The sequence below is a fragment of the Suncus etruscus genome, chromosome 1 (assembly GCF_024139225.1).
Source record: "Suncus etruscus isolate mSunEtr1 chromosome 1, mSunEtr1.pri.cur, whole genome shotgun sequence".
In the NCBI taxonomy this organism is placed as follows: Eukaryota; Metazoa; Chordata; class Mammalia; order Eulipotyphla; family Soricidae; genus Suncus; species Suncus etruscus.
In genome coordinates, this window is record NC_064848.1 from 182,951,096 (window position 1) to 183,020,302 (window position 69,207).

The 69,207-nt window shown below is 52.9% G+C and overlaps 3 protein-coding genes across 3 annotated transcripts; 2 read left to right on the forward strand and 1 right to left on the reverse strand.

Annotated features, from left to right (window-relative positions):
• The first annotated feature begins 10,581 nt into the window (after positions 1 to 10,581).
• Positions 10,582 to 24,254, forward strand: PPP1R9B (protein phosphatase 1 regulatory subunit 9B). The gene is made up of 10 exons (XM_049779055.1): positions 10,582 to 12,324; positions 15,818 to 15,950; positions 17,208 to 17,328; positions 18,369 to 18,473; positions 19,690 to 19,825; positions 20,195 to 20,347; positions 20,440 to 20,493; positions 22,052 to 22,281; positions 22,606 to 22,702; positions 22,796 to 24,254. Exons 1-10 carry the CDS (start codon positions 10,732 to 10,734, stop codon positions 22,847 to 22,849), a joined length of 2,676 nt encoding a protein of 891 aa, XP_049635012.1. The 5' UTR covers positions 10,582 to 10,731; the 3' UTR covers positions 22,850 to 24,254.
• Positions 24,255 to 27,805: 3,551 nt separating this feature from the next.
• SAMD14 (sterile alpha motif domain containing 14) lies at positions 27,806 to 46,750 on the forward strand. Its single transcript, XM_049780110.1, has 10 exons — positions 27,806 to 27,961; positions 32,213 to 32,267; positions 41,513 to 41,679; positions 42,081 to 42,369; positions 43,663 to 43,750; positions 43,836 to 43,907; positions 43,980 to 44,139; positions 44,721 to 44,840; positions 44,922 to 45,077; positions 45,605 to 46,750. The coding sequence occupies exons 2-10, from the start codon at positions 32,225 to 32,227 to the stop codon at positions 45,764 to 45,766; spliced, it is 1,257 nt and encodes a 418-aa protein (XP_049636067.1). The 5' UTR covers positions 27,806 to 27,961; positions 32,213 to 32,224; the 3' UTR covers positions 45,767 to 46,750.
• A 478-nt stretch (positions 46,751 to 47,228) lies between these two features.
• On the reverse strand, positions 47,229 to 59,324 carry PDK2 (pyruvate dehydrogenase kinase 2). The gene is made up of 11 exons (XM_049780302.1): positions 59,102 to 59,324; positions 57,265 to 57,406; positions 52,353 to 52,424; positions 51,853 to 52,037; positions 51,283 to 51,372; positions 51,036 to 51,113; positions 49,079 to 49,155; positions 48,892 to 48,990; positions 48,633 to 48,740; positions 48,226 to 48,339; positions 47,229 to 47,773 (listed from the first exon to the last, which is right to left on the reverse strand). Exons 1-11 carry the CDS (start codon positions 59,217 to 59,219, stop codon positions 47,633 to 47,635), a joined length of 1,224 nt encoding a protein of 407 aa, XP_049636259.1. The 5' UTR covers positions 59,220 to 59,324; the 3' UTR covers positions 47,229 to 47,632.
• Positions 59,325 to 69,207: the final 9,883 nt, after the last annotated feature.

The following is a 69,207-nucleotide window of genomic DNA, read 5'->3' on the forward strand; positions in this document are numbered from 1 at the left end:
GTAGGGGAACCCTAGGGGTACTGGTGATCCAAACTAGGTCAGTTGCATTCCAGGTAAACTCTTTTTTTTTGTTTTGTTTCTTTTTTTTTTTTTTTAATACTTTTTTTTTGGGGGGGGCACACCCATTTGACGCTCAGGGGTTACTCCTGGCTATGAGCTCAGAAATCGCCCCTGGCTTGGGGAGACCATATGGGACGCCGGGGATCGAACCGTGGTCCGTCCTACGCTAGCGCTTGTAAGGCAGACACCTTACCTCTAGCGCCACCTTCCCGGCCCCGTTTTGTTTCTTTAAGCCACACCCAGTGCTGCTCAGGAGTTACTCCTGGCTCTGCACTCAGAAACTACTCCTGGCAGTGCTCGGGGACTATATGGGATGCCAGGGATTGAATCCAGGTTGGCCATGTGCAAGGCAAACACTCTCTCTGTTGTACTATCTGTCTGGCCTTCACTTTGTTTATTTTGGTTGTTTGTTTTGTTGTTTTTTGAGGGTGGTAATTAGGGACCAGAGCCTTCAGTTTTCAAAGGGCTATTCCTGGCTCTGCTCAGGAGTGATCCCTCTGGTTCCCAATATCAAAGCTGGATTAGCACACAGAGAGAATACCCTCGCTAACCCCTGTGCTATCTCTCCACCCAACATCACTTTCTCCTGCCTCTGGTCCTAGTTGTCTAGGACCAGAGCAGTGGCAGCCAGCTAAGATCCAGGGGCTGCATCTAGGAGATGAACAATAGCTGTTGTGGAAAGATGGGGAGAATCTGGCCCTGATGTCATAGTGGAACGTCTGAATTCAGCCCTTCAGACATCTTATCATCATAAGAAATAATGAAATGTCCTTTTTTGGCTGCAATCACCTCTGGCTGGGCCTTCTGTATCTATCACTTGTCAAAGGCTGCGGTAGGTAGCTAAGGTGAACAAATGGCCCAGGGGAACCAAAGAACATGATAAGCTGTGTGAGCTAATAGGTAGAGAATGAGATTCAAATGAGATACCTCTTCACACCCCTTAGATTGGCAAAAATACAGTGAACAAGAGCAGATGTTGGCAAGGATGTGGTCAAACAGGATGTCTCTCCAAACTGCAGAGTGAGGGAGTATGCATGGCCAGAACACTCAGACAAATTAAACATGTCTGTGTTCCAGGCCTCCTCCTCCTCCTCGCTGGCCCACAGGTGCTAAAGGTGGGTCTGGACAAGTCCAGGGGTGTTCAGTGAAGCCCCATTTATAAAGCAAAACAAAGAAACAACTCAATGCCTATCAGTGGAGAAACTGATAAACTGGGGCTTATTCACAGGATGGAATAGTAAACACTCGCAGTGAACCAAAGCCATCTGTCTAGTGTGGTTCCGTGGTGGAAAAAAACCACCAAATGATAAGACACAGAGCGATCATCCTGATATACATTCCAACGCAGAAAGTATTTCAGGAAGCCTCTTTAAGTGTGGAGGGAAATAGGAAATGATGGTCTGTCTTTAAAAAGGACGGAGGGGGCCCGGAGAGATAGCACAGCTGCATTTGCCTTGCAAGCAGCCGATCCAGGACCAAAGGTGGTTGGTTCGAATCCTGGTGTCCCATATGGTCCCCCGTGCCTGCCAGGAGCTATTTCTGAGCAGACAGCCAGGAGTAACTCCTGAGCATCGCTGGGTGTGGCCCAAAAACCAAAAAAAATAAATAAAATAAAAGGGACGGAGGGAGAGCCCAAAGTGATAGCACAGCTGTAGGACATTTGCCTTGCACAAGGATGGTTCGATTCGTGGCATCCCATATGGTCCATCGAGCCTGCCAGGGGTGATTTCTTTTTTTTTTTTTTTTTTTTTTTTTTTTGTGGTTTTTGGGTCACACCCGGCAGTGCTCAGGGGTTATTCCTGGCTCCAGGCTCAGAAATTGCTCCTGGCAGGCACGGGAGGACCATATATGGGACGCCGGGATTCGAACCGATGACCTCCTGCATGAGAGGCAAACGCCCTACCTCCATGCTATCTCTCCGGCCCCAGATTTCTGAGCATAGAGCCGAAAGAAATCCCTGAGCCTCGTTGGGTGTGAGCCCCCAAAAAACAAAATAAAAAAAAAAAATAAAAGTGAAGGCGGGTCGGAGTGATGGCACAGTGGGTAGGGTGTTTGCCTTGCGCACAACTGATGTGGGTTACATCCCCAGCATCCTGTATGGTCCCCCTAGCCTGCCAGGAGTGATTTCTGAGCCCAGAGCCAGGAGCAACCCCAGAGCGTGGTTACTGGGTGTGGCCCAAAAAACAAACAAACAAATAAATAAATATTAAAAAGTAAATAAAATAAAAGGGATGGAAAGTCTGGGTTGGAGCAATAGTACAGTGGGAAGGACCACTTGTCTTGGCATGCATAGACCTGGGTATGATCCCCAGCATACCAAAGGTACCCCAAACCCACCAGGAGTAGCTTCCTGAGCTGAGCCAGTAGTAAACCCTGAGCAGGAGCTGGGCTGGGTGTGACCCAAAACCAAGGGACCAAATAAATAAAATAAAAGGGAAGAGGAGCCGGAGTGATAGCATGGAGGTAAGGTGTTTGCCTTGCATGCAGAAGGTCAGTGGTTCGAATCCCGGAGTCCCAGATGGTCCCCTGAGCCTGCCAGGAGCAATTTCTGAGTGTAGAGCCAGGAGTAACCCCTGAGCGCTGCTGGGTGTGACTCAAAAACTAAACTAAACTAAACTAAACTAAAATAAAATAAAATAAAAGGGAAGAAAAGTCTGAAGCCAATCCAACAGGATTGAGGGATTTATGCTGAGTGAAACAAGCCCCTGATAAAAGTTAAATACTCTGTGGTTCCCTTTAGGTTTGGTTTTGTTTTGCTTTGGAGGCACACCCAGAGGTGCTCAGGGCTTATCCTGGCTCTGCCTCTGCACTCAGCATTCAGTCCTGGCAGGCTTGGGGGCCATATAGAGTGCTGGGGATCAAACTTGGATCAGCTGCATACAAAGAAAGCACCCTACCTGCTCGCTCTACTACTACTCTAGCCCCAACTCTTTAGTTCCCTTTATATAAACTTCCTAGAGAAGGGGTCAGTTTCAGAGACACAGGCAGCTGATAGGTATTGAGGTGACTCAGAATGGGGTAAAGGATAAAGTTTTAGGGGTTATTGTTGCACAACAATGTAAATGTGAGTAATGCCAATAAACTGTAGTCAAACTGGTTCAAAGAGCCCATCTTAAAAATGTTGTGGGTGGGGCCAGAATGATAGCACAGTGGGTAGGGCATTTGCCTTGCACGACGCCCACCTGGGTTCAATCCATCAATCCACATCTCATATGGTCCCCTGAGCCTGCCAGGAATGATTGCTGAGCACAGTGCTAGGACTAACCTCTGAGCATCACCAGGTGTGGCCCAAAAAAACAAAAAAAGAAAAAGAAAAAGCATTTGGTGTACCTGTGAATATTTCACTTTTTGTTATTGTAATTTTCTGCCTAAAGTTTTTCTGTACATTCTGTTCTTTTGTTTCTGAGGCATGTTTATGAGAAAAGGAAAACAAATAAATCTCAATCTAATTACTTCCAAAAAAAAAAAAAAAGAATTTTGTGGGTTTTCTTTGGGGGGGAACAGGGGTCAAGACCATGGCTTCACACATACAAAGCTGAGCTATACCCCTGGCTTTTATGTTCCATATATTTTTCAATTAATAATAATAATAATAATAATAATAGAGGGTCCAGGAGATAGTTCAATAGGCTGGCACTGTTTGGTTTGGTTTTGGGTTTGTTTGGTTTTGGTTTTGGTTTGGGTTTGAATCCTGCCTCGGGGCTTGGGAGAACCATATATGATGCCAAGGATGAAACCCAGTTGGTAAGGCAAGCGCCCTACTGAATGTACTATTACTTCAGCCTGGATGTATGTTTTGCTGATAGGAGGCCCTGGTTCACTCTCTACACCACAGGGTCCACTGAGCAACTTCAGGAAAGTCCCAATCACTAGCTGACCAGTAGACCTTGAGCACTGCCTGGTGTGGCCCCCAATCAGGAAAAGAAAAAAAAAAGTCATAGTAATACAAAAGTATCAGATACAGAGAAGGAAGTGGGTAGGGCACTTGTCTTGCACACACCTGACTCAGGCTTGATCCCTGGCACTCCATTTGGTCCCAAGTACTGTCAGGAGTGATTCCTGAGGAGTGCAGAGCCAGGGGGAACCCTGAGCATGCCCAGGTGTAGCCCCTAAACTAAAACCAAACCAGAAAAAAGAAAAGTACAAGATACAAAGGAGATACACTTGTGGGCATGGTTAGAGACTGGAGAGAGAAAGAGCTTCAGCTCAAACTCACATTTTACCTAGTTTATGTGGAAGAACAAGGTTCCCAAGTGATATCTTGTTGGCTCTGGGTGCATTCTGCCCTTAGCAGATCTCCTTTATGCTTTCGTTCTCCAACTTCTCCAACTTCAAGTGAAAACCCTAAGTATATTACAGACACGCACATTATTTTTCTAGAAATAAGAACTGGAGAAGAGAAAAACCACATGTCTCCCTTCCACTCACCCTCACTTCAGGCTGCAGGGACAGAGCGTGGAAGCCAGAGTGCTGGCATTTGAAAGTTGTTTCTGTGCCAGGCTGTCCCTGGCAGCGGCTGCAGAGGGGAAGAGAACTGGCAGAGGTGGGATACACTCTCCCTTGACCCTGGGCAGGTGAGGCAAGGTCTGCTGGAGGAAGTCAGCTGTCTCCTGAACAGGGCCCAGATGAAAACTAGGAAAACCCAGACTCTCAGGAATGGGCATTATTAGCCCTTGAAGCTGGCAACAGAAAGAGCCCTTTGAATTTGCTGATGACAAAACATCTTACCCAATCTTTCCGGTTATTATTATTTTCTTTCTTTCTCTGACCTCTCAGCATATCTCTGGAGCTCCCACGGCTAGGGCTGTCTGCATTGCAAAATACATATTTACAGGCCCTCTAAGTCTGGCTAAATATAGGTTTTCTTTTGAAGCAACTGATGATTTGAAGAAATGTTTCCTCTGTCCCACCCCTTCCCACTCAGCCCCCAACACATATTCACTCTGGCTGCTTGTGGCTCTTTCTCCTTTCTCCTGAATCTCCCAAGAAGTGTGTGCGCCTTCCGAGGGCCACTCAAGTCCAGTGTGGAGGGTGAACAGAAGAAAGGGGAGCAGAGCAGATGGTTGCAGGCAGCCAAGCCCAGGTCCCAGCTGTGGGGGAGCCCAAGCACCTCCCTGCCCCTCCTCTCCCTTCAGGAAAAATGGGGCAGCTGAGGTAGCAAAAGGCAAAAAACAAAGCCTTCTTGGCCGGGGAAACCAGAGGTCACCTTCACTCCACAGAAGATCTCAGAGAATTTGGAAGAGCTGTATGTGGGGGTGGGGTGAGTGGGTAGGGATATCCCTGCATTTCACATGCCAGACCATGGAGAAAAAGAATCCTGTAGAAAGTTTCATGAAGGGGCCTGAGAGATAGCACAGTGGTAGGGCATTTGCCTTGCAAGCAGCTGACCCAGGACCAGTAGTGGTTCGAATCCCAGCATCCCATATGGTCCCCCCTCCTGCCAGGAGCGATTTCTGGGCAGAGAGCCCGGAGTAACCCCTGAGAACTGCCGGATGTGGCCCCAAAACAAACAAACAAACAAAATAGTAGAAAGTTCCATGAAGATAAATTGAGAGAGGGCTTGAAAAATAGTATATGGGCAGGGGGCTGCTGACCTGGGCTAGATCCAGATCCCTGAGTCCAGATCACTAGTAAATGGTGAGTACAATTGGGATGTGACTCAAAAACAAAGCAAATAGATATGTGCTCTGAGGGATGTTGATTTTTGAGCCACACTTGCCCGCACTTGTGCATATACGCCATGTTCAACTACCCATGCCACCAGTAATCCTCAGCATCCCAAGCTTCGTCTTGATTCCCAGGAACTGTTCATTCGAAACTCTACACTGTGCTGAAAACACCATAGACTGGGAGATGAAGTCCATTTTCTGGATGAAGAAATGTATGGAAACCCTAGAGCTAGCAAGTAGCTTGTGAGGGGTTCGGGTTTCAGAACTGGCTGGGTGGTATGGTACTCCAACCAAAGTGAGGGGTGGCCTAGAGTCATGCCTTGCTAGGGAGACACTTGCAGACATTCCAACTGAGGTATCTAAAGAAAAGATTTAGGGAGGGGAAATGATTTGCCTAAAGTCATCTCAAATAGCACAAGGATGTCAGTAAACTTCAAATCCAATCTTTTATATTTATTTATTTAGGTTTTGGGACAAACAGCAGTGCTCAGGGATTACTCCTGGCTCTACACTCAAAAGTCAATCCTGGTAGGGTCAAGGGACCCTATGAGATGCCAGGGATTAAACCCAGGTTGGCTGGCTGTGCTATCACTTTCATATCTCGAATGCAATCTTATGGCTTCCCCCTGGGCTCTCCAGCTGGGAAGAGCTTAGCCTGGCTCACTCAGCCCCTCCAGCACTCATCTTTGAGATGCAGATAATCAGGACATGCAGGCTTTTCCAGTACCCTCAAGTCAGCCAAGGGAGGGCAGAGAAAAAGAGTGAAATGGGTGGGCTACTGGCTCACCCCCAAATATCTGGAGGGTAGAACTGAGGTGAGCCTTTGCTCAGAGGCCCTTGGACACAGAAACCCAAAGTTTCTAGGGCTGAGTCTCAAGGCCCCAGGGCTGGGAAGAGAAGACAGTTTGGGCCAATAGCTAAGGCTGCACAGCAGTGGCCCAGGGCACTGTGAGCTTATCACAAATCAGGCCGCACCCTACCCGCCTTCATCACCCATCTGCACCTGGTGTTTAAATCTAGCAAGCCTCCAGGAACAGTCCAGAGGGCTCTCATCTGATGTGGGGGACAGTGTGGGAACACTGGAGGGACTTTATCAGGTGGAGGTTAGGGGGCCTATTATCTAAGGAGCCCTTTTAGCACTTCTTTCCACGCCCCCTCTCCTGTGTTCCTGCATGTTCACTCTATCTGGTCTCAGGGCCATGCTCCCAGCATCCTGAGAGGCTGCATGACTTGTCCAAGATCACACAGCCAGAGGTGGTAGGAGTTGGGAGGGTCCAGCAAGCTGCCCAGTGCATGAACTTTGGGGACCACCCCTTCCTTTTGTTTCCAGGGCAAAGGTGAAGAAGGTATTCCAAAGACCCTGAGGCAAACTAGCAGAGCCACATCAACAAAGGGCAAAGAAAAGAAAGAATGGGTGGTTCCGGGATACTGCAAGGAAAGTCAGGCTCAGACTTCACTCTGGGAATCCTCCCAAATGAAACCACCCTGCCAATGGCTCCAGACTGGCAGAGACAGGGTGATGGCACCCACTCACCGACCAGCCGGCTCGCTGGAAGGAGTATTGATAAAGGGGTAACTCCTGGCTCAGTACTTGGGAGTCGCTCCCAGTGGTGCTTATGCGACTCTGTGGTGCCAGGGAAACTACCCAGGGCTCTGGCATACAAAGCATGTGCTCTAGCTCTTTCAGCCATCTCCCTGTTCCCGTTAAAGCACTTCTTGCTCTATAAAAGCGTCTTCAGAAATTCCTGGCTGAGATGGGGCTGGGGTGGTCCAGAGAGAAGATTGAGCCCATGGAAACATCACCTCACTCATTTGCCTCGGTCATCCAAGCACTTATATCCCATATCCATCCAAGTTCTTATATCCCAGACACTTAAAGGTATTCACACTGGGAAATCTCAGAATGAGAGTCCAATATCTCAGTAATTCTAGTTCATTCCAAGCAGTTAACAGGTGACTAAAAAATTAGTTGTTTTGGGGCTACAACTGGTGGTGCTCAGAGCTTACTCCTGAGGAATTATTCAGGAATTACTTATGGCTTGCACCGGGATCATATGGGGTATTGGAGATTGAAAGCTACCCCCTATACTGTTGCTCAGGCCCCTGGTAATGTTTTTGGGAGTACCAGGGTCGCTGGGCCCGGCAGCTGGTTCTTAACTCCTCCTCCCACCCACAGGAACTGGCTTCCCCACCTGGCCAGGAGCAGGAGCGTGGGCACAGACCCCTTGGACTGGGACCAGTTAGGATGATTCATCAAAGGGTGTGGGAGATTCTGGGCAGAATACCCAGGGGCTGCGTCCTCCTTCAATATACCAGGAACTGGGGCCGGGCGGTGGCGCAAGAGGTAAGGTGCCTGCCTTGCCTGCGCTAGCCTTGGATGGACCGCGGTTCGATCCCCCGGTGTCCCATATGGTCCCCCAAGCCAGGAGCAACTTCTGAGCGCATAGCCAGGAGTAACCCCTGAGTGTCAACGGGTGTGGCCCAAAAACCAAAAAAAAAAAAAAAATATATACCAGGAACTTCTAAGGACACTGTCCCAACCCCCAACTAGGTGAGATTTTCACCTTAACCAACCACCGTGGGCTGTGGGTTCCCTGTGTGTGTGTGTGTGGGGGGGAGTTTGTAGTGGGGAGGAGTTTGTAGTGGGGGAATGTGTTGTTCGATCCTCATATCTGAGTCCAGAAGTCTTCCAAGGGAGGTTAGGAGGGAGGGATATGGAGGTAGTTCTCATTCTGTCCCAGGGCAAAATGCACAGCTGGGGAGAGAGAAGTGCCCAGCAAAGCAAGGCCCAGGAGCTGGAGCAAGTGGCCTTAGAAAGCCTGAGGTCTGGGTTCATTTCCGGCTCCAGTTCAGTTTCCAAACCCTTCCTCCCCTTGGCTTCTGGATCACCAGCCCCAGGATTCAGTCCCACTGTGGCTCTTGGCTCCTCCCTGCCCCAGTATTCTGGGTTCCCAGGCGGCTGGCTTCCCACATCCCATCTCTCAGATCCTTTTGCAATAGCTAACGGACTAATACCCTACCAAATGCCAAGACACTCCTACAGTGGCGGGTGGGAGCATTCCCTTTGACAGCTCCCGACCAGGGGCAGAGGGTAGAGTGTGGGAGACTGGGAAGAGGAAGAGGATGGAAGGGAAGAGGGAGGAGGAGGAGGAGGAGGCAGAGGCCCCAGGAAGGCCTGAGATGCAGGAAGCAGCTGGGGGGTGGGGGGGAGGCTTTGTGCCTGAGTTGTTCACTGGGTCCTAGGGTCCACAATGTTCATCATTTTCGGGGCTCTGTGTCTGAGGCCCTGCTTCTGGAACTGTCAAATTCTGGAGCTTGGACCTTCACCTCGCAGACCCTGACAGCTGCTGAGGGATTGGGGGCTGCATGGAGGTGGCGGGGTGGGGATTGAACATCAAAACGGTTTCCTGAGCTGCAAGGTCAGGGTGTATAGGTCATTGCCCCCCCCTTCCCACACACACACCCCTAATGAGTGGCCTGGATCCTTCCTTCTTCAGGTTAGAGACCCAGGTTAGAGCCTTCCTTGATGCTACTTTTCTCCCTCTAAACTCCAAAATTCTTCCTCCTGTTTGAAAATCAGGAACCCAAGGAGAAACAGTGAATTCAGGGGTCCCACCTTTCCCCACTAGGCAGGATCAGATCCCCACCAAGGACAGCTTTGGAGTGCTTGAGCCATTTCCATCCCCACCCCACTCCCCAACAGCAGGCCCACTTTAACCTAACGTGCCTTTTGGAGTTGATGGTGGTGATGGGTTTAGAAATCAAATAAAATAAAATGCACCTTGCAGGACCTGCTTCCCTACGGCCTTGGCTTTCAAAATAAAAAAAATCTACCCCAGGACCAAAGAGAAAAATCTAAATTTTTCCCACATCAACGCTCCTGATGACTCGAGTGTCAAGAGGCCTAAAAGATCCTCGGGGGAGCAATAAGGAGCGAGAAGGGAAAACCGTCCCCTCGCTCCTCCCAGGAGATGCTCCCCTTCCCTTTTAGGGGGGAGGCGGAGAGAGGAGCCGGTAGGGCGAATGAATAACCCTTGGGGTCGGTTATTCCGTGGCGGGTTGGGGGGCGTGGAGGCCGCGAGCCGGTGGGCTGGGCTATAGACCACGAGCCGCCGGCGGTCGAGGAGGGAGGCTGGGGCCGGGAGGGTTAGAGGGGGGGACGCGATCGGCGGGGTGCGGAGGGGAAGAGGAGGGCTCAGCGGCGGCGGCGGCCCGGAAATCCGATCCCTTTAGGACCCAGAGGTGCCCGTCAGTTCCCCCGGCGGCGGCAGCGGCAGCAGCGGCGGCGGCGGCGGCGAAGGCGAGGAGCGGGGCACCGGCGCGGGGTCGGGCAGCGCCGGAGAAAGAGCGAGCGAGCGAGCGAGCGAGAGAGACGGACTCGGGGTGCGGGGGGGAGGGAGGGAGGGAGGGAGGTGCGGCGGTCAGCGGCGTGGCCGGGATCGGCTGGCCCAGCGAGCGAGCGAGCGAGCAAGCCTGCAAGCCATGGGCGCCGGGATGCCGGGGCCGGGCCGTGCAATGCTGGGGGGCTCCGGGGCTGCCCGCACCCGCTGACAGCGCCTCTGACGATGGGAGCCGGCGCCTCCACCGCTGCTGCTGCTTCTGCTGCTGCTGCCGCTGCTTAGGCTAGCTAGCTAGGGGTCCCCACCGGGCGGCCCTGCCGCTTCTTTTCCCAATTCGGCCCGATCGGAAGACGGAAGAGAAGATTGGGGGGCAGCTTGATTGGGAAAAGAAACCCACATAAGGCCTTGCAAGGATCGTTGTGTTTTTTTTTTTTTTAAACCCATTGAATTAATTTTTTTTGGAGCCCGGGGATTATTCCATTAATTTTCTGGCTGAAGGCCCTTTATTATTATTATTTTTTAATTTATTATTATTGGGGGGGGAATAGAGGGAGAGGTTCGGGCGGCGTGTTGCGGTTGGTCCCGACTTGGCCAACCGCCGGGCGGAAGGGGGGAGCGGGCCCCGGGGGCATGCGAAGCCGGCTCCCCCCCTCGGCAGCATCATGATGAAGACGGAGCCCCGAGGGCCCGGAGGTCCCCTCCGAAGCGCGTCCCCGCACCGGAGCGCCTACGAGGCGGGGATCCAGGCGCTGAAACCGCCCGACGCGTCGTCGTCGTCGTCGTCGCTGTCGTCGGCCGGGCCCGACGAAGCCACCGCGGGCAGCGGCAGCGGCAGCAGCAGCAGCAGCACCGCCACCGCCAAGGCGGCGGCCCACCACCACAAGAAATATGGCTCCAACGTCCACCGCATCAAGAGTATGTTCCTGCAGATGGGCACGCCGGGCGAGGCCGGCGCGGGTGGCGTGGGCGCCGGCGGCGGTGCGGGCGCCCCCGAAGCCCCCAGGGCCCCCGAACGAGGCGGCGGCGGTGTCAGCGGTGGCGGCGTGCGCCTGTCGCTGCCCCGGGCCAGCAGCCTCAACGAGAACGTGGACCACAGCGCCCTGCTCAAGCTGGGCACCAGCGTGTCGGAGCGCGTGAGCCGCTTCGACTCCAAGCCGGCCGCGGCCTCGTCGGCGCAGCAGCCCGCGCTGCTGCCCCCGCACCCGCCGTCGCGGCTGCAGGAGACGCGGAAGCTGTTCGAGCGCTGCGGCCCGTCGCCCGGAGCGAACGGCGGCGGCGGCGGCGACAAGGAGGCGGCGGCCCGGCGGCTGCTGCGGCAGGAGCGCGCCGGCCTGCAGGACCGCAAGCTGGACGTGGTGGTGCGCTTCAACGGCAGCACCGAGGCCCTCGACAAGCTGGACGCCGACGCCGTGTCGCCCACCGTCAGCCAGCTCAGCGCCGTCTTCGAGAAGGCCGACGCCAGGACCGGCCTCCACCTCCACCGCGGGCCCGGCCTGCCCCGGGGAGCGGCCGGCGGAGGCGGCGGGCCCCAGCAGGGCCACTCGAAGCTGGTCTCCAAGCGCTCCCGGGTGTTCCAGCCGCCGCCTCCGCCGCCGCCGCCGCCGCCCGCCCCGTCGGGGGATGTCCCGGCCGCTGCCATGGGCGCCGGCACCGAGAAGGAACGAGGAGGCCCCGCCGCCGCCGGGCAGCTGCCCCCGCAGCACCGAGTGGCGCCCGCCCGGCCCCCGCCCAAGCCCCGGGAGGTGCGCAAGATCAAGCCCGTGGAGGTGGAGGAGAGTGGGGGGGAGTCGGAAGCCGAGGCGGCCCCCCGGGAGGTGATCCAGGCCGAGGTGACGGTCCACGCGGCCTTGGAGAATGGCAGCGGCAGCCCTGCCGTGGCCACCACCGTGGGCAGCGGCAGCCCCGCCGCCCCCCAGGAGCCCCAGGCCCCCCAGGAAGAGGAGGCGCCCGCTGCAGAGAGAGGAGGACTGGGCAACGGCCGGGCCCTCCTGGACTTGGCCCCCGAGGAGGCGGATGAGTCCCGCAAGGAGGATTTCTCCGAGGCGGACCTGGTGGACGTGAGCGCCTACAGCGGGCTCGGGGAGGACTCCGGGGGCAGTGCTCTAGAGGAGGACGACGACGACGAGGAGGAAGAGGAGGAGGATGGGGAGGCCCCCTATGAGCCCGAGTCTGGGTGCGTGGAGATCCCGGGGCTCTCCGAGGAGGAAGACCCGGCCCCGAGCCGGAAGATTCATTTCAGCACCGCTCCCATCCAAGTGAGTGAGCCCCCCACGCCACCCCGGGGCGCCCCCGCCTGCCCTGCCAGCCGGCTAGGCTTTGGCAGGCTGAGTCAGCCCCAGCGGCCACCCAGCCCCCTTCCCAGAAGTTACCACCTGAGGGGGGCGTGGATGAGCCCCAGCTGTTTGTCAGAGGGGGAGGAGCATGCACTTTGTCTCTGGTTCTGGTTCTGGTTTGTCTCTGGTTCAACCCAGGCTGCCACCCCCACTCAGGTTTTGCAGAAGTGAAAGAGGGAAGCAGTTGCTGGGTGTTGAGTTGGGCCCAGGCCATGTGACCTGGGCTAGAGTTCTCTGGGGCCAGTGCTGGGTTGCTATGGCCGAGGTGTGATTCGTTCTTGGGGTGGGGGACTGTACAAAGGAGAAGTGTGTTGGCTGGGACCACCCTCCCAGGGTGCCAGATGACATCCTGCCCAGTGCCCTGTGTTCCTAGGATAGACTCCAAAACCCAGGCTCACTCAAGCTTGCCACAGTGGGGGAGGGGTACCAGTTTGACCCCCACACCATTCTTGGTGACTGGTTGTAGGCCATGCCAATGCCCCAAGAGTCTCTGTACTGTGCCAGAGGTTTCTGGGAGGAAGGGTCATTTTTTGAGGAGAATGAATCCTCTCAATCCCTTTTCTCAGGAATGTGGCTTAGCAGTAGGACATGTGTCTCATCTCTGGCACCTTAGCCCCCACCCCTGGTGCTCTTGGGTGACACATGCAGCCCTTCGTCACCACCAGCTCTCCTGGACCAACCCCATTGTCTTCACTGTGGTGTCCAGGCCTGGACTACTCAGCCCTGACCCCTTCCCAGCCAAAGCCTCCTCTCTCTGCTAGCAATTCCCATAATGACCCTCACATTGATGCCCAGAGCCCAAAAGTCTCCTCACCTGTCCCTATCCTCTGCACCTCTTCTCCACCGCACAGAACCCAAGGGCACTGCTCTTTTCAGGTCTGTGCCTCCCAGCTTCCACCTGGTCCCACTAGTATCTTGGGCCCATCCCATATCCTCATGGAGCTGGGGACTAAAGACGGTATCCTTTCTTTGGCCCTGAAGAAGGGGAGAGACCATCAAGACATTGGAAGGCCCCCTTTGCGGTTCCCCCTCAGATTGGAGGGATGGAGGGGGTGAATAGCAGCACTAGGTACTGGGTCTTTTTTTTTTTTTGGTTTTTGGGCCACACCCTGTGACGCTCAGGGGTTACTCCTGGCTATGAGCTCAGAAGTTGCTCCTGGCTTCTTAGGGGACCATATGGGACGCCGGGGGATCGAACCGCGGTCCGTCCTAGGCTAGCGCAGGCAAGGCAGGCACCTTACCTCCAGCGCCACCGCCCGGCCCTGGGTCTTTATTTGATGCATTACCTTGATCCCATGACGATCTGCAGCCTCCCACTCTACCTTCAAGCCCAACTCCTGACTACCCTGGGATTCCCCTCTTCGTGGACAGTGGTGGCTGGGAGGCACTTTCCCTTCTCTCTGCACCCCTCTCCTGGCACAGTCTTGTCCCCAATGGGCCCCTCAGTGGAGGTCAGAACCATTTCTGGATTGTTCAGGGTTCGGAGGTGGTGCAGGACCTGGACCTCAGAGGGTAGGCATGAAGTGGTGCATCATGGGAGGGACTCAGCCTGACTTCTTTCAGGAATAGGTCTATTAGAGTAGAGTAGAGAAGGCTTGGCTAGCTCAAGGGGGCTATGAGGGTGTTTTGGAGGTCACAGTGCGTGTATATGTGTTAGTCTCTGCCAAGTGTGTTTGTGTGTGTGTATGCGTGCATACATGTCTGCACACATTCTGGGACAAAATTTTGGGTGATCCTAAATACTCCAAATACTGATGGTTGGAGAATGACGGTTGGGGAATCTGAAAGTGGGCCAGACCCTACTGGCACATCCTGTACCCACCCACCCATGTCCCCAGATCACGGCACCCCTGATAGTAGCCGAGACCACCCATCTGCCAGGGACTGGCTGGGAACTGTCTCTTCCTGGCTTGCCCTGGCAGGTGACATTGGAGCTGGCATACTAGGCAACTGTGCCCCAAGGAACTTTCAGACCCAAGTGCCAGTTTCTCTGGTCTTTGAAATTGAGGACAGTGGTTTAGAGGCCCCATTGGCCCCTCCCAGCCAGACGATTAAACCTGGGAATCCCCTCCTCTTACTCTGCCCCACTTCCCCACCCCCCATGCCTAGGAGCGAGCCTCTTGAGGGGTGGTTGTAATATTGAACAAGCCCCAACAAAACCTGGGGCACAAGAGGGCCAGCCAGGGTGCCTGTGGGCCTGCTCCTGGGGGAGACGGGCTCCATTCTAACTTAAAGGCCTGTGGCTGGCCCTCCCCCTTCCAGAGCGCTGCCCTTTCTCTGCCCTGGCCCTGCTTTTCTCCAAGCGGTACCAACCTGTCGCTGCAGGCAGTGAAGCATGAACATGTCCCAGGACCCCAAATGGTGCCCGTTCACCTCTGGCTGAGTTCACCCTGACTTGGGCCCAGTGCTCAGCCCTCCACAGAGCCCCTCCTCTGACCTGCTCTGTTCTCAGGCCACCCAGCCAGGGATTCTCCTGATAGCTGAGAGATAGCAAGAGGGGAGAGCAGGCAGAGCTGGTACGGGCATCCCCAGAGTTGGGTTCGCTTGGCCAATCAGTGGCTCATGCCTCCCTGGTCATAACCTGCCTGAACCCTCTCATATCCTGGGGGCCTAATGATGCCTCAGAGCTGTGGTTCTGGAGTGACACAAGATTGACCATGAGTGACTCCTACTCACCCTGTCAGTGGCACTCCCCTCTGCTTCAGCTGGAGAGACAAGCCAGCTGGTCCTAGGCGGCCCTCCAGTCCCACTGGTTCCCTCCTTCTCCCAGGGTTTCTCTCCCACTTCCCCATGTAGCAACATCCAGCATCTTTTCCCTCCACCTACCTCCTCCTCCACTCTCCTGTTCTGACTCTTCTGTCCTCCCCCACCTGTGGCTGTGTGTCTATGCCACAATCCCTGGGCTGGGTGCTGGGGACTTCCAGGATGGCCTTTCCTCCTGTGTGCTCTTACATATGGTCTGGGTGGTGGTGTCCCCTCTGCCAGTGGCCCCATGCAGGGTCATCTGGGGTATTGCTGGACGGAGTTCTCTGTGACTATGTGTGTGTGTGTATACACATGTATGTGTGTATGTATGCGTGCAGGGTGCTGGTCCATTCAGCCAATATGTGTGGAGGTTGGGTTACTCCTGTTCATAGCTACTGTGTGAGTGTATATGTGTGTGTTTAAGCTTGTATAGGTACTTGTCCACCCTGCTACCAGCCACTATGTGTAATGTGTGTAAGTATGTCCGTGTGTGTGAATATATATATGAGAACATTTGAGTGTATATAAATTCATGAAAGTGTACGAGTGTGTATATGTGAGTGTATGTGATTATGTGGGGGGGTGTATGTGTGTGAGTGGGCATATATGTGTGAAGAGGGGGTGTTGGTCCCTCTGTCTCTGGCACCCCTCTAACAGGCTGCACCCACAGGTGTTCAGCACCTACTCCAACGAGGATTACGACCGGCGCAACGAGGACGTGGACCCAATGGCGGCGTCCGCCGAGTATGAGCTGGAGAAGCGGGTGGAGAGGCTGGAGCTGTTTCCTGTAGAGCTAGAGAAGGGTAAGAGAGGGGCCATCTGTGGGGGTCTCCCCATCTGGCAGGGTCTTGTACTCATTTGTCTTGAGGGCACTGCAGGGGTAGGCAGATCCAGGGGTCTTGGTGTTGGCCAGACAGTGGGCAAAATCAGGACTTCTCGGGGCCAGAGAGAGAGCCCAGTAGGCTGCACAGAGGCTGTGCATGCAAGAGTCCTGGGTTCTTACATTGATACCTCATGCTTCCTCCAAATGCCCCTGGGATTAACCCCTGAATACAGAGCCAGGAGTAGCCCCCAGCAGTGAAGGATGAGACCCTAAATACAACCAGGAGGGTCTTTCCTCAGGATGCTGCATGGGGCAGCTGTGGCTGCTAGGGCCAGAGACGGAATGGGGTGGGACTGGAACAGGGTTTACCCAAATCAGACACTAAAGAAAGGATTCAAGCTGGGCCATGAGTATGAGAAGAGAGGCTTGGCTGCATTCTGGCAGGGGAGGGGGTCACAGTGTGCTAATCAGGTCTTGTGACCCCCCCACAAAGGCTGTGTGTGTGCTGGTCTCAGTTGAACTGGAGCCTTGTAGGTCTGGAAAGATATTCTAAAAAGTATTCTAGATAGCATGGAGGTAAGGCATTTGCCTTGCATGCTGAAGGACGGTGGTTCAAATCCTGGTATCCCATATGGTCCCCCGAGCCTGCCAGGAGCAATTTCTGAGTATAGAGTCAGGAGTAACCCCTGAGCCCTGAGCGCTGCCGGGTTTGACCCAAAAACCAAAGGAAAAAAAAGATATTCTAGAAAGATCTAAACTATTACCAGGTTTTGTTTGTTTGTTTTTTTGTTTTGGGGCCACACCCAGTGGCCCTCAGGGGTTACTTCTGGCTCTGTGCTCAGAAATCACTCCTGGCAGGCTCAGGGGATTAATGGGACGCCAGGGATCTAACCCAGGTTGCCTCATGCAAGGCCTTACCCACTGTGCTATTGCTCCGACCCCTATTACTGTGCTTTAATGGGACAACTCCCAAGTGAGAGACCACCACAGTAGAAGTATAGGAAGAGTGGGGGGGGGGGACTCAGGGCAGGACAGGAAGCTGTGGAGAGGGTGGTAGGAACAGCAGACAAGAGGGGAAAAGGGGGCATGTGCTTTTGGGTCCTATTCCTTGGACCAGGGAGTGAGTGACTCCAAAAGTCCAGTTGGCGCAGGCAGTCCTCCCTCCTGTCCCTCTTGGGCTGCCCTCTAGTGAGGGCAGGGTCCCTGCAAGTGTTCCCTGCATGTCCTCTACCCACAGATGCTGAAGGCCTGGGCATCAGCATTATCGGCATGGGTGCCGGGGCAGACATGGGCCTCGAGAAGCTGGGCATCTTTGTGAAGACTGTGACCGAGGGTGGTGCTGCCCACCGAGATGGCAGGTGAGGTCTCTTGGCACCTTTTGGGTGGGAGGTGTCCCCCCAGAGGTGGGTGAAAATAGTTGGGGAACATGATTGGGCCAGGTGATATAGTCTAGGTAGGCCTGGGGTTGCTGCAGTGAACATGACAGATGGTCATCCTTCATGGGTGTATGGGTGTGTGTGTGTGTGTGTGTGTGTGTGTGTGTGTGTGTGTGTGTGTGTGTGTGTGTGTGTGTGTGTGCGCATGTGCTTTTTTACAGTGAGAGAAAAAAAAAAGCTTCATTTGATCCCCAGCAGAGGCGGGGGGCGGGGGGGGGGAAGAGAGAGAGAGATAGATCTGACCCAGAAGACCAAAACCTAGAAAGCTGCTGAAGGCAGGTGACCTCATTCAGAGAGACTCGGCAGGGGTCCAGACGGCAGGGGTCCAGGGAACCTAGGACAGGGAGGGCACACTCCCAGCTTCCATTAACTCCCCTTTGAGCTGGGGCCGATCCTTGTGGTGCACAGGCAGTGTGGGAGCATGTAAGCACGTGGAAATGTGTGTCCCCTAGTGGGTGCCCACATGCACAACATAGGGCGGGTTGTTCCCGGGGTAACAACACTGCTTCCACATGGGAACTGAGGGAGGGATGGGAGGAAGCGGGTGGCCAGGATTTCCCCACTCTTGTGAGGAGAGAGGGCAGAGCCTGGCTGGGCCATGTGGAGGGCAGTGCAGTATCAGAGTGTACTGTCTCTCGTGTGTCCCCGAGAGTGGGTGTACCGGGGTTGTAGGCCTCAGTGGATGCCTGCGGGCTTGGGGCTGAGCAACTGTGGGGGTGAGGCAGTGCAGTTGGGTTCTGGGGTGTCAGAGAAGGAGGGACCAGTGTGCTATTGGCACCAGCAGCATGTGTGTGGCACGTACCAGCTCCTGGCTGTGAGCTGCCAGGCTCCCTGCTCCCCAGAGTGGTGTCATTTCACAGCCAAACAGGTCCATGTCCCCATGCTTCCTGCCAGAGAGGACTCTTCCACATTGCTGTGGGGTTGGGGCAAGGGTTCCCCTCACACAGTGTCATTTTCCACAGGATCCAGGTGAATGACCTGCTGGTGGAGGTGGATGGAACAAGCCTGGTGGGAGTGACACAGAGCTTCGCGGCCTCAGTGCTCCGGAACACCAAGGGTCGCGTTCGGTGAGGATGGAGCACTGCAGGGTGGCCAGAGACTGGGGTTCCCTTCAGAGAGGGCGTCCTCTGCTGCCTGCTCCCTGGACCCATAACCCCCACCCTATGCTTTCCCAGCTCCCAACACTCAGGTTTTATGGCCCACCATCACAGCACCCTCAGACAGAGCCCTCAGGCTCCCACTCAGCCCCCAACCTGTCAGAACTCTGGCACCAATGAACCAGCAGGGCTAGGGAATACCATTGGGTTGGGGTGTCCCCATTCCTCTCACCTCATCACTCCCCCCTCACCACCTAGCACTCTGTTCCTGGTCTCAGTGAAGGGGCTGCTTAGAAGCTCTGTGTCTGGGCCAGAGTGATAGCCCACTTTTGCCTTGCACATGGCTGACCCAGGACTGACCTGGGTTTGATCCCGGGCATCCCATATAGTCCCCGAGCCTGCCAGGAGCTATTTCTGGGTGCAGAGCCAGGAATAACCCCTGAGCACTGATGGGTGTGGCCCAAAAACCAAACAAGAAAAGAAGCTTCGGGCCGGGCGGTGGTGCAAGAGGTAAGGTGCCTGCCTTGCCTGCGCTAGCCTTGGACGGACCGCAGTTCGATCCCCCGGTGTCCCATATGGTCCCCCAAGCCAGGAGCGACTTCTGAGCGCATAGCCAGGAGTAACCCCTGAGCGTCAACGGGTGTGGCCCAAAAAACCAAAAAAAAAAAAAAAAAGAAAAAAAAAGAAAAGAAGCTTCGTGTCCCATCTCTGGCATGACATTTGAGGACCACTCCCTACCCCCATAAAGAGGACCCATGTCCCCAGGAGAGAGTGCCGGAGAGAAACAGGATGTGGGTGGCCACGGAGAGCGGGACTGGAGCCTGGAAGTGCCACCACTTCCCCTGCATCCTGTCCCCAGTGGCCATCCCACCCCTTCCTGACACTCAGAGCTCTGGGCCGCCCTCTACACACACACACACAGCTCCCCTAAAGGAACCAAGCCAAGCAACTCTCAAACCCAGCCCTGGGAGCCTGCCTCAAAGTGAGGCTTGCAGTACCCTTCCCTCAGCTGGCCTGCGGCCTGGGCTCCCCTGGGAAGGAGACCCAGTCTGGGCCCTGTTCCTTCATGCATTATTAACACAGTAGCCTCTGGACCCAGCCGCTCATTTCACCTCCCCTGGGAAGACTCAGTTTAGAGAGGTCTGCTGGTGTCCTGCTGGGGTAAGTAACGCTGGTGCCCCTACAGGTTTATGATTGGCCGGGAGCGGCCAGGTGAGCAGAGTGAGGTGGCCCAGCTAATTCAGCAAACCCTGGAGCAGGAACGATGGCAGCGGGAGATGATGGAGCAGCGATATGCCCAATATGGGGAGGATGACGAGGAGGTAAGAATGCCTGGTGGGCAGCACTGCCGCCCCCTGGTGGCCGCATGGGACACATGCGGTCTGGTGCTGGTCCAGCCTGGAAAGCACCAGTGTGAGAGACTTTAGTGTAGACTTAACTCAAGGGCCTTCTAGTCTAATGCAAGACATGCTCTGCCTTGTGAGAGCCCTCTTGGTCCTACAGGAGACGTTCCATTCCCTTCCCTTCAAGCCCCTTGAGGACCCTGTCTGAGGAAGTAGTCCAAACCCCAAGAGCCAGAAGGCCAGTCTGGAGGAGGCATGGACCAAATCCTGGGTGGACCCCAAAATAGCTCCATTGGATGAGGGGATAAAAAGGGTGTGCTGGCCCTTGCTGCCCCTCTCCCTCTGCAGACAGGAGAATACGCCACTGATGAGGATGAGGAGCTGAGCCCCACCTTCCCTGGCGGCGAGATGGCCATCGAGGTATTCGAACTGGCCGAGAACGAGGACGCCCTGTCCCCGGTGGACATGGAGCCTGAGAAGCTAGTGCACAAGTTCAAGGAGGTGGGAGAAGGGGCTGGGGTAGTGGGTGGAGTGAGGGTGGGCAGCGGCTGTGGCCAACGTAGCAGAATTCATAACCTAGCTCTGCCCCACAGCTCCAGATCAAGCATGCCGTGACTGAGGCGGAGATCCAGCAGCTGAAGAGAAAGGTAAGACCGTCTTGAGTGGACACAGTATGGGGGGGGGGTTTCCTCAGCCTCCCAGGGACCCCTATCCACCACCTCCCTGCCCTGCAGCTTGGTCATAGCGGATATGGGGGCAGTCAAAACAGCTTTCTGCTTCGTGCCCCAGTCTCCACTCACAAACTCTAGGCCTGTGTCCTGATGACAGAGGTACCATTGGTTCTCAGTGGGCAAACCCATGTCATACCCCCAGCCTAGCACCCACTCTGGTGTGAGCAGGGAGGCGAGGTCAGCTGTGAAACAGGCGTCTTGGGTCTACACTGTGCAGAAACACAAACATGTTCACACATCCATATATACACACACACACGCATCCACATACCACACACACAGATACTCTGGCAAGTGCCTCAGCCATGTGCACCCACACATTCATTCACTCCACACTGGAGCCCAGCACCCTTGCCTCACACCCAAGTGCATTGGCCCAGGTCTACAGATCTTCTCCTCCCCACAGCTGTGAGGTGAATGGGGGAGAGGAGTGCAGTGGCACAGGAAAGTCCCAGGACACAGATGTGCAAGGTGCCAGCACTACCAGATGGTGGCACGCATGTACACTCAGATATGCACCCGTACCCTCCACAGACGCCCACACACACGCTGGGTGCCAGCCCGCTCTAGACACATATGCTCACAGAGCTCCAGTTCTAAGTATGTGGGGCATAGGCTTGTGTCCTGACCCCGTGGGGCTGCCCACGTGGCAAGAAGAGGTGGGGTCACAGAAGGTTTCTGTCCTGGGCACTCTTAGGAATGAAGGGTCACCCAGAGGTACGTGCCTAGCACTTGAGAGAGGAAGGAGTGGGGCCTGGGAGCAATGTGTAGGTAACAGGCAGAAAGAGGGTCTTCTGCTCAGGGAAACCCCCGGCTTGAGGGTGGGGCTATAGAACCAGACTACCCTGCCTCAGACTTCAAGCGGCTGTGCAGGAAGATTGGGACCTGAGAAGAAGGTGGGGCAGTACTCTGATAGGCAGCTGGCAGGAGTCCTGAGAAACAAGGTCAGGACTGCAGAAGGACCCTCACTTATTTATTTTGGGTTTTGGGTCACACTCAGCGGCGCTCAGGGCTTATTCCTGGCTCTGCCTCAGAAATCACTCCTGGCAGGCTCAGGACCATATGGGATGCTGGGGATCGAATCTGGGTTCATACTGTGCAAGGCACAGTATATATAGTATGTGGTATGCTATACTGCGGTGCTATTTCTCTGGCTTGACCCTCACTTCTGCTCCTTCACATGGTCAGCCCACTGGGCCCACAAGCTGGGCTCAGGTGTGGGCATGCCTGCTCTGCAGATGGCACCTTAGACTCCAAAGGTAGAAGCTGCCTCCTGTGAACCCCCAGGCTGCTCAGGCTCTACCTCTCTGGAGTACACAGTTCAGCGTCAGGGATCCTGGGCTGGGAGCTGAGGCTGAGGCCCACCCCTTCCTTCCTTCTTGGGTTTCAGTTCCAGGAGCTCCAGGTCTAAAGCTGAGAGAGCACCTGGCTGATGTTGCCTCTCCCAACCCAGTGTTGCTCTTTCCTCTCTCAGCTGCAGAGCCTGGAGCAGGAGAAGGGCCGGTGGCGGGTGGAGAAGGCGCAGCTGGAGCAGAGCGTGGAAGAGAACAAGGAGCGCATGGAGAAGCTGGAAGGCTACTGGGGCGAGGCCCAGAGCCTTTGTCAGGCTGTGGATGAGCACCTGCGAGAGACGCAGGCCCAGTACCAGGCCCTAGAGCGCAAGTACAGCAAGGCCAAACGCCTCATCAAGGACTACCAGCAGAAGTGAGTGGCTCGGGGCTGCATGCGGGCCCTCCTCAACTGCACTGACCTGGACCTGTCTGGCCTCCACTAACCTGGAACAGGCAGCACAGGCTGTGGCCCACAAGCCCTGGGGGAGTCTGGGGGGGGGAACCCTTGAGCACAGGGAGAGGAGAGGGATGGAAGGGTCCAGTAGTGGAAGTATGGAGCCTGGGAGCCTCCAGAGCACAGGTTTGGGGTGGAGCTGCTCCAGGAGTTGGGGCCCAGGCTGAGGACTCAGCCTTGTTGGATGGGAGCCAGAGCACCACACACCTCACCTGCTATCTGTCCCCTGCCCTGGGTCCCCAGGGAGATAGAGTTCCTGAAAAAGGAGACGGCCCAGCGCCGGGTGCTGGAGGAGTCGGAGCTGGCGAGGAAGGAGGAGATGGACAAACTCCTGGACAAGGTGGGCCGTGGGAAGAGAAGCAGGCCACCCCATCTGGATTCAGAAGGGAGAAAGGCCCCCAGGAAGCCTCAGTCTCGCCCTTCTGTTTTCCAGATCTCAGAACTGGAAGGAAACCTGCAAACACTGCGGAATTCCAACTCCACTTAACAGGAAGCACTCCCCCTCCCGCTGTCCCCCCTCCCCTGTCCCCAACACTCCACCCCCCACCCCTGCCAGACTGGGGACAGGTGCCCCGACAACCTTTTTCCCTCCAGCTTTAGGGACCAGCAGGCCCAAGAGGCCCCTCAGCGGGCCTTTGGCAGACACAGGGGTCCAGCTCCAAAAGGCGGCCTCACTCCCAGCCCACCGCTGCCGAGGGCTAGCCTGGGTGTGGACAGACACAAGGACCTGCAGACCAAACTGCCAGCCTCCCAGCCTCCAGCCTTTGCCCCTGGACTGAAAGGGGCCGGATGCTATCCCAGCATCTCACCGCCTGGACATGGCTCCGGCCCCTGGGCCTCTGGACTGGAGTTTCGGCCTTCTGGGCCCTTTCCCTGCCCCCTTCTCTGTGCTGTTTGTCACCTTTCTTCCTTTCTGCTGGGAGGGACAGTCCCCCCAGAGCCTGGAGCTGGGCCTGGCCCTGCACTGACTTCTCCTTGTGTATCCTTCAGGAAAAAAGGGGAGTGAGAGTTGGAAGGGGTGGGGGGCGTCCAGTACACCTGGGGCCCATTTCCTCCTTCCCGGGGCAGCAGTCCTCAATTTCTCCTCGTGCCTCCCCTCTCCCAGGTGCCAAATAGCCATAACCTCCCCCTGAAACTTCCGCCTCTCTGGGGTCTGGGGCCCCTGGTCAGCCTGTGATGACCAGGGAGGAGGATCCTGGTCAGCTCGGGCTGGTCTCCTCATGGGGGGCCCTTCTCACAGGTGGGGGACCACCCCTGTCAGCCTTGTACTAACATTGTGACCCAGCCTCACCCCACCCCTCCTACTGTTTTCCCATGTTTTGACTGGAGGGCAAAATTTTACTATTTCTCATCTTTTTGGAGACCAGGGCCGCCCTACTGCAGCCTGCTTTCTAGTGAAATCAATTCCATTTCCCCCGACTTTTAACCCCAAATTGGGGCTTGGACCAAGGGAGGTGTGACAAACCCCCCCACCCGTCCCCTCCCCTTTCTGACTTCATCTCTACCACCTCTTCATGCCCCTGCACTGTCTGGGTTTTTGTTCCATTTTTTTTTTTTAAAAACATTCCCCTTTCCCTCAACTTCAACCCATTTAGTCCGTTTAGGCTTCAACACCCCCTGTAAATAGACCTGGCCATTGATCAGTATTTCTCCCCTACCCCACCCTTGCCCGTCCCCCTCCATGCCCTACCCCGGGAAGCGTGGGCAGCCTGGGCAGGCGCGGGCGCGTGCACTTCACCTCCTGCGCCCCAGCAGATGGAGCGGGCAGGTCTGTGCCCAGCCGCTCCGCGGGACCGCGTCTCTGTATATAATATATATATGTATGTATTGTTCCCGGTTTTGTACGAACCATGCCCTCTGTCAGGTTATCCCCATAAAAGCCGCCCCCAGAACCTCGACGCCTGGTTTCTTGATGCGCGGAGGGGCGGGGCTGCCAGCCTCTGCAAGGATGCCCCCTCCCCATACACATTGGTGGGCCCTGGGCCTTCTAGAGAATTCCGCAAGCCTACTGAATGCATGTTTCTAACAAGGCTTCTGCTGGAATTTAGAGGCAGGAGTATCTAGATAGATAGGAGAAGCCACTGGGCCCCTGCCCTGAAAAGGCCTCCAATCCCATGGGGATACTTACTCTCAAAGGCAACCTGACAGATACCATGATAGACAGGAAGAAGCAATTCTGGAGGTGGAAATTGTCTGTTTCTTTGTGGGGGGATTCTAGGTACTTGGGTGGGGGATACCTTACTAGGCTGGGTGATGCTGGGGCACTGGGAATGTGTACTCTGAGGCCCAAGGCGGCCTCTGCCATGGTGCCAGAGAGAAGGGAGAAGCAGAAGGGGAGCTGAGTAAAAGGTTTTGGCTGTGCCCAGCATCTGCTGGAACCTAAGCTAGAAACATTTGGGTTTCTGTGGCCTGCACCCACAGGAACTCTTGCTTTCTAGGCCACACCTAGTGGTGTTCATGGGTTACTCTTGTCTCTACACTCAGGAATTACTCCTAGAGGTGCTTGGGGAGACCATATGGGATGCCAGTGATCAAACCTGGGTCGGCTCTGTGCAAGGCAAATACTCTACCTGCTGTGCTATTGCTCTGGCCTGCTTCAGGACTTCACTAGTAGGAATGGGAGTGTCCAACATCTGAGATTTCCCTGACAGTTCCCCAAGGTGGATGGCCCTGACTGGAACTCCTACTGACAGTTCCCGAAGCAGCTGGTCCCTTGTGAGTAGCTGTCACGGAAGTGAGGTAAAATGGCGTTTTTGCCTTGCATGCAGAAGGACGGTGGTTCAAATCCTGGCATCCCATATGGTTCCCCGAGCCTGCTAGGGGCGATTTCTGAGTGCAGAGCCACCAGATGTGACCCAAAAACCAATACCTCCCCCCAGAACAAAAAAAAGTCATGTCAAGCCAAATTCTGGCTTCCTGTAGTTTCCATTAAATCTAGTTCTCCACCTAGGACTTGTCCAGCACTGCCATCCACTGGAGCTGGCCTGGAAACCTGGGGAGGGGGATCTTGCCCTTCCAGGGTCTTGTCCAAGTGGGCCAGCCATGTTTGGAGATGACCATGCCGATGCTGAAGACAAGTGTCTAAAGCCCCAAGCTGGATCACATAAGTTCGGACTCCAGGGCCTGAACTGAAACTTGGTCAAGAAGTCCCAAGAAAGAGTGGCTGGATCTTCTGGGGGCCACCCTGAGTTGTAGTGTGGCTGCCTGCTGGTCTAGCTAGAGCTAAACAACGGTTTTGTGACTCCCAGTTGTCCTATATGTTCAGTCAGGGGCTTTCAAGCTTTTCCAGAAGGGATTCCCCCAGGCCCAGTCTTAGCATGCTGTGTGGCCTGGATGTTGTGTGGCTTTTCTTCAGCTGTCTCAAGCCTGAAGTGTGACTCGCTCAGCTGACATGCCTTCTATGGGTATGCCATGTGAAGCTCCTCACCTTAGTTCAACTCTGTCACCGCCCCAATTCCTAGGAGCTGGATGTGTGCCATAACCCCCAACTCTTGCCTTCAGAGAGGGAAATCAGATAAGGGGCCTTCTCAGTTTCCCCGAAACTTGTTATCTTGGGGAATGGGGTCCTTCCCAGGTACTTCTCGCCTAGATGAGACACATAATCCCTATGCCCTTCTGTCTAGCACCAACTTTTACACTTTCAGGATCCAGAGGGGCCTTGAATAAATTCCATCCCAGTCCTTACTCTCACCAGATACTCACAGAATCTCAACAGGCTGTTCATAGGACATCACCTCAGTTTCACAACCCAGCCAGCATCCCAGAACAACCCCAGACCTTCAGCCACTCAGTCCCAGACCATCCTAATTTGTCCTGTTAGCCCTGCAGTTCCTCTGAGATGGGCCACAGAGCTTCCTGCTCTGACCTCTGGGCCCTTCTCCAAGCTCCACCCTAACCCTTGATCAACAGTCTTATTCTCTGTGTGCTTGTCTTAAAATGTCATAGAAATCCCAACTCCTAGGTCCCTGGTGTGGTGCAGGGCTTGTGACTTGACCCCCCCAGCTGGGGTATGCCTTCACTCTCCACATAGTTTGATGTCACTGACTCCTAGACCACCTCAGTAAACCACATCGGATGGATCTTAGACATCCACATCTGTGTACCCTCATCTACCCTTAATCACACACACACTGCCTCAGCTCTCCATGTCCAGTTTGATCCATACACATGCGCACACATTCATACATATCATCTTCATGCAGGCACACAAACACCCCACTTCCTGTCCACACAAACTCATGTACACATCCACACCTGTACATTTCATCCCACTTACACACACACATATTATGTTCCACTTCATGCATACACACATGCATATAATCAATTCACATATAAACATACAAGTATGCACATACACCCCCCCCCCTCACACCTCCCTGCCCCTGCCCACCCTTCTTGCCTCTTGTGCTCCTTCTCCTGGCCTCATGCCAAGACCTACAGCCACAATCCTGCTCCCAGGTACAGCTGGCCTGGGTCCTGTCAGTGTCTCCAGCCTGGTTAGTTCTCATTTGATCTGGAACCTGCACGGTCACCGGGTTCATCCCCAAATGGCCTCTGATGAGCACCTCCCTGCTTCCAGGCTGAGAGCCGTTTGGGCGGCTCTTCTACACAGCAAAAAAAAAAAAAAAGCCTGAGCTGCTTACTCGGGCTTTTAGGGGAAGCCATAAACCTTTCCTCCAGCACGCAACCTCATCCTCCTCTCTTGCCAGCAGCCTCCAGTCCCCCTCACGCTGCCAGTAGTCAAACAGATCATTCTGGAGTGACCCCCATCCCGCACCACCCCGCGCAGACTCAGGCCCATGACACCCACCCACCCACTCTGATCTCTCCCTTAATGCCACCCGCTTGGAGAATAGCCCTGGCCTGGGCCAGTTCTTTCCCCCGGGTCTTGGATGCACTGGGCCGGTGGGTTGCCTGCAGCCTCTGAACAAACGGAGGAGGGATCTGGGGGAGCCCCCAGACCTGGCCAAGCCCACAGAAGCCCCGGGGGTCCCGCAAGGCCTGGAAGTGGCAGCAATGGGCAACCCCGGGGGTCCCGGACGCTTCCTCCCGGCTCCGCCCGCCCCGGCCCGCCCGCTCTTTGTCTCCCGGGCGCCCGGCCTCCCAGCCACGCGCCCCCCGCGTCGTCGCTTCCCAGGGGACCCCCGCCGACGACGCAACGCACATCCGCCCACGGTGGCGGGGGGCCCTATCGCTGCGTCCGGCCGGCCGGGCCGGGCCTAGCAGGGGCGGGGCGGGAGGTGGCGCTCGCCCGCTCGCACACACGCGCGCACACACACACACACATACACACACGCACACACAGACTCACACATACGCACGCACGCACGCACGGAGCATCCTTCTCACCAGGTCTTCCCGGTGCAGCCCCGCCCGCGCCTCCTTGCTCTTCCCGCAAACCTCTGTCCTCCCTCCACGCCCCCTATCTCTCTCCCCGCCTCCCCCCTACTCCCCAGGATGGAGCCCGTGCAGCCAGCCCGGAGCCCCCCACGGCCGGGGTGACGGCCCCCCACTCTCCCGCCGCGCCCCCCGCCCCGGCACCATGGGCCTAAGGGGCTCCCGAGGCGCCGGACGTTGAAGATGACCGATGCTGGAGGTGAGGGGCCGGAATCCCCCAGAACCCCCTTTCTCTCCCCCCCACCCCCAGTTGCTGCTGCGAGTGGGTTGGGTTGGGTCGAAGCGGAGGGGCCTTTCTTCCCCCCCCCCCGTCCCCAGGGGGGCCGTCCGGTCTGAAAAGAGGGTCTTGCTGGCAGGGGAGCGGGTGGAGATGGGATGGGACTCGCCCCCCTAAATCCTTCCCCTCCCGCCCCCCACCCACCCCCAGTAGAAATTAATAAAAAAATAAATCTGTCTTGGGGGAGGGGGAGTCACTTAACTCCTTCCTGTCTGGGGAGAGAAACTCGCAGCCCTGCTGAGGAGGGAGGGAGGCCTGGACTTGTGGGGGTACCCGGAGTAGGGTGCTCACACTGGCTGTGAGACCCCCAGAGTCAGCACTGCTTCCCCCATCCGGTCCCCACCTCTGTTTTTCCTCTCCAGTCCTGGCCTTGTCCAGGACCACTTGGCTCTTGCTTTCTTTTCCTAGGGCGCTTTTCCTCTGGCTGCTCCTCTAAGGCTCTCCTCCCACCCCCACCCCCACCCCCGGTTCTCCTGGACCCCCTTCCTTGGGCCTCCCTCCCAGCCCTGGGGTCTCTCTGCTGCTTTCCTGCGAGGATGGGGGGGGGGGGCTGAGGTGATCATCTGCACTCTCCAACCTGTCTGCCCTTCTGTGAACCCTTTTCTTTCTCTCCCCTTCTCCTGGGCCCCCAAGAAGCTCTCTGAGCTCAGAGATGGCCAAAGGTTATGGTGCTTCTGAGATGCCTTTTTTTTTTTTTGGTGTGTGTGGGGCGGGGAGATAGTGGCCTGTAGCCTAGGTGCCAGGTTGTGTCCCCAGAAACAAGTTCGTTTTCACTTGGTGGCAGTTGCTTGGTTGTCTCGTGTAAGTGTGGAATCTGTGTTTGTGTGTTGATGAGTTTGTATGTGTGGTTGTATGTGAAGAGTTTGTGTGTGTGTGTGTGTGTGTGTATGAGAGAGAGAGAGAGAGAGAGAGAGAGAGAGAGAGAAGAAAGGAGGGAGAGGAGAGAGAGAAGGGAGAGAGAAGAGAGAGGAGGGAGAGAAAGTGGAAGAGGAGAGAGAAGGGAGAGAGAAGAGGGGAGATAGAAGAGAGAAGGGAGAGAGAAAAGAGGAGGGAGAGGAGAAAGTGAAAGAGGAGAGAGAGAAGAGAAGAGAGGGAGAGGAGAGAGGGAGAGGAGAAAGAGGGAGGGGAGAGAGAAGGGAGAGAGAGAAGAGAGAAGAGAGAGAGAAAAGAGGAGAGGAGGGAGAAGAGGGAGAGGAGAGGAGAGAGAGAGAGAGAGAAAGAGAGAGAGAGAGAGAGAGAGAGAGAGAGAGAGAGAGAGAGAGAGAGAGAGAGAGAGAGAGAGATTTGCCAGGCTGGGGCTCAGTTCTGAAGGGATGAGAGGGAGCCTCCTGGCTGTCCTGCTTGCCCAGGTCTCTACATTGTAGGAAGGATAGGACCCCAGGGACACACCCCAAGGTGTTGGCTGTTGTAAGGGGAAAAGAAAATGGGGCGCTGAATGATTTGCACAGGAGATCCCTGGAGTTTCTTGAAAGAAGCCTCCTCATGAAAGACCACCACAACCCCAGACACACCCCACTCCCACTTAGGGCCCAAGCTGGGACCTTCAATCCAGATCACATGGGACCTAGGAGAAGGCTCTGCCTAACATTCAGACAGCCTTCATCTGAAGGGGAGGCAGTTCTTTTTTTTTTCCCCTATTTTTTTGGGCCACACCCATTTGATGCTCAGGGGTTATTCCTGGCTATGCGCTCAGAAATCGCTCCTGGCTTGGGGGGACCATATGGGACGCCGGGGGATCAAACCACGGTCAGTCTTATGCTAGCGCTTGCAAGGCCGACACCTCACCTCTAGCACCACCTTTCTGGCCCCAAGGGGAGGCAGTTCTTTTTTTTTTTTTTTGGGGGGGGGGAGGCAGTTCTTAACCTTGGAGAGCCATTCTGATATGGGGAGAGTCCCTTGGTCCCTCCATTCAGAGAGAGTCCCCATTAGAAGCCAGCAGGGGCAAGGCTGGATTTCAAAAGCATGGAGGTAGCTCTAGAAGGGAAGAAGTGGCTCCCTAGGAGAGCTTTCTGGAGGAGTTGTCACTCACTGATCCTGGTCAGAGGAGGCTCAGCCACTGCAGGAGGAGTTTCTCTTTAATTTTTTTTTTTTGTATTTTGTTTTGGGGCCACACCCAGAGGTGCCCAGGGCTTTCTCCTGGCTCTGCACCCAGGAATTACTCCTGGTGGCACTGTGGGGACCATATGAGGTACTAGGACATTGGACATGTACAAGGCAAGCCTACCCTCGAGGAGGAATTTGGTTCTGTCTTAGAGACAGTCTTTCCCATCCATGCCTTTCCAGTGACAGATAATTCTGGGGCTCCTCCTTTATTTTGCAACTACCTAGAGGTCAAGAATGGCAGAAGGGTTCTGGTGGAATCCACATTTGGCCCCTCACTTACTTCCTTCCTACTTTCAGCCCTCAACCCTCAGCCTGTTTCCAAGCATTGTCTCCTAATCCTGGTAGTTGTGGCCCAATACCCTCCCTTAGTCCTTCTCTCTCCCCAGAATCATTCCCTTGGGAGCACCCTTCCTAAGGTGAGCACCCAGAGGCAGCCAGTAGGTTAAGATTAAGTTCTGCCTCTGATTTGCATGTCATTTTTTCCATCTGTAGAGTCACCTAGAATCCCAGTATGGAGGATAAGCATTTTTCATGTACTAGCAGAAGAGGAGAATTGGGGGTGGACAACAACCAAAAAATAGCAGACCTACAGGCCACTCTCTCCTTCTATCCTGAGGGGGAATAAATACATGGAAGAGCTCAGGGCCTTTGCTCATCTCACAGGGGTCTGAGAGTCAGAAGTCCCTGGAGATGGAAGGAAGAGTCAATACAGAAGGTTAGATGATTACTTTCTATGACACCAACTAGCGTTTGATTCCCTGCATCCCATATGGTTTCCTGAACCCACTAGGAATGATTTCTGAGTGCAGAGCCAGGAGCGATCCCTGAGCACGACTGGGTGTGGCCCTCTACCCCTCCCTTTTCACACCCCAAAATAAAAACAGCAAGCACAAAACCCTACAACAGAAGTCTTTAGAGAATGTATTTCAGCCATGCAGTGTGCCTGCCCCAAACTACCATGTGCTTTCCTTCCCCTAGGATTTCCTTGCCTTCTCCAACTCTCTCTCAGGTCCGGGCCTTGGGGATCCTGCAATCCCATATCTCCTGGGAAGCCTGCCCACCTCCATTCCTGCTACACAGGTCCTGGTTCCCTGCCTTACTCCATTTCGGTTCCTCAAAAAATCCACACCAGCCAGTGCCCAAACCCATCCACCCTTCTTTCCGACCATTTGAGATTCGTCTTGGAGACTGGCTGTTCTGGTTTTGCCTTGAGAACACCTCATCCTCTCTGGCATCTGTGAATCTGTCTGAGAAGACAGAGAGCTTCTGCGTCATGGAGAAGGAGTGTGTGTGCCCCTATTCAGGATGCCAACTTCCTGAGCAGCTCGTGTCTGGGAAGGCAGGGATGGAAGGCAGACAGGACTGTGTGATGGATTTGGAGGAGGTTTGGATGGACAGGGCCAGAAATTGGATGGGAGGATAGTTAGATGGATGAGTGAATAGATGGGAGAATGGGAAACTAGTGGGTTAATAAGTATCTAGGTAAGAGGATGGATGGATTGTTGGATAAACTGATAGATGGTCGAGTGGATGATAGATGGACGGTGAACTGATGGATGAATAAGCATATGGATAGATGTATGGTTGGACTAATGGATGGATGGGTGGATGATGCATGGACCAAAGAGAAACTTGTATTCTGCTCCTAATTTTGCAATTAACCTGATTAGCAATCTTGGGCCATTCATTCTCCCCTGTTGTTAATTTATTTGTAAAACATTGGTTTTCTTATCCATGTGATGATTCTCAGATTTGATGTCCCACAGTTCATGCTGAGCAGTGTTCAGGCAATGCTAATGTTGGGCAGGCCTAGAATGGGAATCAGCTCATTTTGCCCCAGCCCAAGCACATGCATGCATGCACGCGCGCGTACACACACACACACACACACACACACACACACACACACACAGATCTGGGTATGGTTCAGATGACTCCTCTTCTCAGAACTTCCAGATGAGTTCTGAGGGCAGGTGAGAGGCCTGAGGGCCCAGAGCAGGGACCCCTGGGCAGCCTCCTCACCTCCAGTGGGCACTGCTCATCCAAGTCTCTTTCCTTTCTTTTCCCCAGCCGTCCTGAGTCATGGCTTCCTCAAAACTCCGAGAAACCACCGATGAGGTTTTTGGTAAGTTCTGCACAGCCCTCTCATTACCAATGAATCAACATGGAATATTCCTTCCAAAACTGCCTGGGGAAGTTCTCTGAGGGGCTTCTGTATGTTTGTGTGTGTGTTGGAGAGGAGAATGGACTGACACCCTAAATCTTGGACACCTGCTAATGGTCATTGTGCTAATGACAAAAATCAGTCTTCCCATTTTATCAAGTGCTTGTCTCATGCCAGATACCAGGCTGGCACCCTATCTCTATTGGCAGTGCCAGTGACCCTCACAATAATGCTCAAAAGGGCATTATATATTATTATATATCATAATGGGAATGACTTACTTTAACAATAACAGAACCTGTGGGACTCAAACTCTAGTCTGCTCAGCTCCCTGTATGTGGATGTGCCTAGAACCCCACTGCACTGCACAGCACAGTCCACCATGAGAACCCAACCTGCCCGCTGAGGCCCATTGGGGTATAACTCCTTCTTTCACTCTTCCACCTGCATATTATTCATCTGTGCTGTCTCTCAGTTGTGTGGTCTAGAGAAGGAGCACTGGTCAGGGCAGAGCTCCCATAATGCACTGGTGGGAAGGCTGCTTCCCATCGGGAATGGGTGGCAGAGAAGGGGGCACAGGAAAGAGGAAGGATATGGAGGGGGAAGTGAGGACACAGGAGTAGCCCCTGTAAGCCCTTCCATATATGTGCCTAGCCTCCCCTTCTGCTTTCTTTCTTCCATTCTCTCTCCTCTTCCCTCCTGAGCTCCTCAGGGCTCTCCTGACAGCCTCTCATGCCCTGGCATTGCCAGGAATTGTAGGCTTCTGTGATACACTGCTTCCTCTTCTCCCCGGGTCTCTCTGGAGCTCCCCTCCATGGGCCCCAAGGTGGGAATGGCTTGCCTGAAGCCTGCACCAGGCCCCAGATCTGCCTCCTCTGGCTCTCCCCACTACTCTGCCCCCCTCCACCCTTCCTGTTTTCCTTCTCCCAACCTGCTGAGGTGGCCGCCTGCCCTGCCTGGCTTGCTTCCTGCTGCAAAAGGCAATGAAATATTCATGCCTCCTGCTGCCCAGGGGCTGGCTCACTCCCCGCTGGGGGGATATAGTGGGAAAGACAGACATACACAGACAGACAAGGGGAAAAGGGAGAAGACAGAGAGGGAGGAAGTTGCAGGGACCTGAGGAAAGGCTTGCCCCACCTACCTCAAGCTCCCTTGAAGCTCTTTACTCCCAGATCCTTTAAAGGAGGAGGACCTGGACCTGGGGAGCCTGAGGTAGGAGAAAAGTGTCTCATAGATGGATACTGTAGTTGGCACCAGCTGAGGGGCACAGGGGTAGCTGCTGCACCCTTAGCCATACCTTCCTCCCCTTTATTTGGTTCTTTGTTTTTGGGCTACACCCAATAATGCTTATTCCTGGCTCTGTGCTCAGAAATTACCCTTGGTGGATGCTTGGAGTTGAATCCGGGCTGGCTATGTGCAGGGCAAGCTCCCTACCCAGTATGCTATGGCTCTAGCCCATACTCCTTTCCTTTCTGGGCTTCCCTTTTCCCGGTCACCAGAATAGGACACACAGGCCACTCCACTGTATCTCTCTTTGGGAGGGTTAACTCTGTGTTTCGGAGGCAGGCTGCCCAGAACCCTACCCTGCTGGACACCTGCCAGATGCCCTCAGGCAAGTCAAGATGCCCATCCTGGGAGGGCACCTGCTTCCTCCAGGGCTGTGGGACATTTCAGAGCCAGTCAGGCAGCACAAGACTATGGCACAGCTTCGCAGCCTCTCCTGCTCAGGGCTTGCAGACATCAAAAGTGCAGAGAGACAGCAAAGGGGCCATGTCCTAATAACCATCCTATCTGTCAGTCATCTGACAAAACCTCTTCCCTCTCCAAGTCCCTGATGGATGCCCCTAGGCAGTGCCACAGTTGCTGGTGGGTCTGCTCAGCTCAGCTCAGCCAGGCCTGTCCACTCAGCTTGCAATGACTGGCCTCTAGATGAGGCTCCCGACTCCAGCCCACACTATATCTTTTTTTTTTTTTTTTTTGGTTTTTGGTTTTTGGTTTTTGGGTCACACCTGGCAGCGCTCAGGGGTTACTCCTGTCTCTACACTCAGAAATTGCTCCTGTTATTCCAGGATTTGAACCACTGTCCTTCTCTATGCAAGGCAAATGCCCTACCTCCATGCTATCTCCCCGGGCCCTCACACTATAACTTTACTCTTTTTGTATGTGTGTGAGGGGAAGGGACATCCCAAGTGGGATTCAGGAGATGAGGAGGGTGTCCTACTTGTGATTCTTTTTAGTTTGTTTTTTGGGTTTGGAGGCCATTTCCGGCAGCGTTCAGGGGTTACTCCTGGCTCTGCACTCAGAAATTGCCCCAGGCAGGCTTGGGGGACCATATGGGATGCTGGGATTCAACTTGGTGTCCGTCCTGTGTTGGCCAAGTGCGAGGCAAACGCCCTGCTGCTGTGCTATGGCTCCAGCCCCCTTTTTTTATTATTGTTTTTTGTTTTGGGGCCACACCCAGCGGCGCTCAGGGGTTACTTCTGGCTCTGCACTCAGAAATTGCTCCTGGCAGGCTCAGGGGACCAAATGGGTGCCAGGAATCTAACCTGGGTCCATCTTGTGTAGGCTGTGTGCAAGGCAAATGCCCTATCGCTTAGGCCCCCTACCTGCAATTCACCACCAATTGAGCTGTTGATTCAGTGCAAGGGACTGAGAATGTAGTGCTGCTTAGGTCTGCAGTGCTGGGTTACCTGCCCCATGCACCCCCACCCCAGCCATGCTCGGGCTGCTGGGATTTGAACTGAGTCAGAGCATGTGAGGTTCCTATCTGTTCCACCCTTCCTCCACACCTACTGTTGCTGCCATGACTTCGTTCCCACAATTAATCGGATTCTCTGGGGTTGCACACCAGGCCACATGTTTCAGTGTACTTGTTTCAGAGATCATACACTTTGGGGGTATCCCTGGGAATCCCACTTGGCTATGGGCAGTTCTGGGATGGAAACAAACAGGAAGTCCTCCATTTGCCCCTCTTTAGGCTCAATACTGTTCCCTAGGCCTTCGGGGCTCCATCACCTAGCACCTGCACCCACCCTCAGTGCTCCCTGTCCCAGCCATTGGACAAATCTCTCTGAGCTGCATTGCCAGGACATGTTCTAAAAACACCAAACAGGCCAAATGAAGTTTGACTTTGCTCTGTAACAGGAGCAATATATAGGGGTTAAGGAGTTTGCACCTGAGTTTGATCCCCAGCACCACATGTCCCCTGAGCACTTCTGGGGCACAGGATAGAGGAGAGGTACCTTCTGCCCAGGACAGAAAGGAGGGAGACCCAATGAGCAAGGGGGTGGGGCCAGGTATACTCGTCAACCCTTGCAGGCATCTGAGTCCCATCTGTTCATCTCCATCCTGGTTCTGGGAGTTTGATTTGTGCCACCCCAGGTGAGCCTCTACTCTGCTGTGCCAGGTATCCCCTCCCTCCCTTGCCCTCAGACTTGTGCAATCTCCCACTCACAACCCTTTCCTCCCCATCAGTGGGCCGAGCGTGCAGCTGGCCACAGGAAAGGAGGGAACTCACCTTGGCAGCCAGACATGGGGAGTGGAGGAGGGTAACAGAAGTGGGGAGGAGGGAGCTTGTGGGTGTAGTTGAGCTATCCCCACCACCTGCCTGGGGGATGCCCCAGCAACTGCTCACAGGTGGGAAAGCTGAAGCCTGGATCCATGGCTTCCCACCTAAGGTGCAGGACTGTCCAGTGGTGACTCCAGGTTTCCATCTGGCCATGGTGCCATGAGGTCCATATGGGTTGAAGGAGGGACTTGGAACCCTGAGAGGCTTTGCACCAAGCCATAGAGAGAAGCATGGACCTTATTGAAGCCTTTGGGAATGCCACCACAAGCAGGTAGCTCAGAGGGGTGGAGCACATGCCTGGTCCACACAACGACCTGAAATCAGTCCCTCCAGCACTGTGGGGTGTGGCCCTGATGACCCCAAATCACTGTGCCTGAGAACCAAATTTTCTTTTTTCTTTTTGGGCCATATCCAGCGATGCTCAAGGGTTACTCCTGACTCTCAAACTCTCAAGCCTGCACTGGGTTGACGTACAGCTAGGGTGGTCTCCCCGAAACAGAACAAGCAGGAGAGTATAGGACATGCTGACAAAGTGAGAGAAGCAACTTTGAAGTTGGTTCTCACTGGCAGGACAAAGAAGGGGGGACGATGCTGAGGCAAATTCCCCAATGTCAGGATGGGGTGAGGGGATGGGGGCTGATGTGAAGGCCTAAGGGAAGGGAGAGGCTGATTTCCTGAGCCTGAGGAAGATAAATCAACAGGTCATCATGCTCTGTCTCAGAGGTTGTTTCCTGACTGTTGGGGCAAAATTCAATCCCAACAAATGTAGGGGCTAACAATGCCCTGGTAAAAAGGATGTGAGAGAGAGGGAGGGAGGAGAGAGAGAGAGAGAGAGAGAGAGAGAGAGAGAGAGAGAGAGAGAGAGAGAGAGAGAGAGAGAGAGCGCACAAAGGGGCTAAGCAACATTTAATGAGACCACAGACCTTCACACACACACACACACACACACACACACACACACACACACACACACACACACACCACAGCACAGCACAAAGCACAAAGACAGAGAGCAAGTAAGACACCACACAACCCAGCACAGTAGCAGTGATTGCAGCATCAGGAGCTAAGCAGGCAGGCAAGCAGGAGGCAGAATCTGGACTTGATTCACTGCAATTGCAGCTTCTGGCTGGTAGGTAGGCAGACCCTCTACACCCCTAGGCCAATAGGCTTCCTCAGACCAGAAGGCAGGCTCGGGCTCTCTTTAGAACCCCCCAAGCCTTATATAGACTTGGCCCAACAGTCCCAAGGCATCAGTTCACAGTTAGGGGAAGTCTGTTAACTGACAGACTTCAGTTAAAGAAGAAAGAGGCTTATGGCAGAGGGCCATGGGGCTGAATTCCTACACTGAGCACCTACTGTGTGCTGGGCAAGTGTGAGCCTTGGTGAGAGCCAGGACCTGCAGATGGAAATACTTGTTCTCCCAGAGCACATGCTCCTGGGGCAGGGAGAGTGGAAATTCATTGGGGAGAAGGAAGTTAGTGGACCAAAGCATGGAGAAAGAATTGGTGAGGGGAGGTGGAGAGAGTACATCGGGGAGGGCACTTGCCTTGCACATGGCCAGTTCATGTTGGATCCCCAGCACCCCTTAGAGTCCCCTAAGCTCCACCAGGAGTAATGCTTGAGCACAGAGACAGGAGTAAACCCTAAACACTGTCAGGAGTGGCCAAAAAAAAAAAAAAAGGCAAAAGGATCTTGAGGAAGAATAGGGGTACATGTGGGGAGGTGTGTTGGGCAGGGAAGGCCTCTAATGAGACCTTTTTATTTATTTATTTGGTTGGTTATTTTTTTTGGGGGGGTTTGGGCCACACCCGATGATGCTCAAGGGTTACCTTCTGGCTATGCGCTCAGAAATCACTCCTGGCTTGGGGAGACCATATGGGACGCCGGGGGATCAAACCGAGGTCCGTCCTACGCTAGTGCTTGCAAGGCAGACACCTTTCTAGCGCCACCTTCCCGGCCCTATTTGGTTGGTTTTTGGGCCACAACCAGTGGTGTGTATGGATTATCTTGGCTCCTCACTCAGAAATCACTTATGGTAGGCTCAGGGGACCATATGGGATACTGGGGATTAAACCCGGGTCAGCTGTGTGCAGGGCAACACTCTAGCCACTGTTCTATTGCTCTGGTCCCTCTGGTGAGACCTTTTTAGTTGGTTTGTTTTGGGGTCACACCGCTGATGCTCAGGAGTTACTCCTGGCTCTGTGTTGTGGGCCAAACCTGTTCGCAAGACGCCAGCGCCTGCAAACAGATCCTTCGTGGAGTTTCGGGAAAAATCCGTGGGGAGAGAGTGGGTACACGGACGGCGAACGACGGAAAATATGTTGTAGAAATGAATGAAACCACACAGATAGTATGGGGACTCAACGTTATCAAGAAACGAGAGACAAATTTATTTTTTAAGCTGGCAGCTTTTAAAGGTTGGAAGGCAGATGCAGATTCTAGGCATCAAAGAGGCTGGGAAAAGAATGAAGGACTCTAGCTTAAATTAGCATATAAAAGAGTTGAAACTGAAGGTGAAAAAAGGCAGGTTGTTTTGGGTTTGCTAGTTTTGGGTAAAACAGAAGGAAAAAGGTAATTTACAGGTGGACTGTTTCAGAGTTTCGGGGAAACACTGAAAATTACAGAGGAAAACTGAAAATTGCTTCACTCATGAGCTAAGTGTTAGGAAAAACCTGAATTTAGGCGCCAAGGTAGCAAAAATTACAGGGAGCTATTAAATGGGAGACTTTTGGCTGTTTGATTGCTGTTCTAGTTAGAAAGAATTTACTAAGGCCTGATTTCTAATAAAGGTTTAAAATAAAGAGAGAAATAGTTACAGCCCTTATGAAATTATGTCCAAATAATCCACGCAAAGGGTCAAGTGATTTTGACTGCTTTTTGCGGGCCTTTTTGGCAGATAATTTCTTTTTTGAGGAGAGCACTACACTTTCATGTGTGCCTCTCCTGAGTGGGGTGTAGCCGCTCTGTGCTCAGAAGTTGCTCCTGGCAGGCTCGGGGGACCATATGGGATGCTGGGGTCCATCCTGTGTTGGCTGCGTGCAAGGCAAAGGCCTTACCATTGTGCTATAGCTCCAGCCCCATTTGGTGAGACCTTTAAGCCAAGAACGGAAGTAGGTGAGACTGGATGCAGGCAGGGCTGGGCACAAGGGATGGGGGGGCGAGGTAGGCAGGGAACTAGGGCCGATGAGGTGGCAGGACTGAATGAGCAATGGCTCCAAGAAAAAGGGTGCAGAGCCTGCAGAATGGACTCCCCAGAATTGGACTCTCAATGCGTGGGTGCTTTAGAAACAGGTCATATCAGGATCACTTGGGCTGGGTACAGGGATAGGACAGCTCAGCCTGAAGGCTTTCCTGATAATCCAAGCGAGAAGGGTGGGGGCTGGGAAGCAGGCAGAAATATCTGGAGCACAGACTGCCTGTGGAGCTCCAGGGATCCCAGCCTGGCATGGTCCCCTGGGCACTAAAAAAATAGAGATTCACATGGCGACTTGACCCAGGAGATGTGAGGGATTCCCCTCTTTCCCTGTCTGTGGCTGTGTCTGCCTGAGCCTGGCTCTATCACACACAGGAGGGAGAGACCAGCATGAGGCTACAGGGCCTCCATGTGGTCTTGGGAGCCTGCCCCCACCCCCCCAGCCTCCAACCCCTTGCAGCCCCTCTTGGCTTCCTCTCAATCCAGGAGTCTACACTCCTGGGCCCCTGGATTCTTCTTAATCGAATTCAAATTATCATACCACTTCCCCATGAATGTTTTAGTATGTTTCGACGTGTTTGGAGATGCAGAGCTAACAGAAATTGCTGGTAGTGGGGAGAGGGGGGTCGGGGATGGCTCAGGGCTGGGGGCCGATGGGAGTATTGGCACTGCAACTCAAACAGGATGAGGGGTCAGCTTTGAACTAGGAGCATTTCACATTCAGCTAGAGGTGTCAGTAGGCAGCCAGGCACTTAAGTGGGCTGCAAGGATCAGCTGGGAATGGGGGTGTCTGGGGAACACTGGGACTCTCTCTGAGTCAAAGGACAGAGAGACTTGTGTGAGATGAGGTGGGCTGAGTTGAAGGGTTGGAGTCAGTCTTTGAGCTGAGTTGAGGGTCCAGGGACCTTGGATGGCATGAGAGGGGCCTGGGTTTGGAATTCGGGTAGGGGGAGAGGCTGGGGAACTCATGCGGTATGTGGGGGTGACTCCGGGAGTCAGAAGCCAGGGATAGAGGGGTGAGCATGAGTCACACAGGGGGCCCCTAAATGAGGAAGGAAGGCCTTCACACACACACACACCCCAGGACTGTCTGTTGGAAGGCCCCAATGTGAGGTTCAGGGACACTTCAGAGCAAGGGTTCTGGGTGAGACAGCAACAGAGACAAGATGGAGCAATGGCAAAAAATGTTCTACATTCGTGTTGCTGACCTCTGGGACTGAGTCCAGGACCAGAGAAATAGATGTCAAGGAACTGTGGGTGTCCCCACCCCCTTACCTCCACTCCCATGCTCATTGATAGGAGCAACTCCCTCTGTGCCAGTTCAGCATGGAGCTTTGCAGAAACTCACTAATATGGAGACTGTGGCCTTGGTATTACCTCTGGCCAGCATGCCCTCATACATCCTGAGCCCCATGATCTTGCCAATGCTACCTGCTTTCCCACCAGGAGACCTCACCATGGGTGGGGTGCTTGGCCACATATGTTGTCTGGGGTACATGGTGTCTAAGCACATGTCGCATTTCTCCTCTTGAAATGTACAGTTTCATGCTTTCCTACTTTCTCTTTGGGCTGTGTACCAGGATTCTCTCCATCTTTGGAGAAGTCCACACTCCCCTTCCTTAGAACCTCTAAATAAAAATGTGTTTTATACTGAGAGGGGGAATAGAAGGGGGAGAGAGAGAGAGAGAGAGAGAGAGAGAGAGAGAGAGAGAGAGAGAGGGAGGGAGGGAGGGAGGGAGGGAGGGAGGGAGGGAGGGAGAGAGAGAGGGAGAGAGAGAGAGAGAGAGAGAGAGAGAGAGACCATCTCTTTGGCTATGAAGTACATGCTAGGCCACCCTACGTGGGCCCTGAGTTTAGAGGAGGAGTGTGTGATGATAGGCATGAGTTTTTTTGTTTTGCTTGTTTCTGTTAATGGTTTGGGCCACATCTGGCAATGAGCAGGGCTTATACTCCTGACTGCACTCAGCGAAGACTCCTGGAAGGGCTCAGGGAAATATAGCTAGGGAGTGAATCTGGTTTGGACACATGCAAAGCAAGTGCCCTACTTGCTGCCCTACCATACCAGCTGAGGTGTTTTCTGTGGCTTCTGTGGGAGCCAGCTCAGGCTCCAGCCCTTGCTGCCCTAGTTTGACCCTGTAATGGCTCTGGAGCTGCCCCTCCCCTTGCCAGAATCGCAGGAACCTGCCTTGCCCGTCTCTTCCCTTGCTAAATCCACCTAGGGCTGAGACCAGTTCGGGTATGACTTCTTCCCACCTAGGAACATGGGAGCTGTACCAGTTCCTGCCTTTGATGCATGTGCTCCCTAGTTGGCTCCCTGGTAGACCCTGGCTTCCTTCTCCCTGGTGTCAAATGCCTGCTCCCTTCAGGGCAGTGATGTAGTGAATTCTGGGTCTGCTGTCTGTGCTCATACACCAAGTGTTTGTTTTCCCCTCCTGCCTGCAGATCTGGACTTGGCCGTGCCTGAGACCGTCAGGCTGGACAGCAGTCTACACAAGGCCCGGGCGCAGTTGCTGGCCAAAGGCCGGAGACACCGGCCCTCGCGCTCCAGGCTTCGGGATAGTGCCAGCTCCGCAGAAGATGGGGAAGGCTCTGATGGGCCAGGGGGCAAGGTGAGGGCCCACACCCTTATAGATCTGCCCCATCCACCCCTTCCCACTCCTGCAGGGAAATCCCCCCTCTCTTCACTACTGGCCAGATCTCTGACAGCAGAATCGAATGCACAGTAACCACCGAATTCACCTCCAGCTCCTTATCCTTGTGGAGGAAGGTAGCTGCTAGGACAGTTGCACAGATGGGGAAACTGAGGCCTCATACGCTTAGGAGCAAAGTCCCACAACAGGTGAAGGACACGGGGTTCAACCCAGGACTGTCACAGAGTCCTGGTCCTCCACTAACTGCCAGGCAGGTGTCCCTAGCATGCACCTTTTAGAAACACGATGAACTTTACAGAGTGAAGACACTGGGAGAGCAGGGCTGGCCCTGAGTGACTCCCCCAAACCCTACCCCGCAGGTGACAGATGGCTGTGGAAGCCCCCTGCACCGGCTGCGGTCGCCTCTGCACTCTGGCCCCGGGTCCCCTGCAGGGGGCTCTTTCTGCCTGGAGCCTCCGGGGTTGCGGCGCAGCGTGGATGAGGACGAGGCGCCCCCCTCGCCGCTGGCGCGCTACCGGCCCCTGCACAACGCCGCCTCGCATGAGGGCCTAGCCGCCGCTTCCAGCTCCCCGCCGCGCTCCGCACCCTCCTCCGACAGCTCCCCGAGTTTCGTGCGCCGCTACCCGCGCGCGGAACCGCACAGCGAAGGTGAGCGGCGGTCGGCGGGGCGCCCCCTGCGGGAGTGTTCTGGAACTGCAGCGGTACCGCCCGCCCCGGGGATGGACCGACCTTCCCAGGGATGGGAAGGATGGGAGGATGCAGATGAGGAGAGGAAGCAAGACGGAGGGACCAGAGGATAGGATGGCACAGAGGGGAGAGCATCTGCCTTGCCCGCGGCCGAAGCGGTGTGGGAACTGGGTCACGCAAGCCCAAAGGAGTCTTTGTCGTGGGGTTTGCAGTTTCAGGGAGAAATCATCTAAGTGATTCTAGTTTGGGAGAAAACCAAATTCTGGCTGTTAATAGCTGCAAGGAGCCAGAGATAGCATGGAGGTAGGGCATTTGCCTTGCATGCAGGAGGGTGGTTCGAATCCCAGCATCCCATATGGCTCCCCCCCCCCTTGCCTCCCCAAGCCTGCCAGGAACGATTTCTGAGCGTAGAGCCAAGAGTAACCCAAGTGCTGCCGAGTGTGACCCAAAAACACAAGAAATAGCTGCAAGCTGTAATCAGTGTAATGCCAGAAACATAACTGGTGGTGAGAGGGCATGTAGGCTACTCTGAAGAAACGGCAAGTGAGAAATCGGTCCACAAAGACTCCTAATAGCAGGGCTGGAGAAATTGTACAATGGGTAAAGGCGCTTGCCTTTCAGCAGACCTGGATTCAATCCCCAGCACTGCTAGGAATGATCCCTGAGCAGAAATAGGATTAAGCCCCAGGCAAAACTAGGACAAAACAAAAATTGATATTGGGGTCTGGAGAGATGGCTCAAAGGGTTGAGTGCAGGCTTTGCATGTGGGAAGCCAGGTTTAATCCCTACCACCTTATGGTACCCTGAGGAATCAAGGAATGAACCCCTGAACTACAATGGATGTGATCCCCTCAAAAAACTCCTGATAGTGGAAGTGGCCCAACCTCCCCAGCCTGGTTTGTTTCAGTGATTGTAAAACTTTAACAAACATCCTGCTAGGTCTTGGCAACAGGCAGTGATTTTAGCCTCATATTTAAGATAAAGAAAACTTAAGAGTTTGAGTGACCTGCTCAAACTTGGGGTCACACAACTGGTGAAGGTCTGAGAGGCTGGTGTTAGATACCAGCTTAAGAGGTTTTCTTGGTTCAGGAAACACTCAAAGGGCTGAGTGCTTGCTTCCATCATGAATGACTGCCTAGCACCCCAAAGTTTGGCTCCCCAATGACAAAAGGATTTTTGGCACCTCCCCTGGCAGCAGGAGGTGGCTTGTCTTAGCCACACACAAGCAGTTTCCTTCCCTCTGTTCTCCCCAAGATGACAGCCGTGGTGCCAGTCCACCAGAACCTGCCAGTCCCACCATCGGCCTGGACAAGAAGACTCGCCGGAAGTTCCTGGACCTGGGGTGAGTGGAGAAAGGGCCTGACCAGAGACTTGCAATGCAGGGTGCAGGATAGCACAGACCCTCTCCCCTGTCCCCCTTCCCGCAGGGTCACCTTACGCCGAGCATCGAGTAAGAGCCGCAAGGAGAAGGGCAGTAACCGGCTGTCCATGGGCAGCAGGTAGGACCCGTCACTTTGTGCCTGGCTGCCCACTTGCCACTCCCCATACCCACCATGGCACTTCCTTTGCAGGGAGTCAGTAGAGGGCTCCAGCAGATCAGGAGGTTCCCCGTTCCTGCCCTTCTCCTGGTTCACAGACAGCGGCAAGGGCTCAGCTTCCTCAGGCAGCACCACATCCCCTACCTGCTCCCCCAAACATGAGGGCTTCAGCCCGAAGAAGTCAGCTTCACAGGTGAGCCCCTACATCCCTGTTCCTGCCCTGATGCCTTGGCCAGTGGGGCTTGGGCTGGCACCTGAGCCTTCCTGGGCACCCAGGTATGGAGCCCACTCTGCCCAGTCCAGGGATTGGGCTCTGCTGCTGTTCCTGCTGTGCTAATGGGGCAGACTTCTGACAGCTGGGAATCAGGGGTGCATGCCCCCCCCCCCATGCATGCCTCCCTCCTAACCTCCCCATCCCCATCCCTGTCCTGGGTATTGGGTTCCTAGATGAAGACAGCAAAGGTCTTTAGCCAGCTCACAGAATCAGAAGCACTAGGAACTTGAGCCAGGCACTTGCAAGCAAAGGGCAGGGTTCTGAGCTGGAGGATGTGAAGCCCCTCCTGAGACTGCCCCTTCCTGCGTGTGAGTCCTAGGTGCCCCCAAATCTCAGGTCCGGATGCCGCACCATGAACCACATGGCCTGTGTGCCAGCCTAGTTCCTTGCTCTGTGCCTGGGGCAGCCAGACTGGGACTGAACTCCAGCACCATCTAGATGGGGTGGTGGGTTGGGGAGGAGCCACTTGAACTGGGACCCAGCTCTCCCCTCCTGTCTAGGAATCCACCCTGAGTGATGACTCCACACCTCCCAGCAGCAGCCCTAAGATCCCAGGAGGGCCCAGGCAGGAGGCCAAGTGCTCCTACCCCTACCACACACTGTCCCAGTCTTCTGATGAGGTGAGTACTTAACCTGGCTTTCCTTCGGCCAGCCATGTGTACCTTGCCGGGGCCTCCCCTCACTCTCCTGTTCTTGCTCAGTTTCTGGAGGAGCCACTCCCTGCCGTGCACCACTGGACCAGTCAGCAGGTGGGCCAGTGGCTGGGCAGCCTACACTTGGAGCAGTATGCTGCCGAGTTTGCTGCACGCCAGGTGGACGGGCCACAGCTGCTGCAGCTGGACGGGAGCAAGCTAAAGGTATGTGTGGGGTGCTGAGGCTGCCCCGAGAACCACCACCCTGACCTCCTTGTTCTCCACAAAGCCATAGCCCAGAGACCTTTGACCTCTAGGAAGAGTTCTTGGTGGTGGTGGTGGAGGTGGGGGAAGGTCCCAGTCTTCAGTTCGACCTTCAAGCTCCAGCCCAGTTCTCTGGGTCGACCTTGACCTCCAAGGCTGCTGAAAGTGCTGGCACCAGCTCCTGGAAGCAGCTTGGAGCCTGGTGGTTGTGGAGGAGCGGGGAGAGGGTCTCTGAGCTCATTCTATGGGGTCTGTTTCCTCTGCTGAACTGCTAGAGAAGATCTGGGTGTGTGTGTGTGTGAAGGAACCCTGGGGTATTGGGCAGTGAAGGACTCAACCCCAGGATAGAGCTTAGTGCCCAACTCAGTGCTGGCCTTCCCACACCTCCATTCCCAGTCTTGCTCGAGGGCTCTGTACCTGGGGGTTTGTGGGGAGCAGAACATAGGCGGCCCTAGGAACCCTTCTCTCCCCGCCTCGTTTCTCCCCAGAGCCTGGGGCTCAGCAGTTCGCATGACCGGGCGCTGGTGAAGCGGAAGCTGAAGGAGCTTGCAGCAGCAGCGGACAAGGAGCGCAAGGCCCAGGAGAAGGCGGCGCGGCAGCGCGAGAAGGTCCGGCGCCGTGAGCGGGAGCAGGAGGCCAAGAAGAGCTAAAGGGCAGCACCCTGGCCTCACCCCGGCCTTCCCCACCCACATCCCCCAGAAGGGAAACCCCAGGGAGAGGGCCCGGTAATGCTCCGACTACAAGGCCCTTGGCACAGAGATAGATCCTGGTGTAGGCGGCTCTAGGCAGCCAACCCAGAAAGCACTCCCTCTGCCCCTACCCTCAGGCCCCTGAGGTGCAGAGGCTGCTGCCCTGGCCCCCACAGGAGTGGGTAAAGTCATTCTTCTGCACTGGTGGCTGCAGGTTGAGAGGGGCCAGTGCACTGCAGGGAGCCCCCAGTCCATGCCACGGCAGCCTAGTGGTCCCACGGGACTGCACAAGGACTCTGGGAGGACGGATGGACAGAGCCTCCCCACCCTGCCCTGTGCCAGGGATTACTTAGGGAAGAGAATGTGTGAATGTGAGAGTTGGTGGCCATTGAGGACTCCCCCAACCTGGTGGAGCTGAGGGGTTCCGGAAGGACCAGAAGGGTTAATAGCCCTTGCCTGGACCTCTGTGGACTTCAGAATGTACCCAGTAGATTCTGTTCCCAGCCGGGGCCTCTGGACCGGTGGGGTCTGTCTTGCCACACTGATAACATCTGTCCTTGTAGGAGGCTGACTACGTATATAGGTGGGCCCACAGGTAGCTCAGTGAGGGGGCATTTGGTTGAGTGACTAGTAGGATCGGGGTTCTGAACAGAGCCCCCACCTCCTCCTACCCGCCTGGAGCTGAGGGGAGGGACCAATGCATGTTGACGCCCCTTCCTGCCTAGGGCTGTGGCTGGGGGGCCACTACCCCACCCCTAGGATTGGACCCTTCTCCACTGCTTGTGCTGGGAGGGGGCTTAGGAGAATGTGGGGACACGGGCAGCACTTAGGCCCAGTGGAGGGGCCAGTGGGAGGCCGGCAGGTGTCAGAAGCGAGCGGGGCACCTGCTGCATGTGGAGGGGAGATGGTACTCGATTTCTTTCAATAAACACGTAGGACGTGCCAGCGCCTGACCTCTTGTCTGCTCCCATGGGGTACAGGGCAGAGATGGGCATGTGGTGTGAGCGTGGCATGCTGACTATCAAGTGTCTGGGGTGTCCCGGTGGGTGATGGATGGCGCGGAAAGCAGCCAAGCAGGCTTCACTGTCTCCTCTTTACTGTGCATACCCCTGCCCGGCAAAGGGGAGGCTGCAACTCAACCCCCTGCTTGGAGAGGGGACACGTCGGGCTACAAAACTACCTATGTACAGAGCGAGCGAGCTAGAGAGGAGAGGCCCCAGCCCCACATATGGCTGGGTAGGGGCAGGGCTGGAGCTCAGGTGCCACAGGGGTGCGAGGTGGGCACAGAAGGGAGGACATGCAGGGAGGGGCCTGGGATGCCTTCGGTGTCTGCCCAGCTCCTCTGTGCTGTGGGGGCCCTGGTGAGAAGATGGCCCTCCTGCCCTTGGCACGAGTGCTCTGCAGTCCAGCACCCCACTGGGGGCCTAAGGGCACCACCCACTCCCCAACATGTCCATGCCCTCTTAACACTGACAGCAGACCTGGGTGGGGTGCTGTGTGGGGCAAGGAAGTAAGGCAGGGAGGGGCATCTGCTTGAAGGTGAGGGCAGTGGAGGGCAGTGACGGGGACCCAGGCATCCCAGAGAAAAGAGGCAGCACAGCACAGAGAGGATGGCCACAAAAACATGTCCCAGGATGCCTCCTCAGGGGCCCTGCCCAATCCTCAAGCTATGCCCACAGACTCGGGGCCTCCATGGAGAGATACTGGCACTTCAGGCCCCACCCCGTCACCATGGTGATTCCCAGGGACACTGGCTGAACATCAGAGAGAAGGCCCCATTGGAGAGGGGCAGACCCCAAGGTGACGGCGGGAAGCCAGGGTGGGCCCCTAGCTGACACGGTAGGTGGACGTGTTCTTGGGCTCCGTGCTGGGCACACACCAGTCGCCTGCCTCCTGGATGGTCTGGTAGTGGCGCCAGGCAGACTTGTTGTACACAGGCAGGCGCTCCACTGAGTCTGTGGACAGGGCCTGAGAGGTGCAGAGGTCAGTCTCAGCAGACCACCCTGGTGCTCCAGAGGCCCAGTAGTACATGACTGTGGGCCTACCCAGAAAGCCGCCCCAAGGATCCCCATGTGTGCTGTTCCCTGTGGAGTAAGGAGAGCTGGGCCATGTGACTGGAAATAGGCCACTGACTCAGCCTCAGAGGTTCTGTCACACCTGGTGCTGCTCAGGGCTTACTGGCTCTGTGCTCCAGGATCATCTATGAGGAAAGTCTATGGCCTCGGGACCATAGGCGATGTCAGGGATCAAATCTGGGTTGACTGCATGCAAGGCAAGCGCCCTACCTACTGTACTATATCCCCTTTCCCTCTTCTGTGTCTTATACGTCAAGGGTGCTGAACCAGTTCACCTGGAACTGCTTTCAGGTCAGGGGTGGGGATTAGGGGAGCAAAGCCTGTCATCAGTAGGCTAGGCCTCACCTTGAGATAGATGACAGCGTCGGTGCCGAAACCCTCCATGGAGAAGAGCTGCAGGTCCCCCTGGAAGTACTTAGCATAGAGGCGGGAAATGGGGAGCCCATACCCGAAGCCAGCCTGCAAGAGACCGGGCAAGAGTAGGTAGAAACAGGCTCTGAGTAGCAGCAGGGAGCCCTGGACACAGTGAGATATGCTGGGGTGGGAGGGTTCCCACAGAGACAGTCCTGAAACTAGAGTATGGAGAAGGAATGCAGGAGGTCAATTTAGGGAGCAGGAGGTCAATTTAGGGAGCAGGAGGACAGGCTTAGGATGGAGAGACCAGGGCTAACAGGAAGGGAGCAAGTCTTGAAAAACAAATGGACAGGTGGACAGGATCTAAGATGAGAGAGGGAGGAGGGAAGTTGGCTCACCAGAGGAGTTCCCCCTGTGCCTGGCTGTGGGGTGGGTGCAGTCGAGTACATGTAGCTGAAGAGTCGCTCAATCTTCCTCAAGGGGACACCTCCACCTCTGTCACTCATCTGGAGGAGACAGGACATGCCAGAGGCTATCCAGATCTAGTTTCTACCCCCCACCCCAATACCTCTGAGCTCCTCATAGCCTCCCAATCCCCAGGGTCAAACCAACTCATAACAGGAGGAAAATCTGCACCCAAAGTCAAAGGTCATGTACCTTAATTGACAGATCTTCCTCACCCAAGGCCACCATGACTTTTATAGGGGGCAACACAAGGCTGGATTCATGGCTTTCCACTGTGGCCCGCATGGCATTCTGCCGGGAAAGAAGTGAGACAGGCTGATCCCTAACTGTCCTGTCCCATCCTCATGAAGCCAAAGCACCATCCTCCCTCCTTTCTTACCTTAAAGAGCTCAAAAAGCATATGGTAGAGGTGGGAAGGGACATATACCATGTGGATCGGTTCTTTGGAGTTGGTGGCTATGGAAGAGTTAAAGATCAGAAAATTGTTGAGAGCCAATAAATAGCAGGTACTCACACTGCACTTAACATCTAGCACACATTATCCCTCTACTACCCTGCATCTTCCCATCCATGCAACCATCCATATACCCATCCACCCATGCATCTAATTACATACCCATCTACCCATCCATTCATTCACCCACCTGTATCCACCCATCCATCCACCCATCCATATACCCACCCATCTATCCACATACCCATTTACCCTTTAAGATGCATACATCCATTTATCCACATACCTATCCATGAATCCATTCATATAACCAGCTATACACCCACTCACCCACCCATCCATCCACCCACTTGTCTATCCACCCACCTGTCCATCCATCCATCCAACCATCCATCCATCCATCCATCCATCCATCCATCCATCCATCCATCCATCCATCCATCCATCCTACATGGTCCATTCAATCAAATGTTCCTCTATACAGTTATGTTTCCATCTATTATATCTGTTCATTTATTCATTCTTCAATTGTCTACATTCATCCTCTATCCACCTACCCAGTATCCATTCAATCATCTAACAGATCTTCTATGCATCTATTCAAAAATCTATCCAGGAACCGGAGAGATAGCATGGAGGTAAAGTGTTTGCCTTGCATGCAGAAGGTCCGTGGTTCAAATTCTGGCAGCCCACATGGTCCCCTGAGCCTGCCAGGAGCGATTTCTGAGCATAGAGCCAGGAGTAACCCCTGAGCGCTGCCGGGTGTAACCCAAAAACCACAAAAAGAAAACCCACAAAAATCTATCCAGTCATTTGTATAGTACAGACCCCACCTTCTAATCCATCTATAGTATCTCTCCATCTATCTAGCCATCATCCATGCAAAAAAAAGTCTTCCTAACCTATATCTAGCCTAGCATTCACCTAGATATTAAAAAGTTCTTCTGGAGAGTTTTATTGTTAGAGGTGAGGAACAGGGAGGGATGTTTCTCAGATGATTCTGACACTAGGACTCTGCTTCTAAAGAATCATTCTAGCCTGTGGGTTGCTTGGTGGTGGGATTGCATGATTTCTCCTCGGACCCAGCTGATAGTTTTGCATGTATAAAGAGCTTGCTAACTGTGAAATCACTCAGTGAAGGAAGGAATTTTATGCCCTGCACAAGGTCCTGGTGATATAAAGATGAATAAGATCAAGACTACCCTCTCAAACGTTCAAGTCTTACACTCATGAATGGCCTAATGCTCACATACACTCTCACACATAAGCATATAGAGAAGATGTGTATGTGAGAGAGGCCATGTGTGTAAGTATATGTGTGTAACTATGTTGTAAGTATATATACACACACATATATACTTTCATACAGTGATATCTCTCATACAGATACACACTATCTCATCTCTCCCACTCACACATATGGCCTAGCTCAGATACAGTCTACAGTCTCACTAAAACACATACCTTTCACACACATTCAAACACAGCCTCTCTCAAAAACACTCCCATACACAATCTCAAGCAGCCCATCTATGTCACATACACACACAGGTCCTCACTCATATACACATGAATGCATGGCAACACACACACACACACACACAAAGAAATGGTCTCAATCAAATACATGGGCTCTCTTTGTCACATAGCCACAGAAACACGCATATCCACATATGGCCTCATTCATGTGCAAATATGGTACATACATATATACTCATACACATGGCCTTTCATATTCATACACATGAATTCATACATGTGGACTCACATAACACACAGCCTCTCACATATACATGGATTCACACATACACACATAGCCTCTCTAATCTCACACACACAGTCTCTCTCATACATGGAATCACACACATAGTCTCTCACTCACCATTGATCTCTTGGATCTCCAGGTCAGGGGAAGCCATGTAATACTTGTCACACAGGAGCTTGGCCATATCATAGGCATCTGTAAGGAAAGGGCCTCTTAGGGACCTTGGCTGGGACCCCCAAGCATCACCAAGAGGAAAGCAGAGGTTCATGGTCCCCACCCATTGGAGAGGGAATCACCTCTGATCACAGGTAAGCTTGGAGGCATCTCCAGGCTATTCCATGGGCCAACACAGAAGTAAGCCTACCTTTCACCACATCAGAGACGCTGCAGTTGGGGTCAATGCTGCCGATGTGCTTGGGGTGGGCTGGGTTGGTGCTGCCATCAAAGATGAGGGCTGCAGGGAAGGAAGGGGTATTGTGGGTGGTTTCCCCTCAGGAAACCTGGGTGAGTTCCCCAGGCCTTTGGGCTTCTGGATCAGTTTTTTAATGTCTGCCACTAGCAAGTGACACCTCTCACTGTCTTTGGGCCCTCTCCCCTGACCTATGACCTGCTCCTCCTGGCTCAACACTTTTGCAGGCCTGAAGCTATCTTCTCAGAAAACTTGTTCCTTGTCATACTCCACACTGAGCTTTTTCTGGCTCTGCACCAGCAGCCATTCTAATCCCTGCACTAGTGTGTCAGAAACGCATTAAATTTCTGATGGTGATTTCTCAACCATTATAGAGGATACTATACTCATGATGGAAGGAGTGAATTAGGCAGCTGCCTCCCAGTTCAGTGAGAATTGGAAAATGCTAATCCATGGCTGTTAAAAGGGGCTGGATATGGAGGCCGGATATGGGGACTGGATGTGAGGGTTGGCTAGGGTACACACTGTGCTGGTTGATGAGCATGCGGATGGAAATGCGGCTGAGGTAGAAGCGGTCCAGGAAATACTGGATGTTCTGGTTGGACACTGGGTCGTCGCCATACGTGTCCTTGTACTCCAGCACACCCTGGGCCATGGTGGGCACGACGTCATTGTGGCGGTTCCGGATGGTGACCAGAGCTTCGGTGAACCTGTGGAAGGAGGAGAGAGATAGATGTGTCAGCCCTGCGACATTCCCAGACTCTCCAGCACTCATCCTATCCCATCCTATCCCCTCCACTCACAATGCCTCTCCTGATCTCCCCCAGTCCGCCTGCTGGTCCAGGAGCTCCCTAGAGGTGAGGCCTGCCTCCCTATATGACTTGGGGGAGGTGAGAGCAGATTAGGACCCATCTCCAGGCTAGACTGGGCAGCCCCTAAGCCAGCAGTCACCTCTGCCACAGGACTGCGTGGTCTGAGGCTTTAGCCTGAACTTACCCTCCTGCCCCTGTACTGGCCACACTCACAGGTTCAAGGTCCGCTGGTCCTCCGGGTCCTTGTCCAGGAAGGCCATGATATCCAGGAGACTCTGGACATACCTGCAAGGGGAAGGCAGAGCCTCAGCTTGGGGTAGCCCTGCCACCTCCTGGCACTCGAGAAAGTGAAGGAACCTCTGTGGGTCCCAGGGTTTGCCCCTTTTGCTGCCTCTAGTTTTCAATGAGAATGGATGTGTCCTGTTATATCAGCTGCTGGGGCAGGTGCACAAGGAAGGGTGCAGAGACCCCACACTCAATGTTGGGGTGCAGGCTCTGGCAGCAGCACCATCTATCTGTAGCCATGAAAACAAATTCTCCAGGTCACAGCCATGGAAGCAGCACCAAAGGAAGACCCCGCAGTGGGCAATGTCTTAGAGCTCCTGCCTGCCCCAGAGGCCATATCTGCAGGGATGGTCCTGGATGGACTCTTGGACACCAAAGACAATAGTTTCTCTCTGGGAGCCTCAGTTTAATGCCCCCTGGGGCTTGGCATCTAAGATCTCCCAGAGGCCATGCTTGGGATCTTCAAGGAAATTCAAGGGAGCTGTGCTCCCTCCCACGGTGTGAGAGAGGCTGGGTTTGGAGGCCAGGGGTCATGGTACAGCTTTCACCTAACCTTGCAGGCTGCAGGGATTATGCCTGCCACTCCCACAAGAAACAAGAACACCCTAGCCCCAGCTGCTTTGGGGGCTTTCTCCTGCCTAGATACTGCCTAGATAGAGTGTTGAAGGGCTTCTGGGCTTTTCTCACTGTGGTGCTGAGCCGGGGGTTGAGAGTAGGGGGTGTGGGAAAGGAGGAGGTGGTGTACATGGGTGTGCTTCCGTGTGCTTGTGTGTACACTGCGGGTGGTGTGTGTGTAGTGGTTGCAGCGCACACAGGCTTGTGGGGAAGCAGGAGAGAGGGCTGAGCGAGGGTAGGAACCTGAGTGCCTGTGGGGTATGTGTGTATTTGTGTGAACTTGCATGTCGAGTCTATGTGCGCATGCATGTCTATATTGAGTTGTGTATGTTGAATATGTGCATCTGTGTGTGTGTTAGGTATGTGCACAACACATGTGGTTATTGCCTGTGGCCATGCAAGTGTGTGTGTGTGTGTGTGTGTGTGTGTGTGTGTGTGTGCGCGCACACGCTAGAGTCCACAGCCCCAGAGACAAGGAGTGAGAGGACAATGGCATTATGAGGACAAGAGTAGTGACAGAGGTCTCCAGCACCTGAAAGCTGCTCTGTGGAAGAGTGATAGACAAAATCAGTCTCCGTAATGTGCTCTATCCATGCACATGGGTTCTGGAGGGAGACATTGCCGCTCCCCTAACTGCAGCCAAGTCACAGGCTTAGCTTGTGCTCCAGCCATGGGACAGGGTGGGAGGGACTGGTCTCAAGGGCAAAGACTGGCTCTTCTGAAGGGGGAGGGTCCTTGCAGCATGTTTGGATGCTGATAGGATGACAAGGTACCAGTCACAGTGCCTCCCACTCTGGTTTGCACTGTCCCTGAACCCTGTTTCCCTCAGTAACAGGCACCACTCTCCTCGCCTCCCACTGTGTCTTCTGGAAACAAGTCCCTGCTGCCGCCCACGGGTCCACTTTCTCCCCAGAGGAGTCCACACCGCACCTTCCCGGCTGGCCCAGGATGAAATGTCAGGCAAGCAGCACAGCCACCTCACGCTCAAGCCTGCTGGTCCACAGCCCAGGCTTGCTGCTCCTTCCGGCATTGCCCAGATAGGGACTGTGTATCCAGCAAAACTGGCATGGCAGTGTTTTAGAGCCAGGCATTTTAGAGCCGGGCAGGTGCCTATACTGCCAGCCCACCCACCCTCCCAGGGACTACCCACATGACCTCTAACCATAGTGAATCAGTGTGGTATGAGGGCAGGACTGCTGTATCTTTCCTCTTCACTCAGTAGATTAGGGGACTAGTTTGAGCTTTGTCCACCTCCCTCTGCCCCAGGAAGTCTCCTGGAGAGGAGGTTGCATTCTTACTGGTACCCCCTGGTTTCACCTGTCTTTGATTCATCTATCATGTGGCAGTGAATTCCCCTCTTTGGTTTCTTGGATTTTAAATCACATAAGTGGTGTTAAGTTCTTTTTTTTTTTTTAATTTCTTTTTTTTATTTTTTGGTTTTTTAGGCCACACCCGGCGATGCTCAGGGGTTACTCCTGGCTGTCTGCTCAGAAATAGCTCCTGGCAGGCTCGGGGGACCATATGGGACATCGGGATTCGAACCAACCACCTTTGGTCCTGGATAGGCTCCTTGCAAGGCAAATGCCGCTGTGCTATCTCTCCGGGCCCGGTGCTAAGTTCTTACTCTTGGCCCTGTGCTCAGGGGCCACTCCTGGCAGAGCTCGGGGGACTGTTAGTGATGGTAAGGAAAACTGGGGTCCACTGCTTGAAAGGCAAGCACCTTCCCCGCTGTCTCATCTCTCTGGTCTAGCAGATGCCCCCACTCTGGGATCAGTGGACTCACCCACCACCCTCTGCCTGCCCTCCTCCAAGCTGGCTCACCCACACAGTGGTCCTCAAACTATGGTCTGCGGGCCACATATTGTATTTGTATCTGTTTTGTTTCTTCATTGCAAAATAAGATATATGCAGTGTGCGTAAGAATTCGTTGATAAGTTTTGTTTTTACTATAGTCAGACCCTCCAATGGTCTGAGGGACAGTGAACTGGCCCCGTTTAAAAAGTTTGAGAACGCCTGACTAGGAAGTGATTTCTGTGCTGACTGACATTCCTTCCCCGCTTGTGGGAAAGACAGAGTCAGGCCAAGCCCCATGTTTGTTACTGATTCTCAGGAAGGAATCTGCGGGGGTACCGGGGGACAGGGCCAACCAGCACAGCGGGCCACTGTCCCGGGAACACAGAGTGCTAAGAGGCCTGAGCAGCTCAGTCTTGGGGCCAGGGGCCAGCTGGAGAGGCTGCCAGGATGACCAGCCGGTCAGAGCTGGAAGAGGCATGGAGGGAACAGATGGCACCTCTGCGTCCCCATGTGTGCCCTCTACCCATTGCTCCACACATACATGCCACCCCATGGCAGGAAACGCTGGCTGGCTCATGAGTTCTGGATATTAAGGACCTCCAAGGGGTGGCCTGGTTAAGTGCCTGGTTAACTTGATCGCCCTCCAGCCACCCATCTGGCTTCCTTATCTGCACTTGATGCCAAAAGCCCCTTCACATGTGCCCTGCCTAAGCCCTTTCCTCCCCCACACCTTGGCACAAGCATTTCTGTGCACCTGAACTGCCCTTCCCATCTTTCTAGGTCAAGGCTCACAAAATGTCCCTTTCGAGGTCAATCACATCACCTCCTCTAGGCAGTTCTTCAACTGCCATACACACACACACAAAACTTGAACGACTTGATGGTCTCACACACACACACACACACACACACACAACTTGAACGACTTGATGGTTCAACAAACACTTAGGTGCACCCATTAAGTGCCTGGGTGGGCACACGAAATGCTGTCCTGACCTGGTCTCATGAGAAAACGTGCTGGGCAGGAACCACGCCAAAGTTGCAAAGCCTGACCTGTGTTTGGAAACTGGGTGGAGGGGGAGCCAGGCCCTTGTGTTTACATCTGCTGACACCCAATCCTTCAGCACGAGGCAGAGACGCAAGGTTACTTTCAAGTCATATCGTTCTTCTTAGCGGAAATAAAAAGTAACTGCGGTAGTTCAACCTTGTCTGTACAGCTGCACTTTGCTCCCTTTTATTATCCTCATGAGAACATTCTAGAGCCATGGCTGTTTGTCTCACATGGGCAGAAATGTCAGTGCACGCTATGCTCCACAACTATGTCTCAGAGCCAGATCTGGCCAGAGATGTCCAGTCAGATGTGGCTAAAGACCAAGGCTGCAGCCAGTGACGAGTGAACGTGCCAGTGAACTGCTCAAACAGCTGGGCTCGCCTTTTGACTGGCCATTGGCTGATGCCACCACAGACTGATTCTGTGCAGATTTCCCAGCGCACGTGGCTGAAATGTGCCCTCCGCCACCACTGGGCAGTAAGTGCCTGGCTCTGGCCCTTCAAAGCTCTTTGGCCTGAATACTGTGCCCACCCCATGTCTACTGAAGTGTTCTTTAACCTCCCAGTCTACCAGTTTAGTAACATGGATTACAGAGTTGGAAGATTTGTTTCTGTTTCATCACAATTGCCCCAGATAAATATTACCCTACTGGGGCTTGTTGGCTACAGGGCAAGGGAAGATGATAAAATAGCTACATTAGCCTGATCTGGGGACTGAGCTATGAAACTAAGGCTTTGCGGGGCTGGGGCCGGAGAGATCGCATGGAGGATAGGGCATTTGCCTTGCATGCAGAAGGATGGTGGTTCGAATCCCAGCATGCCACATGGTCCCCTGAGCCTGCATAGAGCCAGGAGTAACCCCTGAGCGCTGCCAGGTATGACCCCTCCCCAAAGAAAAAAAACAAAAAACAAACAAAAAAAAAAGAATAGGGGCTGGTGAGGTGGCACTAGAGGTAAGGTGCTGCCTTGCAAGCATTAGCCAAGGTAGGACCGTGGTTCAATCCCCCCGGTGTCCCATATGGTCCCCCCCAAGCCAGGGGCGATTTCTGAGCACATAGCCAGGAGTAACCCCTGAGCATCAAATGGGTGTGGCCCAAAAAACCAAAAAAAAACCAAAAAAAAACCAAAAAAAAAAAAGAATAAAGAAAATGAGGCTTTGCTTGGTGGATCTGGGTTTCTAGAGAAAACAGGTTGATGACTGTCTGGCTGTCTTGCAGATATGACGCTGTGAACCTGACATTGGTTCCAGGACATCTCCTTGATGTAGAAGTCCACATTCTCGGTCCTCTTGCCCCCCCCCCTACCCCCAAGTGCCTCACTCCAAACTGCTGGGAGCTGTGCCTGTGCCCAGGTACATGGGGCACTGGAGATGGGGGCTCACCAGCTCTGCACCAGCTGCACTGAAGGTGTGCTCAGCACCCGGTCCGGAAGCAAGTTGATCTCTTTCATGATGTTGGCCAGGCGCACGGGTAGCTCCTGCCGGAGAAAGGTGAAGGAGGTCTTCTCACACGCATTGCTGGAGCCTGTGGGACAGAGCAGTGGTTAGCTCAGCAGTCTGGTGGACTCACACCTTGATCTTCCACCTCCCTGCACCTAATGCCAGTAGTTTGTAAGCTCTGGGATTTTAAATTTTTCGACACCCAGGACTGGCACTGCAAACCACCCAACAAGACCCCTTACCTCTGAAGGGTCCAGGAGAGATGTGAGCTGGGACAGAGAACAAAGCTGCTCCCCTAACTCTGCTGCGCCCACCTTCCTATTGCCTGTCCTACTCCTAGGAGGCTGCATCCTCGCCTGTCCCCAGCACCTAGAGTCTGCTTGCCTTCAACTATGGGGACAGGGCCACAGAGACTTGCTCTGCTGTTTCCTTTTGCTTGTTTCTTTCCTTCCAAGCATTCAGTCTGGGGAGATAGATCCAGGCACTGGAATCCATTCATGGGAGTCCATACATAGGCTGATAGCCTGGCTGAGGGAATGCCACCTGGAATTCTGCGGTTGCTGGACCCTGGGGTCACCTCTGGTGCCCATGGTGGGCGCTCACATCTGGGTGAGACAGACAAGGCCTGAGAACAGAAGTCCCAAACACTGAGGAAGCACCTGGTCTGACTTGAAACTGAAACAAAAGCAGGAGGTGAAATTGGTCATGACCTCAAGCTGGAAGACCTGGTTCTTGGCTTTTGCCTCCAACTGTCACTTAAACCTGCCACCAGTTCCTTTGGCTTGGTGGCCCCACAAATCCAGCAAAGTCGACTTCAAGTACCTGCTGTGCCAGGAGGGCCAGGCTTTCCTGAGACAGGAAAGCTCTCTTAGGGCATGGCAGCAGGTGGGCAGGTCCTGGGGAACAGGTGCCCTATGTCCTGGCTGCACCCCCTGTCAGTGACACAGCTGTAACTTGAGCCAGGCTCTGTGTCAACTCCGGGAGGCCCTGGGCACTCCCACTGAATCCCTGGCTGGCACCAGAGAGATAGCGTTTGGACAGTCTGCCCACACAATGCCTGCTCCAGTCGCCAGTTGGCACTGCCAAGCTCCTGCTTTACAGCCACCCCCAGAATGCTGCAAGTGGGTGATCCTAACCCAGGAATCCGGGGTGTGTGTTTGTGGGTCTACCACGGGTGGGGAGAAGTGTCTGTCTGCACCTCAGAGGTGCCCAGCTGGGACAAAGTGGCTAGGCGGGAGCATATTTGATCTTCAAGTGTCCTTGCCCAATGGGACAGCCAGGGCCTGCTCCTACAGGGCTGGCTACTGATCAAGGAACCCCCCCTACCCCACTGGACTTCCTGCCTCCGCCCAGTCCCAATCTTGGCAAACCTCCCTCTCCCACCCTGCTTGTTACACCCTTACAGGGGGCCCCCAACACCCCTCCTTTCCCTCTCTGGGCCCACTCTTGGGGGTGGCCCAAATAACCCTTTGGTGCCTGGATACTTGCTGCTTTTTCCTGCACCACTGTACCAGTCCTCTTACTTATCCAAAGACCCCTCCCACCCTAGGAAGGCACCCCAACCCCTCTTTTTCAGCGCCCTCCACTCCCAACACACAACCTGGTAAACAGTTTCTTCCCAGGCCATTCCCAGACTCCCCGTTAACCCTTTCCTGCTCTGAACCCCACCAAGCAACCCTTTCCTGTCATTCTCGTCTGCTCGAATCCTTCACGGGCAGACACCCCCCCCCCCAAACCTTCTTGTCACCCAGCCTCCCCCCCACCCCTTGCCACTTCGTACCGAAGTCCAGAAACTGCTTCATGGACAGCGGCGACGGGGAGAACTTGCTGAAGTGTTCGATGTACTTGGGCGCCCCGGCCAGGGACGCATTTTTCAGCAGAGCGCGGAGCCAGCGCATGGCGGGCGCGGGCGCAGATCGGGGCTCGGGGTCCCCGCGTCCAGCTCAGCTCACGCAGTCAGGTCGGCCCAACCTGGCCCAGCCCGGCCCAGCTACGCGGTTCGGCTGCCTTCTTTCCTCCCCTGGTCCTGGCGGCCCACTCCGAGCGCTGACCAATCAGCGCGGCGCGCTGCCCCGACGTAGCCAATGGGGGCGCACAAACAACTCTGGGCGAGCCAATAGCCGCCAGCCTCGGCACGTGGCTCTCCTCTGGGCCCGCCCCCTTAACTCCTTGTTTGCCGGGGCCGTCTGTTGTTTTCCTGAGAGCGCGCGGAGAACCCGCCCTCCAACGTCTTCACTCCGCCCCTTTTCTTTGGCCTGAACCCGGTTAACCCTCCCCTAGCCAGAACCCCGTTATTCTTCCTCCTGCACTCTTTTCTTTCTTCCTCTCCTAATTGCTTTCTCTTATGAACTAACCTGAAGCTGTCAGATTAGGTTCAAGGCATCCTTTGCCACCCAAGTTCTCGTTTGACCTGTCTTCATCTCTGTGTGATCTTTCTATGTGATTTATCTCCCTATGTGATCAACTCTCTCTAAGTGATCTCTCTCTATGTGATCTCTATGTGATCTCTATGTGATCTCTCTCTCTCTCTCTCTCTCTCTCTCTCTCTCTCTCTCTCTCTCTCTCTCTCTCTCTCTCCAGTGTTTCCTGTCCTACTGACTTTAACTTACTTATACTTTGCAAACTTCAGGGTCATTATAGGAATGTACAGTCACTAGCACAAAGATTCGAATGGCTCCTGAAAGACATTTTGCTTTTCTAGATGAAGAACTGCCCAGTGGCAAAGCCATACAGTCTACAGGTGGTGGACAGGCAGCCCTGATCATCCATGCTACTATGGTTCAAACCCACTTTGCTATTCTCTGAATTTGACTGGAGAAAATATAACCCCTCTTCACCCTGAGCTTCCTTAGCTACAAATCCAGGAGGGCGTGATGTTTTTCTTGGGACTGAATTCGTCCTCCCAAGGAAGCCCTGGCTCTGTTGAGAATTTAAGTCTGGTTGTATCTCTCTAGATTAGTGTGCTGTATAAAAGCATACCTACCTAAGGGACAAAAGTGATATTGTATCAAATAGGGCGCTTGCCTTGCATGCAGCTGAAGTGGGTTTGACCCCCAGCATCCCATATGGTTCATTGAACATCACCAAGAGTAATTTCCTGAATACAGAGCCAGGAGTAAATCCCTGAGGAGTTTTGGGTGTGTCCCCAAAACAAAACTACCCATTTAATAAAGAGAACATTGAGGATAAGTGATCTTTTTTCCTTTTCCTTTGGTTTTGGGGCCATACCCAGTGGCTCACTGGCTCTTTGTTCAGAAGTTACTCCTGGCAGGCTAGGGGACCATATGGGATACTGAGACTTGAACCCAGGTGGTATGTATGCAAGGCAAACCCCTACCCTCTGTGCTATCACTCCAGCCCCTCGGGAAATTTTTTCAACTCTAAAACTGCCCCTACTCACAGTCCTTCAGTGGTTTTATGCTTATTTTTGAACGGGGAGTGTTGTGCCCAAAATGAAACAAGAGCCCTCTTGTACAAGAAGAAAAAGCCAGGGGCTGGAGTGGTGGCGTAAGCAGTAGGGAGTCTGCCTTGCAAGTGCTAACTTAGGACGAACCACAGTTTGATCCTCCAGCATCCCAAATGTTCCCCCAAGCTAGGAGCTATTTCTAAGTACATAGCCAAGAGTAATCCCTGAGTGTCACTGGGTGTGACCCAAAAACCAGAAGAAGAAGAAGAAGAAGAAGAAGAAGAAGAAGAAGAAAGAGGAGGAGGAGGAGGAGGGGCCCGGAGAGATAGCACAGCGGTGTTTGCCTTGCAAGCAGCAGATCCATGACCAAAGGTGGTTGGTTCAAATCCCGGTGTCCCATATGGTCCCCCGTGCCTGCCAGGAGCTATTTCTGAGCAGACAGTCAGGAGTAATCCCTGAGCACCGCTGGGTGTGATCCAAAAACCAAAAAGAAGAAGAAGAAGAAGAAGAAGAAGAAGAAGAAGAAGAAGAAGAAGAAGAAGAAGAAGAAGAAGAAGAAGAAGAAGAAGAAGAAGAAGAAGAAAGGAGGAGAAGGAGAAGGAGAAGGAGAAGGAGGAGGAGAAGAAGAGAAGAAGATGATGATGAAGAAGAAGAAGGAAGAAGAAGAAGGAAGAAGAAGAAGAAGAAGAAGAAGAAGAAGAAGAAGAAGAAGAAGAAGAAGAAGAAGAAGAAGAAGAAGAAGAAAAGCCAGCAGAGGAGTCACCCTGGCACTGCTCTGGGGGACCACTTGTACACCGGGATTCGAACCAACTACCTTTGGTCCTGGATCGGCTGCTTGCAAGGCAAACGCCGCTGTGCTATCTCTCCGGGCCCATGGAAGCCTTTTCTGACCTTACCTTGCAATAGTTCAATTGACCTTCTGGCTCATATGTCCTTCTCACTAGGCTATAGGCTCCATGAAGGTCAGGCCACTTCAAACCTAGTCATTGCTCTCCAGTGCTTGCACAATGATTGACTCTTGGGAGAAGGAAATGCACAGAAAAAAGGAGGTGGGCATGGAGACATGCCATAGAGGTATCAGGATCAAACATTTCTCAGACTAATAATTAAGACAAGAGTTGGAACCCATCTTTGCTGTGCTCCTTTGACTCATTCTTAATGAAATAATATATTATGATCAATTGTGTCAACAATACTATAGCTTTTAATGTTAAAGGAGTTGCATAAATTTTGTGGCTTTGGATTGCTTTGTGTACTGCTAAGAAATGTTATAATGTACTACAATCTAGAGGCTCGAGGGGCAAAGTCAATGTGCATGTATTTTGTTTTATTTTTCTTAATGTTTTTTGGCTGAAAATTCAAAATTAAGGTGTCAGCAAGAGGCTTTCTTTGAGAATTCTGTTTATGGGTGATTGCCTTCCCACTGTAACTTCACCTTGTCCTTTCTTTGCATCTTTGTCTTCAATAAAATTAAAAAAAAGGCAAGAGTTGATATGAGAGACACAGATTTATTCAGGTACTGATACTAGTTGTCCCCCAAAACTGTCTTACTCTCTAGCTTGGGATTGGCAATGATATTAGTGACAAGGAGAATAAAGAGTAAGGGAGAAGGGACCCAATCCTGTGGCTACCAGGCTGGTGTCAGTGGTTTCATGATGCTGATCTACTATGACAAATGCTTCTTTTAGGGAGTTAGGGAGGGTCACACTGCCAATACTTAGGGCTTACCTCTGGTTCTGCACTCAGAAATCAGTCCTGGCAGCACTTGGGGGACCACAGGGAGTGCTGGTGATCAAACTAACCTGGGTTGGCTGTGTGCAAGGTGAACACACTACCGATGTACTATCATCACTTTGGACCTCTGGTAAAGATTTGGAAAGAACTAATTTAACTTCTATGAGCCTTGGTGACAACGCCTGAGTTTCGTGTCATGAATATAGTAATTTTTCTATCATTCTTTCCTGGCCATGACTGACTTCTGGTTTCACATTAAATACACCATATCTGAAACACTGTGATTAAGAAACAGAACAGACAATGTCCAAGGGGATTAGGAGATTGTAAAAAGCATTGTATATATGGAGAACAAGATGGAATCTCTAACGCTTGCTTCCTGTTCCTCTGGGGCAGGACCTTCTTACATTTCCCTGCAAGTCAAGTCGGGGAGTTCTGGATAGTCTATTTCCTGCTGAGATTGGGGTGATGTGGGGATTTTGAATGAAAGAGGCTCACATGATGGGAGAAAAGATTTTTGGTTACAAGAATTGATCAACACTCCAGATAAATGAGGAGGGCCCAATTAAGATAACCAGGCCCAACTTTAATAGGTTTTTTTAATCCAGTTGGACTGGACTCTAACTGATATTCAAGAAAACAGGTTTCTAAACCTATCCCATCCTTCTGCAAACTATGGTGAGTAATGGGGAATTATTTCCTGCATTTGTTTGTTTTCTCGATTTTTGGGTCATACCCGGCAGCGCTCAGGAGTTACTCCTGGTTCTACGCTCAGAAATCACTCCTGGTAGGCTCGGGGGACCAGATGAAATGCCGAGATTCGAACCACTGTCCTTCTGCACGCAAGGCAAACGCCCTACACCATGCTATCTCTCTGGCCCCAGTGGCTGTTTTTACTTTTTCTTTTTCTTTTTTTTTTTTTTTCCGCTTGTTTGTTTTGGTTTTGGTTTTGGGTCACACCTGACGAAGCTCAGGGGTTACTCTTGGCTCTTCACTCAGAAATCACCCCTGGCAAGCTCAGGGGACCATATGACATTCTAGGATTCGAACCACAGACGGCCCTGGGTTGGCTGCTTGCAAGGCAAATGCCCTACTGCTGTGCTATCTCTCTGGCCCAGCTGTTCTTTATGGATGTCCATAAAGATGTTATTGAGACATTTTTCTTGCTACTTTCATCCATTCTATCAAATAATCATGGTAAAATTGATCTCTTTGCAAATTTAGATGTAGTAAACTTGGCCAGTTAATTTGCATAATTACAGTAAGAACAGAGACAATTATATAAACATTTAAAACTTGTTTTTCTGGAAACTGCATTAAGAATTCTGGACTAAAGAGAGATAATACAATGGGTAATGTGCTTTTCTTGCATGCAGCCAACCAAGTTCGATCCCCAGCATCCCAGATTGTCCCCTGAGCCTGCTAGGAGTAATTCCTAAATTTAGAGTCAGTAATATCCTGAGTACCACCAGAAGTGTCATACCCCACAAAAAAGAATTCTAGACTCGGGCCGGGCGGTGGCGCTAAAGGTAAGGTGCCTGCCTTGCCTGCGCTAACCTTGGATGGACCGCGGTTCGATCCCCCGGTGTCCCATATGGTCCCCCAAGCCAGGAGCAACTTCTGAGCACATAGCCAGGAGTAACCCCTGAGCGTTACTGGGTGTGGCCCAAAAACCAAAAAAAAAAAAAAAAGAATTCTAGACTCTCTCCTCCTCCTTCCCTTCCTCTTTTATTTTTTTCTCCTCTTTTTTTTTTTGTTTTTTGTTTTTTGTTTTTGAGTCACATCTGGCGGTGCTCAGGGGTTACTCCTGGCTATGTACTCAGAAACTGCTCCTGGCTTGGGGGACCATATAAAACACTGGGAAATTGGATTAAGGTCCGTCCTAGGTTAGTGCAGGCAAGGAAGACACCTTACCCCTTGTGCCACTGCTCCACCCCTAACGTGAAACATTTTTTGTGCCTTTTATTTTTTTATTTTTTTATTTTTTTGGTTTTTTTGGGCCACACCCGTTTGACGCTCAGGGGTTACTCCTGGCTATGTGCTCAGAAATCGCCCCTGGCTTGGGGGGACCATATGGGACACCGGGGGATCGAACCGCGGTCCTTTCCTTGGTAGCGCTTACAAGGCAGACACCTTATCTCTAGCGCCACCTTCCCGGCCCCTTTTTGTGCCTTTTAGCCACCGTATTTCTTCTTTGAAAAAGTTTCTGTTCATCTCTTCTCCCTATTTTCTTGTTTTTGTTTTTAGGTCACACCAGGTGGCACTCAGGGGTTTACTCCTTGCTCTGCACTCAGAAATTGCTCCTGGCAGGCTCAGAGGAACCATATGGGATGCCAGGATTCAAACCAGGGTTCATGCTGTGTTGGCCGAATGCAAAGCAAATGCCTTACCACTGTGCTATTGCTCTGGCCCCTCTTCTCCCTATTTTTGATGGGGCTAGATGTGTTTTTTTTTAAACTTTACTTATTTATTGATTTGGTTGATTGGTTTTATGCCCACACCCGGCGTCACTCAAGGGTTACTCCTGGCTCTGTACTCAAAAATTTCCTCTGGCAGAATGTGGGACCACCTGGAATGCTGGAAATCGAATCGAGTCCTCCCCTGGTCATCTGCATGCAAGGCAAATGCCCTACCGCTGTGCTATCTCTTCGGCCTCATAGATTTTTTTTTAAGTTCTACCAATGACATATATATTGATATTAACCCTTTATCATATAGGTATTGGGTTAATAGTTTCTACTATCCATGTGCAGTCTTTGTATCCTGCTCACATTTTCCTTTGAGGTGCAGAAGCTTCTTAGTTTAAAGTAGTCCCATTTGCTTATCTTTGCTTTCACTTACTTGATCAGTGGTGTTTCATTCTTGAAGATGTTTTTAGCTTCAATGTGATGGAGATTTCTGCCAATGTTTTCCTTTATGTATGTTTTATGCCAATGTTTTCCTTTATGTATGTTTTCCTCAGGTATGTATCTTATGGTTTCAGGCCTTTAACTCATTTTGATTTGACTTTTGTGCATGACGCTAAAAGAGGTCCAAGTTTGGGGCCGGAGAGATAGCATGGAGGTAGGCATTTGCTTTGCATGCAGAAGGACAGTGGTTTGAATCCCGGCATACCATATGGTCCCCTGAGCCTATCAGGAGCGATTTCTGAGCATAGAGCCAGAAGTAACCCCTGAGTGCGCCGGGTGTGACCCAGAAAACCAAAAAAAAAAAAAAAAAAGAGGTCCAAGTTCATTTTTCTTGTTAAGTTTGTGTGTAAATGACCAGTTTTCCCAATAAAATTACTTGTTGAAGAGGTTTTCTTACCTTGCTTCACTTTGTATTTCTTGCTCTTTTATTAAAAATTAATCAATCAGGGGCCAGAGCAGTGGTGCAAGCCATGAGGCATCTTGCCTTGTGTGCGCTAGCCTAGGATGGACTGCGGTTCGATCCCCTGGCATCCCATACAGTCTCCCAAGCTAGGAACGATTTCTGAGCGCATAGCCAGGAGTAACCTCTGAGCATCACTGGGTGTGGCTGAAAAAATTTGATCATATACCTAAGGGTTTATGTCAGGTTATTTTTTTTTGTTTTTGTTTTTGTTTTTGTTTTTTTGTTTGTTTGTTTTTGGGCCACATCCGGCGGTGCTCAGGGGTTACTCCTGGCTATCTGCTCAGAAATAGCTCCTGGCAGGCAAAGGGGACCATATGGGACACCGGGATTCGAACCAACCACCTTTGGTCCTGGATCGGCTACTTGCAAGGCAAACGCCGCTGTGCTATCTCTTCGGGCCCATATGTCAGGTTATTTAAGTCTTTTCCATTGATCTGAAGGTCTATCTTATTCCACTACCATGATGCTTTAATTAATACTACTTTTTAAAATCTTGATTACAAAAAATACATGATTGTAGTTGGGTTTCAGTCACAAAAAGAATACCTCCCCCTTCACCAGTGCAATAGTCCTATCACCAATATCCCCAATCAACCTCCTCCCTGCCCAGTCTGTATTCGAGACAGGCATTCTACTTCTCTCACTCATCAAGATTGTCATGATAGTTGCTAGTGTAATTATTTCCCTAACTTCACTCACCACTCTTTGTGGTGAACTTCATACTGTGAGCCAGTCCTTCAGGCCCTCATCTCTATTGTCTCTGGGCATTATTACAATAATGTCCTTAATTTTTCTTAAAACCCATGATAAGTGAGACTATTCTGTGTCTATCTCTCTCCCTTTGGCTTATTTCACTCAGCATAATAGATTTTATCCAATATAGGAAAATTTCATGACTTAATTTCTATTGATGGCTGCATAATATTCCATTGTGTATATGTACCAGTTTCTTTAGCCATTCATCTGTTGAAGGGCATCTTGGTTGTTTCCAGAATCTGACTATTGTAAATAGTGCTGCAATGAATATGGGTGTTAAGAAGGGTTTTTTGAATTGTATTCTTGTGTTCCTAGGGTATATCCCTAGGAATGTTTAGCTGGATCATATGGGAGCTCAATTTCCAGTTTTTTGAGGAATCTCCATATTGTTTTCCGTAAAGGCTGGACTAGACAGCATTCCCACTAGCAGCGAATAAGAGTTTCTTTCTCTCCACATCCCTACCAGCACTGATTGTTCTTGCTCTTTGTGATGGGTGCCAGTCTCTGTGGTGTGAGATGGTACGTCATTGTTGTTTTGATTTGCATCTCCCTGATGATTAGTGATGAGAAGCATTTTTTCATGTGTCTTTGGCCATTTGTATTTCTTCTTTGAGGAAGTGTCTGTTCATTTCTTCTTCCCATTTTTTGATGGGGTTAGATTTTTTTCTTGTTAAGTTCTGTCGGTACATTCTATATTTTTGATATTAGCCCCTTATCTGATGGGTATTGGGTTAATAGTTTCTCCCATTCTGTGGTCAGCTTTTGTATCCTAGGCACTATTTCCTTTGAGGTGTAGAAGCCTCTCAGCTTAATATATTCCCATTTGTTTATCACTGCTTCCACTGGTTTGGAGAGTACTATTTCTTCCTTGAAGATGCCTTTACTCTCAATGTCATGGTTCTATATAGCTTATGGTGTTAGACCTATATCAAGGCTTTTAATACATTTGGATTTGACCTTTGTGCATGGTGTTGGGGGGGTGTCTGAATTTGGTTTTTTGCAAGTGGCTAACCAGTTGTGCCAATACCACTTGTTGAAGAGGCTTTTTCCTTGATCCATTTTGGATTTCTTGCCCCTTTATCAAAGATTAGTTGATTGTATGTCTGGGGAACATTCTCTGAATATTCAAGTCTATTCCACTGATCTGAGAATCAGTCTTTATTCCAATACTATTATGTTTTAATAACTATTGCTTTGTAATACAATTTAAAATTGGGGAAAGTAGGGCCTGGAGAGATAGCACAGCGGTGTTTGCCTTGCAAGCAGCCGATCCAGGACCAAAGGTGGTTGGTTCGAATTCCGGTGTCCCATATGGTCCCCTTTGCCTGCCAGGAGCTATTTCTGAGCAGATAGCCAGGAGTAACCCCTGAGCACCGCCGGGTGTGGCCCAAAAACCAAAAAAAAAAAAAAAAAATTGGGGAAAGTAATGCCACCCATATTCCTTTTCCCAAGGATTGCTTTAGCTACTAGGGAGTGTTTATTGTCCCAAATGAATTTCAGGAGTGTTTGATCCACTTCTTTGAAGAATGTCATGAGTATCTTTAGAGGGATTACATTAAATCTGTACAATGCTCTGGGGAATATTGCCATTTTAATGATATTAGTTCTGCCAATCCATGAGCAGGGTATGTGCTCAATTTTTTTGTGTCTTTTCTTGAAGCAGGCTTTTGTATTTTTCTTTTTGTATAGGTCCTTCACCTCTTTAGTTGACTACAAGATATTTGAGTTTGTGTGGTACTAATGTGAATGGTATTGTTTTTTTAATGTCCATTTTTTCTCTATCGTTATTGGTGTATAAGAAGGCCATTGATTTTTGCATGCTGATTTTGTAGCCTGCCACTTTGCTATATGAATCTATTGTTTCTAGAAGCTTTTTGGTAGAGTATTTAGGGTTTTCTAAATATAGTATAATATCATCTGCAAACAGTGAGAGTTTGTTCTTTCTTTCTTATCTGTATGCCCTTGATATCTTTTTCTTGCCTAATCACTAGAGCAAGTACTTCCAGTACTATGTTGAATAGGAGTGGTGGGAGAGGGCAGCCTTATCTTGTCCCAGATTTTAGAGGAAAGGCTTCTAGTTTATCTTTATTGAGAATAATATTTGCCATTGGTTTGTGGTAGGTGGCCTTGACTATATTAAGAAAAGTTTTTTTCATTTCCATCTTGATGAGGTTTTTTTTTTTAATTTTTTGGTCACACCGGGCAGCGCTCAGGGGTTACTCCTGGCTCTACGCTCAGAAATTACTCCTGGCAGGCTCCAGGGACCATATGGGATGCCGGGATTCGAACCACCATCCTTCTCCATGCAAGGCAAATGCCCTACCTCCATGCTATCTCTCTAGCCCCAGGTTTCTGTATTAAAGATCCTGAAATCTGCATATTCTACATTGAAGTCAGGATGGTGTGGAGTGTCCTCTAGTTTCACCTCACAATTAGAGGGCAATGCAGAGAACCCTGTCCTGAAAGCAGGTCGTTGTTGTTGTTAAGTCTTCTCAGTGTTAAGGGAAGTCTCTTTTGTGTAGGTCGATAACAGAGCAGCGGTAGAGTCTTTCCTGGTAGAGGATTGCTTCCAGGTGATACTATACCTTGGATGTTTCATAGATGGCTTCCCTGGTTCA

Coding starts and splice junctions, on each gene's coding strand:
- PDK2 (XM_049780302.1), bottom strand. CDS start 59,219: ATGCGCTGGCTCCGCGCTCTGCTGAAAAATGCGTCCCTGGCCGGGGCG. Junction 49,156..51,035: donor GGAGATCCAAGAGATCAATG/GTGAGTGAGAGA, acceptor ACTCTTCCATAG/CCACCAACTCCAAAGAACCG. Junction 48,741..48,891: donor AGGAAGATCTGTCAATTAAG/GTACATGACCTT, acceptor TGTCTCCTCCAG/ATGAGTGACAGAGGTGGAGG.
- PPP1R9B (XM_049779055.1), top strand. CDS start 10,732: ATGATGAAGACGGAGCCCCGAGGGCCCGGAGGTCCCCTCCGAAGCGCG. Junction 18,474..19,689: donor AACACCAAGGGTCGCGTTCG/GTGAGGATGGAG, acceptor GTGCCCCTACAG/GTTTATGATTGGCCGGGAGC. Junction 19,826..20,194: donor ATGGGGAGGATGACGAGGAG/GTAAGAATGCCT, acceptor CTCCCTCTGCAG/ACAGGAGAATACGCCACTGA.
- SAMD14 (XM_049780110.1), top strand. CDS start 32,225: ATGGCTTCCTCAAAACTCCGAGAAACCACCGATGAGGTTTTTG. Junction 43,751..43,835: donor CGGAAGTTCCTGGACCTGGG/GTGAGTGGAGAA, acceptor CCCTTCCCGCAG/GGTCACCTTACGCCGAGCAT. Junction 43,908..43,979: donor CGGCTGTCCATGGGCAGCAG/GTAGGACCCGTC, acceptor CTTCCTTTGCAG/GGAGTCAGTAGAGGGCTCCA.